This window comes from Patiria miniata, unplaced genomic scaffold (genome assembly GCF_015706575.1).
Source record: "Patiria miniata isolate m_02_andy unplaced genomic scaffold, ASM1570657v1 HiC_scaffold_1, whole genome shotgun sequence".
Taxonomy (NCBI): Eukaryota; Metazoa; Echinodermata; class Asteroidea; order Valvatida; family Asterinidae; genus Patiria; species Patiria miniata.
The window spans coordinates 6,673,749-6,745,837 of record NW_024037047.1 but is presented as its reverse complement, the minus strand read 5'-3'; the positions used below and the strand labels follow the sequence as shown (position 1 = coordinate 6,745,837).

The window sequence follows — 72,089 nt, the reverse complement described above, 5'->3', positions numbered from 1 at the left end:
TTGGAATGTCTTCTAGGGTTCCTTGGGCATCTTTCCTGGAAGTTTGGCGCAATTTCATTTTTTGGCCAAAATTGAAAAAAATTGCAAGGGCTTAGCCTTACATTTTTCATCAAATTTGGCCAAAAATTGACTTTTCTCCAAACGACGCAGAAATGCCTTTTGTTGCAAGGAGAGCATAATACAATATTCAGACTGTCATAATTTCAAAGATTTGGTCACAAACAATCGAGTTATTGAGAAAAAAAAATCATATTTTTCACTGATTGTGACTCAAATTTCTTCCTGTCTAAGGGCACATCTGTCCAGAAATCGAAATGGAATGACTGCTAGTGTTCCTTGGGCATCTTTCCTGGAAGTTTGGAGCAATTTCATTTTTTTGGCCAAAATTGAAAAAAATTGCAAGGGGTTAGCCTTACATTTTCCATCAAATTTGGCCAAAAAATGACTTTTCTCCAAACGACGCAGCAATGCCTCTTGATGCAAGGAGAGCATCATACAATATTCAGACTGTCATAATTTCAAAGATTTGGTCACAAAGAATCGAGTTATTGTGAAAAAAAATCATATTTTTCACTGATTTTGACTCAAATTTCTTCCTGTATAACGGCACATCTGTACAGAAATCGAAATGGAATGACTGCTAGTGTTCCTTGGGCATCTTTCCTGGAAGTTTGGCGCAATTTCATTTTTTGGCCAAAATTGAAAAAAATTGCAAGGGGTTAGCCTTACATTTTCCATCAAATTTGGCCAAAAAATGACTTTTCTCCAAACGACGCAGCAATGCCTCTTGATGCAAGGAGAGCATCATACAATATTCAGACTGTCATAAAAATTTCAAAGATTTGGTCACAAACAATCGAGTTATTGAGAAAAAAAATCATATTTTCCACTGATTTTGACTCAAATTTTCGATGCATTGTTCCTGTCTAACGGCACATCTGTCCAGAAATCGAGTTGGAATGTCTTCTAGGGTTCCTTGGGCATCTTTCCTCGAAGTTTGGTGCAATTTCATTTTTTGGCCAAAATTGAAAAAAAATTGCAAGGGGTTAGCCTTACATTTTCTATCAAATTTGGCCAAAAAATGACTTTTCTCCAAACGACGCAGAAATGCCTGCTGATGCAAGGAGTGCATCATACAATATTCAGACTGTCATAATTTCAAAGATTTGGTGACAAACAATCGAGTTATTGAGAAATAAAATCACATTTTTCACTGATTTTGACTCAAATTTTCGATGCATTGTTCCTGTCTAACGGCATATCTGTCCAGAAATCGAGTTGGAATGTCTTCTAGGGTTCCTTGGGGATTTTTCCTGGAAGTTTGGCGCAATTTCATTTTTTGGCCAAAATTGAAAAAAATTGCAAGGGGTTAGCCTTACATTTTTCATCAAATTTGGCCAAAAATTGACTTTTCTCCAAACGACGCAGAAATGACTTTTGTTGCAAGGAGAGCATCATACAATATTCAGACTGTCATAATTTCAAAGATTTGGTCACAAACAATCGAGTTATTGAGAAAAAAAAAAATCATATTTTTCACTGATTTTGACTCAAATTTTCGATGCATTGTTCCTGTCTAAGGGCACATCTGTCCAGAAATCGAGTTGGAATGTCTTCTAGGGTTCCTTGGGCATCTTTCCTGGAAGTTTGGCGCAATTTTATTTTTTGGCCAAAATTGAAAAAAAAATGCAAGAGGTTAGCCTTACATTTTTCATCAATTTTGGCCAAAAAATTACTTTTCTCCAAACGACGCAGAAATGACTTTTCATGCAAGGAGAGTATCATACCGTATTCAGACTGCCATAATTTCAAAGATTTGGTTACAAATTTTCGATTTAATGAGAAAGAAAGTCATATTTTCCACTGATTTTGACTCAAGTTTTCGACGCATTGTTCCTGTCTAAGGGCACATCTGTCTAGATATCGAGTTGGAATGTCTTCTAGGGTTCCTTGGGCATCTTTCCTGGAAGTTTGGCGCAATTTCATTTTTAGGCCAAAATTGAAACAATTGCAAGGGGTTAGCCTTACATTTTTCATCAAATTTGGCCAAAAAATGACTTTTCTCCAAACGACGCAGAAATGACTTTTGTTGCAAGGAGAGCATCATACAATATTCAGACTGTCATAATTTCAAAGATTTAGTCACAAACAATCGAGTTATTGATAAAAAAATCATATTTTCCACTGATTTTGACTCAAGTTTTCGACAAATTGTTCCTGTCTAACGGCACATCTGTCTAGATATCGAGTTGGAATGTCTTCTAGGGTTCCTTGGGCATCTTTCCTGGAAGTTTGGCGCAATTTCATTTTTAGGCCAAAATTGAAAAAATTGCAAGGGGTTAGCCTTACATTTTCCATCAAATTTGGCCAAAAAATGACTTTTCTCCAAACGACGCAGAAATGACTTTTGATGAAAGGAGAGTATCATACAATATTCAGACTGCCATAATTTTAAAGATTTGGTGACAAATAATCGATTTATTGAGAAAAAAAAATCATATTTTTCACTGATTGACTCAAATTTTTGATGCATTCTTCCTGTCTAACAGCACATCTGTCCAGAAATCGAGTTGGAATGTCTTCTAGGGTTCCTTGGGCATCTTTCCTGGAAGTTTGGCGCAATTTCATTTTTTGGCCAAAATTGAAAAAAATTGCAAGGGGTTAGCCTTACATTTTTCATCAAATTTGGTCAAAAATTGACTTTTCTCCAAACGACGCAGAAAATGACTTTTGTTGCAAGGAGAGCATCATACAATATTCAGACTGTCATAATTTCAAAGATTTGGTCACAAACAATCGATTTATTGAGAAAAAAAATCATATTTTTCACTGATTGACTCAAATTTTTGATGCATTCTTCCTTTCTAACGGCACATCTGTCCAGAAATCGAGTTGGAATGTCTTCTAGGGTTCCTTGGGAATCTTTCCTGGAAGTTTGGCGCAATTTCATTTTTTGGCCAAAATTGAAAAAAATTGCAAGGGGTTAACCTTACATTTTTCATCAAATTTGGCCAAAAAATGACTTTTCTCCAAACGACGCAGCAATGCCTCTTGATGCAAGGAGAGCATCATACAATATTCAGACTGTCATATTTTCAAAGATTTGGTCACAAACAATCGAGTTATTGTGAAAAAAAATCATATTTTTCACTGATTTTGACTCAAATTTCTTCCTGTCTAACGGCACATCTGTCCAGAAATCGAAATGGAATGACTGCTAGTGTTCCTTGGGCATCTTTCCTGGAAGTTTGGCGCAATTTCATTTTTTTGGCCAAAATTGAAAAAATTGCAAGGGGTTAGCCTTACATTTTCCATCAAATTTGGCCAAAAAATGACTTTTCTCCAAACGACGCAGCAATGCCTCTTGATGCAAGGAGAGCATCATACAATATTCAGACTGTCATAATTTCAAAGATTTGGTCACAAACAATCGAGTTATTGAGAAAAAAAATCATATTTTCAACTGATTTTGACTCAAATTTTCGATGCATTGTTCCTGTCTAACGGCACATCTGTCCAGAAATCGAGTTGGAATGTCTTCTAGGGTTCCTTGGGCATCTTTCCTCGAAGTTTGGTGAAATTTCATTTTTTGGCCAAAATTGAAAAAAATTGCAAGGGGTTAGCCTTACATTTTCTATCAAATTTGGCCAAAAAATGACTTTTCTCCAAACGACGCAGAAATGCCTGCTGATGCAAGGAGTGCATCATACAATATTCAGACTGTCATAATTTCAAAGATTTGGTCACAAACAATCGAGTTATTGAGAAATAAAATCACATTTTTCACTGATTTTGACTTAAATTTTCGATGCATTGTTCCTGTCTAACGGCATATCTGTCCAGAAATCGAGTTGGAATGTCTTCTAGGGTTCCTTGGGGATTTTTCCTGGAAGTTTGGCGCAATTTCATTTTTTGGCCAAAATTGAAAAAAATTGCAAAAGGTTAGCCTTACATTTTTCATCAAATTTGGCCAAAAATTGACTTTTCTCCAAACGACGCAGAAATGACTTTTGTTGCAAGGAGAGCATCATACAATATTCAGACTGTCATAATTTCAAAGATTTGGTCACAAACAATCGAGTTATTGAGAAAAAAAAAATCATATTTTTCACTGATTTTGACTCAAATTTTCGATCCATTGTTCCTGTCTAAGGGCACATCTGTCCAGAAATCGAGTTGGAATGTCTTCTAGGGTTCCTTGGGCATCTTTCCTGGAAGTTTGGCGCAATTTCATTTTTTGGCCAAAATTGAAAAAAAATGCAAGAGGTTAGCCTTACATTTTTCATCAAATTTGGCCAAAAAATGACTTTTCTCCAAACGACGCAGAAATGACTTTTCATGCAAGGAGAGTATCATACCGTATTCAGACTGCCATTATTTCAAAGATTTGGTTACAAATTTTCGATTTATTGAGAAAGAAAGTCATATTTTCCACTTATTTTGACTCAAGTTTTCGACGCATTGTTCCTGTCTAAGGGCACATCTGTCTAGATATCGAGTTGGAATGTCTTCTAGGGTTCCTTGGGCATCTTTCCTGGAAGTTTGGCGCAATTTCATTTTTAGGCCAAAATTGAAACAATTGCAAGGGGTTAGCCTTACATTTTTCATCAAATTTGGCCAAAAAATGACTTTTCTCCAAACGACGCAGAAATGACTTTTGTTGCAAGGAGAGCATCATACAATATTCAGACTGTCATAATTTCAAAGATTTAGTCACAAACAATAGAGTTATTGAGAAAAAAAATCATATTTTCCACTGATTTTGACTCAAGTTTTCGACGCATTGTTCCTGTCTAACGGCACATCTGTCTAGATATCGAGTTGGAATGTCTTCTAGGGTTCCTTGGGCATCTTTCCTGGAAGTTTGGCGCAATTTCATTTTTAGGCCAAAATTGAAAAAATTGCAAGGGGTTAGCCTTACATTTTCCATCAAATTTGGCCAAAAAATGACTTTTCTCCAAACGACGCAGAAATGACTTTTGATGAAAGGAGAGTATCATACAATATTCAGACTGTCATAATTTTAAAGATTTGGTCACAAATAATCGATTTATTGAGAAAAAAATCATATTTTTCACTGATTGACTCAAATTTTTGATGCATTCTTCCTGTCTAACAGCACATCTGTCCAGAAATCGAGTTGGAATGTCTTCTAGGGTTCCTTGGGCATCTTTCCTGGAAGTTTGGCGCAATTTCATTTTTTGGCCAAAATTGAAAAAAATTGCAAGGGGTTAGCCTTACATTTTTCATCAAATTTGGCCAAAAATTGACTTTTCTCCAAACGACGCAGAAATGCCTTTTGTTGCAAGGAGAGCATCATACAATATTCAGACTGTCATAATTTCAAAGATTTGGTGACAAACAATCGAGTTATTGAGAAAAAAAATCATATTTTTCACTGATTGTGACTCAAATTTCTTCCTGTCTAAGGGCACATCTGTCCAGAAATCGAAATGGAATGACTGCTAGTGTTCCTTGGGCATCTTTCCTGGAAGTTTGGAGCAATTTCATTTTTTTGGCCAAAATTGAAAAAAATTGCAAGGGGTTAGCCTTACATTTTCCATCAAATTTGGCCAAAAAATGACTTTTCTCCAAACGACGCAGCAATGCCTCTTGATGCAAGGAGAGCATCATACAATATTCAGACTGTCATAATTTCAAAGATTTAGTCACAAACAATAGAGTTATTGTGAAAAAAAATCATATTTTTCACTGATTTTGACTCAAGTTTTCGACGCATTGTTCCTGTCTAACGGCACATCTGTCTAGATATCGAGTTGGAATGTCTTCTAGGGTTCCTTGGGCATCTTTCCTGGAAGTTTGGCGCAATTTCATTTTTAGGCCAAAATTGAAAAAATTGCAAGGGGTTAGCCTTACATTTTCCATCAAATTTGGCCAAAAAATGACTTTTCTCCAAACGACGCAGAAATGACTTTTGATGAAAGGAGAGTATCATACAATATTCAGACTGCCATAATTTTAAAGATTTGGTCACAAATAATCGATTTATTGAGAAAAAAAAAATCATATTTTTCACTGATTGACTCAAATTTTTGATGCATTCTTCCTGTCTAACAGCACATCTGTCCAGAAATCGAGTTGGAATGTCTTCTAGGGTTCCTTGGGCATCTTTCCTGGAAGTTTGGCGCAATTTCATTTTTTGGCCAAAATTGAAAAAAATTGCAAGGGGTTAGCCTTACATTTTTCATCAAATTTGGCCAAAAATTGACTTTTCTCCAAACGACGCAGAAATGCCTTTTGTTGCAAGGAGAGCATCATACAATATTCAGACTGTCATAATTTCAAAGATTTGGTGACAAACAATCGAGTTATTGAGAAAAAAAATCATATTTTTCACTGGTTGTGACTCAAATTTCTTCCTGTCTAAGGGCACATCTGTCCAGAAATCGAAATGGAATGACTGCTAGTGTTCCTTGGGCATCTTTCCTGGAAGTTTGGAGCAATTTCATTTTTTTGGCCAAAATTGAAAAAAATTGCAAGGGGTTAGCCTTACATTTTCCATCAAATTTGGCCAAAAAATGACTTTTCTCCAAACGACGCAGCAATGCCTCTTGATGCAAGGAGAGCATCATACAATATTCAGACTGTCATAATTTCAAAGATTTGGTCACAAAGAATCGAGTTATTGTGAAAAAAAATCATATTTTTCACTGATTTTGACTCAAATTTCTTCCTGTATAACGGCACATCTGTACAGAAATCGAAATGGAATGACTGCTAGTGTTCCTTGGGCATCTTTCCTGGAAGTTTGGCGCAATTTCATTTTTTTGGCCAAAATTGAAAAAAATTGCAAGGGGTTAGCCTTACATTTTCCATCAAATTTGGCCAAAAAAAAGACTTTTCTCCAAACGACGCAGCAATGCCTCTTGATGCAAGGAGAGCATCATACAATATTCAGACTGTCATAAAAATTTCAAAGATTTGGTCACAAACAATCGAGTTATTGAGAAAAAAAATCATATTTTCCACTGATTTTGACTCAAATTTTCGATGCATTGTTCCTGTCTAACGGCACATCTGTCCAGAAATCGAGTTGGAATGTCTTCTAGGGTTCCTTGGGCATCTTTCCTCGAAGTTTGGTGCAATTTCATTTTTTGGCCAAAATTGAAAAAAATTGCAAGGGGTTAGCCTTACATTTTCTATCAAATTTGGCCAAAAAATGACTTTTCTCCAAACGACGCAGAAATGCCTGCTGATGCAAGGAGTGCATCATACAATATTCAGACTGTCATAATTTCAAAGATTTGGTGACAAACAATCGAGTTATTGAGAAATAAAATCACATTTTTCACTGATTTTGACTTAAATTTTCGATGCATTGTTCCTGTCTAACGGCATATCTGTCCAGAAATCGAGTTGGAATGTCTTCTAGGGTTCCTTGGGGATTTTTCCTGGAAGTTTGGCGCAATTTCATTTTTTGGCCAAAATTGAAAAAAATTGCAAAAGGTTAGCCATACATTTTTCATCAAATTTGGCCAAAAATTGACTTTTCTCCAAACGACGCAGAAATGACTTTTGTTGCAAGGAGAGCATCATACAATATTCAGACTGTCATAATTTCAAAGATTTGGTCACAAACAATCGAGTTATTGAGAAAAAAAAAAATCATATTTTTCACTGATTTTGACTCAAATTTTCGATGCATTGTTCCTGTCTAAGGGCACATCTGTCCAGAAATCGAGTTGGAATGTCTTCTAGGGTTCCTTGGGCATCTTTCCTGGAAGTTTGGCGCAATTTCATTTTTTGGCCAAAATTGAAAAAAAATGCAAGAGGTTAGCCTTACATTTTTCATCAAATTTGGCCAAAAAATGACTTTTCTCCAAACGACGCAGAAATGACTTTTCATGCAAGGAGAGTATCATACCGTATTCAGACTGCCATTATTTCAAAGATTTGGTTACAAATTTTCGATTTATTGAGAAAAAAAATCATATTTTCCACTGATTTTGACTCAAGTTTTCGACGCATTGTTCCTGTCTAAGGGCACATCTGTCTAGATATCGAGTTGGAATGTCTTCTAGGGTTCCTTGGGCATCTTTCTTGGAAGTTTGGCGCAATTTCATTTTTTGACCAAAATTGAAAAAAATTGCAAGGGGTTAGTCTTACATTTTTCATCAAATTTGGCCCAAAAAATGACTTTTTTTCCAAACGACGCAGAAATGAATATGGATGCAAAGAGAGTATCATACAATATTGCGACTGCCATGATTTCAAAGATTTCAAAGATTTGGCCTATTTTCTTTAAATCATATTAAATGTATTCTTCCACGGTTCACGTCAATTTTCAAACGGGTTGTGACAAATCTTATGGTAATAAATGTTCGCAATTTCAATCCAAAGTGATATGTTGTTCTTGAGTTATCGTCTCAACAACCCTAGAGTGTTGTATTTTTGTTTAAAAGTGTTTACGGTGCTGATCAGCGGTTGTGTAGGGCGCCCTCTTGTAGAAAGGAATTTTTCGTAATTCTAAGCACTTCTTTCCTTTAATCATATTAAATGTATTCTTCCACGGTTCACATCAATTTTTAAACGTGTTGTGTCAAATGTTATGGTTAATCCTTAAAATTCCATTACAAATACGAAAAAACAAGCTGTATTATTACAGCTTGTTTTTTCGTATTTGTAATGGAATTTTAAGGTTTGAGTAATTCAGTTTGGAAAGTCTATATAAATTCGTGCACATTATCACTGTTTTGGGCCAAATAGAGAGTATGGCTGGATTGCTAAGGAATTTCTGTACTGATTAGTCGTTATTTGAGCGAGAGGTGCTCAGTAGTTTTTGAGTTAGACAAAAACGTATTGGAAGGGGGGACTTTCTTTTTTGGTTGACTGTAGTTAACATAGTTAACGTATCATTCATTTATTCTAGCAACAGTCACTACAACACTACTCTGAGTAATCGTATATTTTTCCCATGTAACGTGTGACTTGGTTTAGTTAAACCACCGAAAGCATGGAAAAGAAATCAATGACAAAAAGTAGAACAAATGTATAGTACATCGATAAAAAAAAAAAATTCCGTGACAAATTAGAGAAAAAGGGCTATGTATGGGGCTTGCTACAGAATTACTCAAAATACAATTCAATAACAAATATGAGAAACCATATACAGGATCTGGCTTTCTAAACAATACACTCGAACCCTAAAATTCCGTAACAAATTTGAAAAAAGCTCTATATATATATAGACTTTTCAATAGGCTTGGCACAGAATTACTAAAACCTTAAAATTCCACGAAAAACATAAAAAACAGGCTATATATGCTTGCCACAATAACTCACACCTTAAAATTCCTTGACATATGAAAATGAAAGCTATGAGCTTGCCAAACAATTACTCCAACCTTAAAATTGCATTACAAATATTAAAAAACAGCTTTATAGAGGCTTGCCAAACAATTACTCCAACCTTAAAATTCCATTACAAGTATGAAAAAAACAGCTATATAGAGGCTTGCCAAACAATTACTCCAACCTTAAAATTCCATTACAAGTATGGAAAAAAACAGCTATATAGAGGCTTGCCAAACAATTACTCCAACCTTAAAATTCCATTACAAGTATGAAAAAAACAGCTATATAGAGGCTTGCCAAACAATTACTCCAACCTTAAAATTCCATTACAAGTATGAAAAAAAACCAGCTATATAGAGGCTTGCCAAACAATTACTCCAACCTTAAAATTGCATTACAAATATGAAAAAAACAGCTATATAGAGGCTTGCCAAACAATTACTCCAACCTTAAAATTCCATTACAAGTATGAAAAAAACAGCTATATAGAGGCTTGCCAAACAATTACCTTTAAAACTCCATGACTAGAAAACAAGCTATATATATATACTGAATTAAAAAGAATACTGTTGAAAAAGAAGAAGCTTAACACTCATAGTCCTTAACACACAATTTAACCGTTTATTGAAAAAAAAAAACCAATCCTTTCAAATTCACGAGCTGTAATATTCAATTTCGTCCGAGAAGAATTTGACATGTTTTTACCGAAACCAATTAAGTAATTTATCATTCGATTTCAAAATCTGGCCAGTGAGTCCCGTACTTGTCAAGAATATTCGTCGATACTGATTGAATTCGTCTCAGCTACAGTCGAATGACAGCATTTAGAGATCAAATTCGTCTTCTATCAATCAATTTTAAAACTTGTGTTAAAGGGAATATACAACATTTGCAAACATCGAAAAACAAAACTACCAAACTTTTACGAAATACCTTACTAGGATGTTGGTAATGAAAGTGTAAAAATCCTGTACAATTATGGCATCTGGTGTGAAGTCATTTTCAAGAAAAGTGGTATTTTTGTATAGATTTCCAACGGTGGTCGGCCGACCACCGTTGGAAAAACCCAACTATTTTCAATTACTGCTCCAAATTTACCATTGTTTTTCAGTCCAAATTTTGTTTGCTATTGGTACCATGTTCATGAACGGGTGCAGGCCAGCTAGACTGGTTACCTTACCTTACAATTTTCTGGCATCTTTAAATTGATCCATTTCATCTTAGTGGAGTCAGGGAACCAGACTACTTGAACATTTTTGGTTTTTCTTGGTTTTCCAGCTTTTTCGAACCCAAAACTTCAAACATGTCAGTGTAACAATATTTGATCTATTATTCTGACCCCCCAAAAAGTTCATTTCTGAAATGATGTATATTCCCTTTAAGTAAAGTAGTCTGGTGCGTGCTGAAGTATTTTCCTGTGTCCTCGAGCACAATTCGGAACATTCGCATGGGTTTATCACACTAGTTACCACAAAGTGTAAATACTATCAAGAACAACAAATCAAAGCAAATTTACATTAACAAACGAAAATGATTAATGATAAAATACAAGAAGAAAACGTTAATAAAAATGTGTTCTTATCAGCGGCCTCCATGGCTTCAACTGAAGATATCATTGTGGAATATGACAAAATTGAACAAAATGCAATTGTGTTGCATGAGACGAATTTGCTTTTTAAATAACAAGGTTTGGCGTAGACGAGACGAAATCAAATAACCCTAGACGAATATGTGTGCTCATAGTTTAAATTTGCTTGATGTAAATTTGTAATTATATGACAAAAGACGAAATTAAACATTGGAAGTGCACTAAATTGATGTTGCTGGACGAAATTGAATATTAGAATATAGGTGAACACACACTCCCAAACACACATATGTAATAATACAGCTCTATGATGGTGAACATGACCTTTCCTGCCTATACAAATTACATTTGTCAACATAAAAACATCATTGAAGATAAAGAAAAATTTGGGTTTTTTTTCCTTGGCAACAAAATTCTATATACCTTTGGGTACATTCAAATTCCCTAGGCGAAAAATTCTACATAGGCTACATCTGGTTACAATGATGTTTTTTTTTTTTAAACTGCCTTGCAAGCTAAAACACATCTCATAAGGCATTACAGGCAACTATGTTACACTTCCATGTTTAAACAAAAACAAAAACAAACAAAAAATCCCCAATTTTTCATTTAAATGAAATTTCAGTTTAAAAGTTCTCTTTTTTTTTCAGAAAGAATCAAGAATGCCTGTCAACCGGTTTTTTTAACACTTTGAAGTATGACATTCATAATGTCTAAATAAGAGTAAAACAACAAAAAAAATAATCAAAAATAATTTTTGTTTTTAAGAAGTTCTGTGGGTAGCGCTTTCCAGATCTAGGATATTGAGAGCCCAAATAATATTACTTTTAGTGAAAGAATCATTCAAATCACTCATGTACTTTTTCAGTTATGGAATTTTGAACACTTACGCCGTTTGTTTTAGCTTGTCCACGGATCACAATAAAGGTTTGTGATATTTCAGCAAAACGAAAAACTTATATCAAAAAACAAATCAGAACACTCTCATAACCATGCTAACTAGCACTTATCATAACATTTATTTAAAAACCTGCTGCTTCCAATGTTAAAAATAACATGCTTTATAATGCTAAGGGTTCATAGTTTTGCCCTGCCTTCTACTTGGCTACCCCAGAGAGTTTATGCGATTATTCTAATATCATTGTCAGGATACGACATGGTTTCATTTTTACTGAAAACTAGATGTATATGTTTGTGGACAAACATAGGGCTCTTTCCACTATTTGTTTTTGTATTTTTATGTCATGTGATAGCACATACAGGTTCAGTAGAAAAATGCAGAGTGATCTCGACCAATATAGTTATGAAGACATAGGCCGTAGAAAAATGCACCTTTAATATGACGTAACATGTCATGTGATAACGTCATCATGACTTCATCTTTTTTTCATCATCAATTTTCATCTTTTTTTTCTCCCAGCCAAGTTTCCCAATTTGCATTTGTTTTCCATTTTCGATACCGGTTTTCAACCCTCTAAAATTATGCCTTTTTTTTGGGGGGGGGTACTTTTGCACCACGTATAACGAACAAAAGATATGCATAAATTATTGTCTGGCAGCAAATAATTTGAAATGTGTAAAGTTATTATTATTCAACAATTAAACGTGGGCAAATTTGTTTTTGATTGAGGTCAATGTCTCATTTTCAAGAGAATAACGTGTATTGATACAAAAAAATAGCAATTTAAAAACAAAATCTTGTTTGGGGGTTTAAACTCAAGAAGAGCAAGGAGAGAGCACCTTTAAATGTTGTGTGAAAATTTCACTGACTGTTTATGAAATTAAACATGGATTCTCATCCTTATTCAGGCCCAGTTCACGTTATAACATTTACAAATCACTTACATCTTCACTCTTTGCTTTACTTATCTCTCAGTTTAAGCTCATGATCGTTTGCTGCTTGGCACGGCTGTCTCTGAGATGGTTTGGACCTGTGCCCCGCACAGCTAGAAATCACAATTGAAGTAAAGACATAAAGAAATGTTAATTTTAAGTGTGTTGGAATTTGCACAGCAAACAAGGGTGGGTGTGAGGGGAATGGTTTGGGATTGGGGGGGGGGACAGCCCCCTTAAAACCTTGTCGCCCCCCCAGTCACCCCCCCCCCCCCCACTGAGATTTTGAGTTTCTAAAAAAAATTATCATTGATCTACATGACGCCCCCACATGAAATGTTCCAGGCCCCCCCCCCCCCCCCCGCACCCCCCCACTAAAAAATTCCTGGCTACGCCAATGACCACGCCCCCCCCACCCCATTACATTTACACCACTTTGACTTTGCATCTATTTTTCTTTCTTTTTTTCTCTCTTTTTTTCCCTTCCTCTTTTTTTTTTTTTTTTTTTTTGCTTTTCCGGGGGGGGGGGGCAAGTGCCCCCTTGGCCCCCCCCCCTCGTGCACCCATGGTCTTCACTCAATATTGCATATCCTGATTCACTGTCTCATCAGGCCTTCGTGTCTTTCCGTATATTGACTGCAAACTGCCCATCTAAACCTGCCGTCCAAGGGCAGATCCAGAACACAATTTTGGGAGGGCCAAAACAAATTTGGTCCCCCCAAAAAGTGGGTCAAAAAACTTACGGCGTTTTTTGGATTCTAGATGCTCTGTGGTGCGATCTGAGGCAATTTCTGACCACTTTAGCCGATGTTTTTTTTTGAGGAAAAGATGGTGGTGTACTCATTGCCTGCCTTTATTGCAATGTCACATAAAAAAACAAAAATTGGTTGGGGGGGGGGGCTATGCCCCCTTTGGCCCCCCTGGATCCTCCCTTGCTGCCGTCTATGAAAAAGTCTTGGACTTCAACGAAACAGCCACCCCTTAAAAATCGCTTGAATACCTTTGATAAATTGGGGGAGAGGATCTAGACAGAGTATACATAAAAAGGTAAAAACATTGACACCAGTATTTTAAAGTTGGTATATAAGCCTATGCATTTTTCAAAACTTTGAATTTCTGAACGAAATTTAAAGGAACATAATGTCCTGCAACAAATAAAATTGCTTGTTTGCATATTTGCAAGCCCTAGGTCCCATGTGTTGTGTAATGCATGTAAAAGAATCCAGTACACATGGGCTCCGTGTACAAGTAGCCAAGAAACTTACCGGCAAACAATGACAGTGCAAACCACTAAGATTATGATGAGAAGAACAGCGCCCACTATGACGCCAGCTAACAACCCAATGTCTAAGCCCGGGGAAGGAGTTTCAACAGGCGTCGTGGCAGAAGCTGTGGACATCCAAGGCTCTGAAAATATCAATAAAAAAATTTAAATGAATCCGTCCAGTAATTATATTTTATTACTCAGTTAACAATTAACCTAATTTTCCCTGGCTCTGTACCACCCAAATAGGCCAGTGGTTTTATGGATTCACAAGGGAATAAATACAATGTAATACAATTGGTTAAGAACAACCACGTGTCTAGTCTGAAAAAAATTACATGCACATTAACCCCATATACAATGCGGGCTACGCGCTTTATAGAATCTCGCTCAAAACCTTCTGAACTGAAGCGTGTTATTGAAAACCATAACTGTACAAAGGCCTGCAAATGCAAACGAGCAATGTTATTTGTTACAGGACATTATGTTCCTTTAAATTTCATTCAGAAATTCAGAGTGGGGTGCTGTGGTCCAATGGTTACGGGGTTCGACTCAGTGTGCCGTGGTACATTATGGGTTTGAATCCTGACTGTGGGAACATGGTGCTTGTGTTGTGTAATTCACATTTAGAGAACCGAGTTACACTTATTGCTAAAAGAAGGGGTTTGCCGCAGTGTTTCTGGCAGTGGCTGCAATATGCGCTGCAGCACCTTGTAAACCCTTATAAGGTGCTACATAATGGGTCTCATAAAACTTACCTTGTCTTTGATAATAGACATAATTTCCACTGCCTTGAGTACAATAGCACCCTTCAGGCGTTAAAAACAATTATTGATACTCTATACTCCATTTCCCAACCCCTTACAACTTACCATGACACTCTGTCTCATGGCTGGCGCCCATCCCATCGGTAACCATACCCTCCGGGCATGACACACAGTAGTCCATGCCTTTCGTAGGATTGTACGTATTTATCGGGCAGGGCTCGCACTGATTTTCACCAATGACATCACTCCTCTCGTAATAGGTGCCCTCGGTGCATTGCACTGGATATGGATAAAAATAGCATACATTGTTAATTAAACTCATCCATGGATTCTGACTCTTGATTGGCCGAGATTGTGTCATATGATATGTCACACTGTTTTTGAAAAGTATCGTACCTAATTGGAGGACTCTCAATGACACACATGACCCGCCCTTAACATCGGGGTACTGGAAAGTCAGCGTCGCCATTGTAGTAGGCAAAGATAGGTGGGCCGTCACCGCGTTATGGGAAAGATTTGTTATTGTTAGGTAAATTATGACCAAGTTATGGGGACTTTCTGCTACCTCCATATAGTGTCTTGGGTCCCCATAATACCATTGCTCAACAGGTGTGTGGAAAATATTCGATGAGATTTCATTTTTTGGAGTTGAGGAACAAAAAAAAAGAAGAAAATTCTGTAAGACCTTCAAGAAAGAAATAGGAAAAGTAGGAGCAAACTAGAAAAAACAGGGAAAGTAGGGACACTTGAAAGCCTGATTTCTACTCGACATGTATTCATATTTGCTAAACAAATTTCCTGCTTGTAGCAACTGTGCCAGACTGGGCCCAGGACTCACCGTAGCACTCAGTGAGGTTGCATGCCCCTTTGCCATTGGTAACCATTCCGTTGGGACACGCCTTGCATTCCGTCTGTTTCTCCTGGTCCTGGTAGGTGTTAGTCGGGCACGGCCGGCATTCCAGGTCCAATTCCTGGACAATGCTTGTGGTCAGAAAGGTTCCCGGTCCACAGTGAACTATGGGGGAAAATACATCAGGGATCATATAAAATAAGCTGTAATAAGTTCAGTATTAAAGAGCTATAAGTTCAATAGACAAATCCACTTAGCCCCACCCAATGTTGCAACCAATCGCAGCCTTGACTATTGTATCTGACATGCATGCACAAAAGTCTGAAATATTGCTTGCACGCACGTATGAGGCACGCGACTGCAACAGGCAGTATTGCATTGGAGAGGTGCACGTGTTGGCTGCCCACGTGTGCAGTGGGCAAAGCTTACAGTGTCCTCAGTTCAACTCACGATTTGCTTGCGCCGTGATGGAACCGTCGGCAGAAAATTAATGCTCACAAGTGTCGAGACCAAGTTACAATGGTCCAGTCCAAGTTTGAGTCCAAGTCTTTTTCCGATGTGACTCGAGTCGAGTCCAAGTCACCGAAATTGTGATTCAAGACGGACTCAAAGTCCAAGTCGCAGACTCGAGCCAAACAACACTGCCATGTCCACATAAGACAGATAGGTTTGCGGTAGCACCATGTGAATAAATCTCTTTTGTGAGTATGTGTGGTTCTGAAAAGAACCGGAGGGACTCAACATTTCCAACAGTATGCTCTGACCGTCATCAGAAGAATGAGGGATTCCAACGATGATGCAATGTTATATGGATGGGTGCAGTGAGGCGTGAGAAGGATGCAAACTGGTGAAGCTCGAAACTGATGACGCTGAGAAGGATGCAAGTTAACTGAGGGATGCTGGATGATTACTGGAGCGTATCGAAACATTGAGTTCCTCCTGTTCTTTTTAGAACCACACATACTCACAAAACTGAGAGATTTATTCACATGGTGCAGTCGCAAGCTTATCTTGTATTAGTATCTTTCCACCATGCAAACCTTCAAATCTCCATACTTACCACAAAATCCGCCCGGGCTCTCCACTGTTCCGTCCGGACACAAGTCCCACCCATCCTCCACCAATGTTGCCGGGTCTGGCCGCACGACCCCGCCATCCGTGGTTATCATGAAGTCTCCAGATTGTATGAGCTCCATCAACAGCTCACCGGCCTGCCTGACAACGTCATTGTCTTCAGCTACAGAAAAGAAAGGGAAAAAGCAGAGAAACTTTAGAAAATCATGGAATTGAGGCTGCGAAGGTCCTCTCCCCCCCCCCCCAAGTGGCCCCATTTGAAATTTTGAATTGCACACAAACAATATGAATGTTGCCCTCCGTGCCCCCTTGAAAAACTGGTATACCCCCATCAGGTGTCCCCTTAACAGCTCAACCCTACTTACGCCACTGGTGGGACTCGAACTACCGATCTCCTGCTTTCTAGTGCAGATGTTTTACCACTCGACCACAGTACAGAGCTTGCCAGAGTCAGTTGGCTGTGGTTTGAATATGACGTAGCTGTAGGTACCGCAACAAAAACAAGAAGTCATACAGACAAGGGGAAATTAAAACACGAAAATCCCACCTTCCTCAGTCAATCCAGTGGTGTTCCCAGCTGTTGTGTTGGTAAAGAAAGTGACTTTAATCTTGACGTTACTCGACTCAGACTGTCTTGCGGCACGACCCCCACCAGTCCCACAGTTGACGACCTGGAAAGAGAAACAAACAAACATACCAATGAGACCTGTAGATTATTTTCTTAAAGATTTGAGACGACAACGCACACATTTTGTAGTTGAGACCTTTCTGAGGCCTTTAGAGATATTTGTTTTGATACATTTTCAGAAACAAATCAAATAACTAGTCTACATGTATTTGCTCATGTGGATGAAAATTTCTGTTTTTGAAGTGATTAAATAACCAGTTTACATGGGGCACGTGTGGTATAGCAGTGGAGCACAGGATCATCGTGAGATTGTGGGTTCGAGCCCCGCCGTGGCCTGCAGTAAGGTGCTTTACCTCAATTACTCGTCTCAACCCAGGTGTTCAATGGGTACCGGCATTATTCAATGCTGGGATGGTTACAGACCCGCTGTGGAGGAGGTGTGGCGATCCCCCCACAGCAGCATTTCATGGACTCCAGTCTGGCCCAATCGCTTCAAAAGAGAGATGGTCACTCTCCTTTACTTTTACAGCAGAAACAAGGAAAAGAGACAAGATACACCTCCTATTTTTTTTTAGAGAAGGTGGTTGTTGTCGTGTCACTACACTTTTCCAAGCCACTGCATGATACAGGTTCTGGCACACGGGTTGAAAAGGTGAAAAATAGGGAGGGGGTGGGGAGGTGCGCCAGGTGCAGCCCCCTCTGGTCATGTGCTGGGATATACGTCTATAGAACTATATATCACCATTCTCACGCACACACTATTCACAAAAACTCACCGAAACTGTAGAAGTGCAAGAGCTGTCCCTCAAACAGTCCACGCTTGTCAATGCTTGACTCTGCCTAACGCTCCGCATAATGCTGACTTTTTGGTCCTCTGAAGTGCAGGAAACTTGCGGCACAGTGAATCCGATTTGTGCGGCCGTCCCAATGCGATTTACTGCCTCTGTGAAAGTGTAAGTTCAAAAACAAGGGGGGAAAAAACCCAAAATTATTTCATTATGAATAAATCCATGCAGAATATCATCAACTTAAAAGGCAAACATTTTATTTCCTGGATGGGGCCGATTTCACGAGACTCGTCATATCTTGCAACTCGTCGTAGGAATTAAGACGAGTCCTCGCTCTAAGATCGATCTTAGCTAAGACGGGTCCTCAGACCAATTTCATCAACCCATCTTAAGCAGAACGCATCAAAGCTAACAATTTGATTTCATGTCCATTTTTACCGCTTATAACGAAACAGTCAAGGTAGTTCTACACAAGATATGAGTCATATCCCCGAACACTTTATCTGCAAGTAGATGAATTATGCTTATTTTCTTTGCTGTTTAAGATTCATAAAATTTGGGGCCAATGAAAGCATTATAACATTGATACTTAACACAAAAACACGCCACACATGCATTTATACAGCCGTAGATAGTGTGCAGCCAATGTCTTTGTACATGTATTGGTTATACACCATTCTACATTTCTCATACACAGGCTTCAGATTTTTGTGACTGTCCCCCCCCCTCCATTTTTTTGGCGTCCCAACTGGAATGCTTTGGCACCAGCAATCTGGTTCCAGTTGGACAATTAAGTCATTGTGTCTCCACAGGTTACAGTTGTTTGAGAGGCTTGCAGACCCCAATATGAAACTTTTTTTTTTTTAAATCAGTGAAAACAAAACATGCAAACAGAAAATTTGCAAAAACTAAACTTAAGTTCAAGAGCAAGGGGAGATAGTCTAAGAAACTTTAAATCAGTGGTCACTGAAAAAAATAAAATACGCACTGATGCAAGATGGCAGCTTGGCATAGGGATTATCAATAGTCTGGTGATTCCAGGCGTAGTTGGTACTCTGCCCACAGTGGAACTCCACCAAAGGACTCCTGTCAAAGTTGTAGCCAGCGTTGCAAGCAATGCGGCAGTGTTTGTTGTTTTCCGTTTGGTTGCAATGTAGTGATCCTCTCATCGGCTGACTCAGATTGATGCAAGCTGCGGAAAATAAAATAGATGGCAGCGATTGGAAAAATTGAGTGGAAATCTTTAAATCTTTTTGAAATTTGCTCCTTTTTTGGGGGGGGGCCCTTGAAGGGCCAGCATACAATCACGGCCAAAACTCGCTGGCCCCCCCCCCCCCCGGCCCCCGGGCCAATGTTTTCTCTTATTGCGTGGTCTGTGCTCAAGCGCGAGATGACAACATTGACTGGGTAGCGGGGGACCGGGGAGGGTATGCTCATTGTGTGGACATGTCCCAAGCATTTTGGCCAGGATTGTGGCTCGGGACTTCAAGCACTATGTGCACAAGTACTACATGTGAGTCCACAAAGCAAAGAACAATGAAACACTGAAACAGTAAGAGACAAAATTAACAAAAAATTTAAATTGTATGAAACAAAGCAAAATAAGTAACACAATCAAAAAAATAAAAAATAAATGAATTGAAGTTCTGTTGAATTGAATTGAAACAACAATTAAATTGAAACAACAAATGAAGTAAAATGCAACAAAATGAAACAAAACAGATAAACACAAAAAAGGGAAGAAAAGAACAGCATGACTGCAAAGTTTCAAGCATAAGTTCCTTCCTTTAAGGATGTGTAGTTCTGTTCATAATAAATATTGGCATGTGATTACATTCTCATGGGGCTTTGAATTATGACCTCAAATGTCACGTGATGACGTTATGATGATGTCACATCAGTTTTCATCTATAATCATCTATAATATGCCACTAGAGGGCGCTCTAATATTTTATGACGGCACCGTTAATTTTTTGTTATTAGAACAACTTAGCCAGAGCATACATTGTTGAAAGCAAATTCAAATCTTTTACAACTTTTAATTCATCATGTTAAATCTGTTTCGTTCTGCAAAAGATATTCTGCACTTTGACCTAGCTGATGGAATAGAACTACCTCTCACCTGGGCATTTGCCAGTGTTGCACTGTTGCAACTGCCGTCCTTCTCCAGGGCAGGCCAGCCCTCCGTTCAACGGCAGTGGACTATCGCAGGCACGGGATCGGAACAGTTTTCCTCCTCCGCAGGACTTTGTGCAATCGGAAAACGGAGTCCAGGATCCCCAACCACCATTCACTGAAATCAAGAATTGTATTTATTCAATTTTTTTTATTGTAATGTCTTTTTAGCGATAAGATAAGTTGTGATTGCCTTTTTGTGACTTAAGACTTGGACAGGGGATTAACTCAAGTAACTGGACCCCAAATCTACTCACCAATATCCAACTCGCAGCGTGTGCCGTTAAAACCAGCTGGGCAAGCACACATGTAAACTAAGTTCTCACTGTGGCACCCGGCTTGGTTGAGGCATGAGTCTGGCTGACAGTAGTCAGTCTTGGTCTGGCATCGGTCTCCCTCCCGTCCCGGCGGGCAGCGACACACAAACGTTCCCAGGTGGTTCTCACACTCGCCAGTTTGGCAAGGGTTGCTCGAACACTCGTCAAAATCTGTCACATTTAAACAAAAATGAATTGCAAAATGTGACGACAAAACCAGGATTTGTAAATGTTCCCAACGAGCATTTCTGTAGCACACGAAATCATGCTCAGAGATTTTTCATATTTTTTCTTTGCTACTTTACTCACAAGTTTTTATTTTAACAAAGAACACTATTTTCTATACTTTTGAACCAAACATTAAATGACTGTGGATAAAATCATGTTTATCGGCAAAATTTGCCGCAAGGAAGAGAGCCACCTACTGCCCAATAATGTCCAAGATCATTGGATTTGAATGGCGGCTCCACTACTCGGATGGTGTCTAGTTGCCCAGAACACAATTCCTGGCTACCTGGCAAATTTACTGTCACTACCTCCCCCCCTCCCCCCCCCCAATCAAACTGGTCTGGCTACGCCCTTGATCATGCTTACCGTCGCACTGGGAGGGTGCCCTCAATGTTTGGGTGATACCAGTGCTAGGTATTAACATCATCTGGCCCCAGGCAAATACGTCGGCAGGAGCGGACGGTTGGCAAGAGGAAGCAATGTCTGGTACCTCATCTCCAATCAATGCACGTCCCCAGATGTTGACACCGGTCAGTTCCAGCTCCACGTTGCTACCCTCCACTGGTGAAATATAAAACCACAGTTTTCAATGTAACACGTCTTTTGGCTTAGAACATGATTCAATTGTTATGCCTTGATTCCGCCCCCCCCCCCCCCCCCCCGGCCCTTTGAGGGTTAGAGATATTGTTAAAATAATTATGGATCTTCCCCATTAGAAATATAATTGCCACCATATATGAATGCCTGGCAACAACATCTCCCTAACTCTGTTCTATACGGTGCCTTTCCCCCTATCTTCACCATCATCACACAGCATCGCCTTCCGCTAGCCAGTCATCAGGTTTTAATAATAATAATAATAAAATTGCATTTATTATGCGCATTCATTAATTGCATTTATTATGAACAGTAGCTAAAATATTAAAAATACGAATTCGAATGAATAGTTTTCCGCCATAATGAGCCAGCTAGTCATGTAATTTTCTGGTATCCTGATGCCCCTCTTCATACAATTCATTCCAACATGACCCTGAAAACATCCATCGAGCTGGAAACTGGTGGTCTGAGTGATCCATCGCTTTCCAACACTATGGGGACATAGGGGACAGGGGCCCAGCTCCTCATGAAAGTGAATGAACAAATGAATGAATGACGAATGCCTGTTGCTCATGCAAAGAAGATACGAGCTTTGTACACTCAGAATAAGTTAGTCTTTCTTACTTCCTGTGACACATGTGCAAACTAGTGTCTCCCCTCCCCCCCCCCCCCCCCCGAGCTCTCACAAGTTGTCATGAAAGTCCATCTGCACTGTAGTATCTGCCCCAAACCTCGTTTCCATGGGTACGATCTTGCTGCGCCATGTTGTTTCCCATCATGCCTTGTGCGATCTTAACCCCTGGAATTGTCTAATTCAAATGTGTCAAAAAGTGTCACATTTAAATTAGGACTGCAGTCGATGTATCTAACGGGCGACGCAGTGCTTAAAAAGTTGAATTTTATTTTTTTGAAGAATCAATCCTTTCAAACATGAGGTTTCAACGTTGCGTTATTCAGCAAGTATTTGTATTAAATGTACGTACCTCTTTGTCCTTTTACAACTAAAGACACATGTTTTGGGGGGCGAAAAACGAGGCTACCATAATCCATATCGTACAGGTATTGCACAGTTTTGAAAAAAAAGGGCGTCCAGTCTTCGAAATATGCATGCAGTACGCTCTGAACAGTCAGTCAGCGTCATTTACGTGTTCATCATGGCCAGGGGTTAGTAAAAGAAAGGGCAGGTGCCCATGGAGTCGAGGCTGATCTGCCCCCCCCCTCCCCCCCGATGGTACTTAATCACCAGGAGGTTCTTTGAACCCCTTCATCAACTCCATCAAGCCCCAACGCCACATGACACTTACCGTCTTCATCAGCTTGTGGTCCGACGGTGAGCACCAGACCCTCAGGTAACTCAAACAGCTGACTGGCCAGATTGCCTTGCGACGTCATGGCTTGATCCACGTACACGGTCCACTCCCGACTCCCCCCTGTCCGATGCCAGGTCAGCAGCACGCCGTGCCAGTGCCCATCGCAGAGCGTGGACGATACCCCGGCCGAGGTCTGGTGAAGTGAAATCCCCCCGGATCTGAAAATGCCATCAAGCAACGTTCTGATTCAAGGTAGTCTGATCATTTCCTTTATGTGCATTTTGGGCATTTTTTTTTAGTTTTCATTTAATGATAATAATAATAACGGTTCTTATATAGTGCTTTTAAGTAAGATTAACGTGCTTTACATTATTAATACCCCTGATCATTGGGCCAATTAAACATTCCAAATGCCATCTCAGATCCCTGGGGCGTATTAAGCTCGCTGTAGCCTGTTAGGCGAAAGGAAGCTTATTCAATCACAATAACAATCTCTGCCCTCAAAGGTACCCATTTACTCCTGGGTGGGAGAAGCGTGAGTGACAAAGTGCCTTGCTCAAGGGCACACACACCTTGACCCCGGGCTGGACTCGCACCCACAACCTGCAGCTTTACCCACAGATCGACCATGAACCCAGTGCGCTTAACCACGAGGCCACAACACTCCACAGCACTCCATTTGAAACAATAAAATTGCTCATAATTTTAAGAACTTTGCATAATAACTAACTTGTTAAAGTTTCAGCTAAGTGGATAATTTATATTTTTGAGAAAAAAAAGGTATTCACAGTTTTATAGGTCGGGTATTAAGAATTTGATTACTCACGCAGGTAAAGAAGTGTACACATTGACACACGTTTTTAAAACCACCTTCAATTATGTTTTTCTTCCCAACGATATTGTATCTTTTCGGGCGGAATAATTTCACAGGGTTGTTGGTATCATCCCTATCTTTAGTTAGAACAAGGCTTTCCTCTTTCAAATTCCAAAATGTCATATATACCAATTTGAAATATTGAGAAAATCAGCAGATCCGAGGAAAAACTCGCAGCCGAAAGGTGGGTATTTTTTAGTTGGAGGTACAAAAATGACCCAAAATAAAGCCTTTTTCAGAGGGTTCAAGATGGCAAAAAAATGTAAAAAAAAAACATACCAAATGTCAAAATGGAAAACTTGTTTTGAAAATCTATTTTGTTGAAGCATGGGCTCCATGTGCCAACAAAAGAGGGCCCATTTTTACCAGTTTTGACTCGGGGCTTCGTGGATGGGACACACAACATGCACATACTGCACTGTACTGGTTTGTGCGCGATAGTACACACGACTTCCTGAATGTGCAAAAGCTATTAGTCACAGCGTCTTCGAGTGAGCGTCAGGTGTCGTTGGCGTATGAATACGTTCGAATTTAACTTGCGATGGTCTCCCAGACTAATCCCCGCCCCCAATTACTTTGGATCATTCAAAATACGCAGTAGATAGACCAGGAACCAGTGTAGCTCTCCCTCAACTCTCCGTTTCTGGCCTTTGAAGGTGTACTCGTGCACAGAAACCATAGAGAGGAAGTTTCAAATTGAGGGTAAAATGTTACAAGTTTTCTTACCCTTGGAGGGTCAACATCAGGTCGCTCGGTTGGCTCAACCTAACTGCTTGCCCACCGGGCGCCGACAAAGTGATGAGGTTGATATCACCATGGCAACTGGTGGATCTGAACCACACCGAGGCTGACAATCCAGTGAGTGCGCCTTCAATCAGGTTGACTGCTTGTACCAGGTCTGCGCCGGGTACTGAGCTGGAAAACTTGAGGTCAAAGTCGGTGTCCAACTCTAAGACAATAAAGAAATTGCATTCCTATTAAAGGGAATGTACATCATTGGCTTTTGCTGTAATTTTCAGAAATGAACTATTTGAGGGGTTAGTATAATAGATCAAATATTGTTACACTGACATTTTTGAAGTTTTGTGTTCGAAAAGGTTGGAAAAACCAAAAAAAACCAAAAATTTTCAAGTAGTCTGGTTCCCTGACTCCACAAAAGAAAAATTGATCAATTTATAGATGATGGAAAATTGTAAGGCAAAGGGAACCAGTCTAGCTGGCCTGCACCCGTTCATGAACATGTAACCAATGGCAAACAAAATTTGGACTGAAAAAAATGGTAAATTTGGAGCAGTAGTTGAAAAAAGTTAGGTTTTTCCAATGCTGGTCGGCCGACCACCGTTGGAAATGTATACAAAAATGCCATTTTCTCGAAAATGACTTCACACCAAGTGCCATAAGTTTACAAGATGCTTGAGACTGTCATTTACCAACATCCTAGTAAGGTATTTCGTAAAAACTTGGTAGTTGCATTTTTCGATGTTTGCAAATGTTGTATATTCCCTTTAAACCCATGATCACCTGATATACTCCTCAGATGAATGTATACAACCACACACTGGCAGGGAAGTGCATCGAAACTGGGTACCCATGCAAGTATATACCCGACCGTTAATGTCCGGAACCGGTTGTAGTTTATGGGATCGGGTACCCGTAACCAACTTTATACAAATTATACTTATAAATACTTCTCAGGTTTTGAAGTCATTTGGGGGAATTTTCAAAACAAAAACCAGGCTACCCAGGAAAACAAAGCATAGGCCTATTTCACATTTACGATGCTCACAGAAGCTGCCATGAAGCCATAAAGCTCACTGTACAATGTATTCTTGCTGTAGTATTATCAAGTGGACAGTTGTAAGCAATCTCAACATCAACTTCCGAGATTTGAATGTTAGCATGTATGGTGCGTTGGGTGTCTTTATTGGGTAAGTACCTCTGTTTTTTTTTTTCAATCGGGTGTCAAGTTCCTGTTGGGTGTCTTTATCGGCTAACTGGGTACCTCTGTTTTTCAATTGGGTGCCAGGTTCCTGTTGGGTGTCTTTATTGGCTAACTGGTACCTCTGTTTTTCGATTGGGTGCCAGGTTCCTGTTGGGTGTCTTTATCCGCTAACTGGGTACCTCTGTTTTTTTTCAATAAGGTAACAGGTTCCTGTACTACCCGAAAATTCATACCCCTAATACACTGCGGGTGGTTCGAGGCAGTACAGGGAAAGGCCAATTAGTCTTTATCGGCTAACTGGTACCTCTGTTTTTCAATTGGGTTCCTGTTGGGTGTCTTTATCGGCTAACTGGTACCTCTGTTTTTCAATTGGGTGCCAGGTTCCTGTTGGGTGTCTTTATCGGCTAACTGGGTACCTCTGTTTTTCAATTGGGTGCCAGGTTCCTGTTGGGTGTCTTTATCGGCTAACTGGTACCTCTGTTTTTCAATTGGGTGCCAGGTTCCTGTTGGGTGTCTTTATCGGCTAACTGGTACCTCTGTTTTTCAATTGGGTGCCAGGTTCCTGTTGGGTGTCTTTATCGGCTAACTGGTACCTCTGTTTTTCAATTGGGTGCCAGGTTCCTGTTGGGTGTCTTTATCGGCTAACTGGGTACCTCTGTTTTTCAATTGGGTGCCAGGTTCCTGTTGGGTGTCTTTATCGGCTAACTGGTACCTCTGTTTTTCAATTGGGTGCCAGGTTCCTGTTGGGTGTCTTTATCGGCTAACTGGTACCTCTGTTTTTCAATTGGGTACCAGGTTCCTGTTGGGTGTCTTTATCGGCTAACTGGGTACCTCTGTTTTTCAATTGGGTGCCAGGTTCCTGTTGGGTGTCTTTATCGGCTAACTGGGTACCTCTGTTTTTCAATTGGGTGCCAGGTTCCTGTTGGGTGTCTTTATCGGCTAACTGGGTACCTCTGTTTTTCAATTGGGTGCCAGGTTCCTGTTGGGTGTCTTTATCGGCTAACTGGTACCTCTGTTTTTCAATTGGGTGCCAGGTTCCTGTTGGGTGTCTTTATCGGCTAACTGGTACCTCTGTTTTTCAATTGGGTGCCAGGTTCCTGTTGGGTGTCTTTATCGGCTAACTGGTACCTCTGTTTTTCAATTGGGTGCCAGGTTCCTGTTGGGTGTCTTTATCGGCTAACTGGGTACCTCTGTTTTTCAATTGGGTGCCAAGTTCCTGTTGGGTGTCTTTATCGGCTAACTGGTACCTCTGTTTTTCAATTGGGTGCCAGGTTCCTGTTGGGTGTCTTTATCGGCTAACCGGGTACCTCTGTTTTTCAATTGGGTGCCAGGTTCCTGTTGGGTGTCTTTATCGGCTAACTGGTACCTCTGTTTTTCAATTGGGTGCCAGGTTCCTGTTGGGTGTCTTTATCGGCTAACTGGTACCTTTTTTTTCAATTGGGTGCCAGGTTCCTGTTGGGTGTCTTTATCGGCTAACTGGGTACCTCTGTTTTTTCAATCAGGTAACAGGTTCCTGTACTACCCGAAAATTCATACCCCTATACACTGCGGGTGGTTCGAGGCAGTACAGGGAAGGGCCAATTAGTCTTTATCGCAATTGGTACCTCTGTTTTTCAATTGGGTTCCTGTTGGGTGTCTTTATCGGCTAACTGGTACCTCTGTTTTTCAATTGGGTGCCAGGTTCCTGTTGGGTGTCTTTATCGGCTAACTGGTACCTCTGTATTTCAATTGGGTGCCAGGTTCCTGTTGGGTGTCTTTATCGGCTAACTGGGTACCTCTGTTTTTCAATTGGGTGCCAGGTTCCTGTTGGGTGTCTTTATCGGCTAACTGGGTACCTCTGTTTTTCAATCGGGTACCAGGTTCCTGTACTACCCAAATATTCATACCCCTATACACTGGGGTGGTTTGAGGCAGTACAGGGAAGGGCCTATATTCATCACGGCAAGTTTTAATGCAAATTTTAATCGCTGTTAATAGGTTGAACACATGCAAACCTACTAAGCAAGAATTTCCCATAAAAAAAAATGTTCCATGACATCAAATTCACATTGTATACACATTCAGATATGAAACTGACTACAAAAAAAAATACCTCCTCTCTCTTTATGTAACATAAGTGTTTTTCTCCACATATTCTTTCAATTTTTCCCTATTTTAGGCCATCAGCTTGGGGGGGTTTGGTCGGTATCAAATCAGGGCATAAATAATAAGCCTTTTCAGAGTTCCAACTGCGCATTCATAACCTGTGACAACGCGCATTGTTTGTCTCAAATGGCCTTTGACATCATTGCGCCACTGACTTTACAAAAAGGCTGTTTGTGCATTGTGGGTACTGTCAAAGGGCATTTGAGACAAACAATGTGCGTTGTCACAGGTTACGAATGCGCGCAGTTGGAACTCCGAAAAGGCTTATTATAGTGCGCATGCGCAAGGTATACCGCCCCTAGAGTGGTAACAAGCATTTTGATGGACATTTTGAAAAAAAGGGTGATAACACCTAAAAAGCTGCCACCGCTGCAATGCTATCACATATTTTCCAACTCTGGAGGTGTATACCTTGCCAAAAAATCGCTATGACGATTATTCCCCTCATTTGATACCGGTTGCCAAAATTTTGGACCGAGGCTGATGGCCTATTTGAAAGTTTGTTATGTTTTGTTCTTTTTCTACCCGATACTTGCCTGTTTGCATTATCCGTCTACACACATACCTCGATGTTATAATACTCCAGACTGGTTATATCGTATGCGTCATTCAAACATTAACTTTCCTCTATTGTATCACATAATTTCTACTCATTACCTTTTGTCCACTTGTCTGTTTATTTTTTGTGTGCCAGGTTCCTGTTGGGTGTCTTTATCGGCTAACTGGTACCTCTGTTTTTCAATTGGGTGCCAGGTTCCTGTTGGGTGTCTTTATCGGCTAACTGGTACCTCTGTATTTCAATTGGGTGCCAGGTTCCTGTTGGGTGTCTTTATCGGCTAACTGGGTACCTCTGTTTTTCAATTGGGTGCCAGGTTCCTGTTGGGTGTCTTTATCAGCTAACTGGGTACCTCTGGGGGTTTTTTCAATCGGGTACCAGGTTCCTGTACTACCCAAATATTCATACCCCTATACACTGGGGTGGTTTGAGGCAGTACAGGGAAGGGCCTATATTACACACAACCCAACATGTCCATGTTGGACTTGGGTCATACACTGTATTGTGGGAACCCCTTTCACACTAGCGAGAATCCAACTCAGCTTCTTATGTCCGGCACTCTAGACAGGTAAAAACCAAGCCTGGTTGGGACCATGCAGTGGCGTCGCCAAGGGGGGCCAGGGGGGGCACGTGCCCCCCCCCCTGGAAAACCTAGTGCCCCCCCCGAGTGCCCCCCCATCTGAGATTTGGGTTGGTAAAAAAATATATATATATTTTGTTATATTCAACTCCCATCATCTGAGTTGGTTTTTCATAAGGACAAAGAAGCACAGTAATTCGTATTTTCTTCAAATGAGCATCAAATGTGGCACCATTTTGCATCTAGCCCATCCTCCGTATGCGAAAATTTCCTGGGGGAGGGGTCTAAGGGGAGGGCACCCCCTCCCCTTAGACCCCTCGCCCAGGACGGCGATCCGTATCCACCTAAGTGCCCCCCCCCCCCCCCCCCATCAAATGCTGGTGCCCCCCTGTGCCCCCCCAGACTGAAAAGTCTGGTGACGCCACTGGGACCATGGTTTGAGGAAAGCTCTACCTGGGTAAAACAAATTAAACTACTGGCAAACTATATGTACAACTTGGTGAATCCTATCCGTGTTTGATGAAATCGGTCCTGCTTATGGTCAACATTGGCCAAGTTCGGGCAAGGACCATTAGTCGACTAGTGGTTGATTTGTGACGTACCTTACGCCTGCGCACTGATAGCAACGTGCGAACGTCTCTAGTCAAACGCTGGTCAAAATGTCATCGCAAAACTTCTGGATCCTGGCTCTCAGTGCAAGCGTTATGGATGCGCGCTATGGATGCGCGCAGCTATTGGTTACCAGCGAAGCAACCAACCCCAGTAGGCTGGTTCCAAATAGTCGACCAGCGTAGTCAACCACCGTCGACTAGACATAATTCGGGCAAACATTAGTTAACCATTGGTCAACTATAGTCCTTGTGCGAACTTGGCCCCAGTTGACTTCATCACGCATTGCTGATGATGCCTGATCATGCTCAAGCCAAGATGGTATAAAACAATGTGTATGTACTTCACGATATAAGCGCATGTACCAGTACGCACACATGGTGCGGCCCATCCGCTGGGCTCTCAAAAGTGGTCAAAAAGTGGTTCAATATTCACACAGGGAGCCAATTATGATTGTGTTTGTGAAACGAGCTAGATGAAAACCCAAAACTACAAACCAATAATGAGAAATACTTTGAAAAGTTTCCTACTCAATCCACAACAAATTTTCGTAAGACAACTCATTACCTATTTCACAGTGAGTACCGAGGTAGCCCGGTAGGCAAGCACATTGGTAACCGTTGATTTGATCAGAACACTGCGACTGGTGTAGACATGGCTGGCTCAGACACTCATCGACCTCTGCGTCGCACAGGGAACCACTGATGAGAAAATAAAAACAAGAGAAGGCAAGTCTAGTAAAGCTGGTCCCATAGCATAGGAAATGACAAAAAGGAGTATCAAGACGCACTTCAGTTTAATTGCGGTACCTGCTGCTACATGTGCATCAGAGTCGAACCAGCCAACCGGCCCTAGCTCGGTGGTCACGTGGGTATAAGCTCTCTGCACTAGAAAGCAGGAGCAAATGCGAACTTAAAAAAGTGACATCACGGCAAGTTTTAATGCAAATTTTAATCGCTGTTAATAGGTTGAACACATGCAAACCTACTAAGCAAGAATTTCCCATAAAAAAAAATGTTCCATGACATCAAATTCACATTGTATACACATTCAGATATGAAACTGACTACAAAAAAAAATACCTCCTCTCTCTTTATGTAACATAAGTGTTTTTCTCCACATATTCTTTCAATTTTTCCCTATTTTAGGCCATCAGCTTGGGGGGTTTGGTCGGTATCAAATCAGGGCATAAATAATAAGCCTTTTCAGAGTTCCAACTGCGCATTCATAACCTGTGACAACGCGCATTGTTTGTCTCAAATGGCCTTTGACATCATTGCGCCACTGACTTTACAAAAAGGCTGTTTGTGCATTGTGGGTACTGTCAAAGGGCATTTGAGACAAACAATGTGCGTTGTCACAGGTTACGAATGCGCGCAGTTGGAACTCCGAAAAGGCTTATTATAGTGCGCATGCGCAAGGTATACCGCCCCTAGAGTGGTAACAAGCATTTTGATGGACATTTTGAAAAAACGGGTGATAACACCTAAAAAGCTGCCACCGCTGCAATGCTATCACATATTTTCCAACTCTGGAGGTGTATACCTTGCCAAAAAATCGCTATGACGATTATTCCCCTCATTTGATACCGGTTGCCAAAATTTTGGACCGAGGCTGATGGCCTATTTGAAAGTTTGTTATGTTTTGTTCTTTTTCTACCCGATACTTGCCTGTTTGCATTATCCGTCTACACACATACCTCGATGTTATAATACTCCAGACTGGTTATATCGTATGCGTCATTCAAACATTAACTTTCCTCTATTGTATCACATAATTTCTACTCATTACCTTTTGTCCACTTGTCTGTTTATTTTTTGTTCGTTTGTTTGTTTGTTTGGTAGTGGGGTTGTTTGTTTGTCCATTTCATTTTCTTCTGTTCTGTTACTTGTATATGTTGTAATTAGTTACGGTCATATTTTCATTATTATACGATAATACGGTGATTAATATCAATCAAACTATAGGTTTTGCCCTTCACCGACATTTAAACACCGTATACTCAGTGTGTTATATCTCCCGAGTGAAAGTTGGAAAAAAATCACTCAGGTGGGACTCGAACCCACGACGTCCTGCTTTCTAGTGCAGATGTCTCACCACTCGACCACCGAGCTAACGGGATCGGTTGGCTGGTTCGAATCTGATGTACATAGCAGCGGGTACTGCATAAACTACATACATTTTTATTACATATTTTCATTTTATTTTAAAAGGCATTCCCTTTACAAGCTTTGGCTTTTTGTGTGTATGCCTCCAACTGTTGTTTTGTTTTCTTCATATAATCATTACTATATAGTGTTTGTATGAGCTGGAAATAAATGTTGAATTGAATTGAATTGAATATGTACTGTACCTGTATCCTGCCGGGCATGTGCAGGTGAAACCCCCCGGGCTGGGGATGCATGTGGCACCGTTACTGCAGGGAGCCTCCAGACACAAATTGACCTCGACGTTACACTGCGCACCGGCAAACCCTAAAATACCATCAAAATAAAAGGGTATGTACACGTATTTTTTTAATCCAAACATTGAGTTTTCACTCTGTTCACGGATCCTCTACACACAAATAAACGACTTCCCCAAATTTCTGGGTAGAGGCGTGATATGGCACTGGCAAGTTGTGTGTGCGCGAGACTCGGCGCGCGACTGCAGTTTTTCAGTGGTCAAATTTCTCTCAGGACGCATTGTTCTACATGTTCTATCCAATGCAGTGGCGTAGCCAGGAATTTTTCAGTAGGGGGGCGCTGGAACATTTCATGGGGGGCGTCATGTAGATCAATGATAATTTTTTTCGAAACTCAAAATCTCAGTGGGGGGGGGGGGGGGCGACTGGGGGGGCGACAAGGTTTCATGGGGGGGGGGCTTTTGCCATCAGACGCATCATTGGTAATGACCTTCTTTAATTGTTTTCTTCAAAATGACATCATGCCAGAAGGAATAATTTCTCAAGGAGTTTAGTGCCATTACTATCTTTAAACCAAGTAAGTTTTTTAAACAATAACTTTCTGAGTTACTTTTTGAATAGCTGCATATGATATACTCTACCTTTAAAGAGTTTCCACTTTTTAATCAAAAGTATTTTAATCAAAATTTGGAGTAGTCTTCACACTAAAATGCCTACTCTAAGGGAATTGATGTGCTTGGTTAGTTTTAAACAGGTACGAAACTAACTAGGAGCCTGGATGCTGATAATGGCCCAAATGAAGGCGAGGATCGTTATCTGCATCCAGGACCCAAGCCAGTTTTAAATGCACTTGTTTAATACCAGCCAAACACAAATTTATTCCCATTAATCAATATCTTTCAGTCAAAAATTCAGAAATTTCCAATGATTTTCTTCAACAATTTTACTTCATGTTTGGTGCAAATATGTTTGGTGCAACTCTGGCAAAGTCTATGCCTGCCGCGTGCAGAGTGCTTAAAATCTCCCTATATGGAAATTGGCGCAAGCGGCATGTAATGCGGGATGTGACACAGAACGCAGCGGTGTTTTAACATGGGGTTTAAAACAGTCTCAGGTATTTATGAAACAACTTAGGATAAAAGTGCTTCTGTTACTGAAATAAACAAACAAAGTTGCCCATTTCTTAGTGGAAAAAATAAGCTATGAAGCTAAAAGCAATTAGAGGTCGCTTATGGATATGAACGAATGCCTTACCTTGCGAACAAACACAGGAAAATGAAGCCAGCTCATCGCGACAGCTTCCTCCGTTGCCACACGGGTTTGACTCGCATTCGTTGACCTCCTCCTCACAATAGCGCCCCCTATAACCGGCAACGCATGAGCACTCAAAGTCTCCTACCTATATGCATGCAATCAGAAAGACAAGGTGAGTGCAGTAGCGGCAGGGATATGGCAAAGAATTTTGTCAGTAAAAGTATCAATTTGCAGTGAGCATTTCCCATTGTGAATGCTTGTGCCAAAACCCTAAATTGGAAACCTTGCGTCATTAATGAGAACAGGCTGGTGAGATTTTATGTGAAATGGATGCTTTATACTTTTTACACAAATTTACCTTATTCACACAGGTTCCGCCATGTTGACATTGCACGTTCAGTTGTTGGCATTCGTTTATATCAACCTCACAGTGGATCCCGCTGTAGCCCGGTAAGCAGACGCAGGCGTATGCGTTGAGCTGATCTGAGCATTCCGCGCCGTTCTGGCAAGGGTCCGGGTCACAGTCGTTCAAGTTAATCTCACAGAATGCTCCTGTACAAGAGTTATAGTAACATTGCAGTCACGTAGCAAGGTCATTTTTTATTTGGGGGGGGGTTAAAAAAAATTCAAAAAGGGCAGTTGCACATCCGTGGTGAAATGTAGACACATTTGTTTATCCTGATACTTGGCCTCCGTAAAATCAAATAGTGGTTGGGGGGGGGGGGCTGGTACCATCTGTCATTGTGGGCGCTGTTCAAAACTGACGATTATACCCACTAACAGACAATATATAGTGCTTTTCAGGGTGATACATGCATGAAATTAAAAAAAAAAAAAAGGTACAGGGAACGGCAGATGGCACACAAAATGGCACCACCAATTTTTAAAATGGGTACTTGTTTAGAAAAAAAGGAACTGGTTAAGAAAAAAAGGGCACTTCTTAAAAAACGGGCACTCAACACTGGTGACACAAAAGGGCATTTGAATGAAAAAGGCCAGTCTTTACAAAATATTGGGGGGAGGGGGGAAATGCCCTTTAGCAAACGTGAAGGTGAACACAAAGTTGTGATGTCACGTTAAAGGGAATATACATCATTTGCTTTTGCTGTCATTTTCAGAAATGGATGGAATTGGGGGGTTGGAAATATATAGCAAATATAGTTACACTGACTTTTTTTAGGTTTTGGGTTCGAAAATGCTATAAAAACCAAGAAAAACGATCATTTTCCTGTAGTCTGGTTCCCTGACTCCATTGAAGAAGAAACAGAGCAGTTTACATATATTGGGGAATTGTAAGGTCAGGGAACCAGTCTAGCTGGCTTGTACCCGTTCATAGGTGTGTAATCGATTGCAAACAAGTGCGAGGGTCAACTGGGGCCAGTATTTGAAAAAAAGCCAGTTTTTTCCAACGCTGATCGGCCGATCAGCGTTGGAAATTGATACAAAAATACCACTTTTCTTGAAAATGACAGTATACCAGGTGCCATGATTTTACAGGATGCTTTACACTGTCATTCACTAACAGTCCAGCAAGGTATTTCAAAATGATTGAATAGTTTTATTTTTTGATGTTTGCAAATGTTGTATTTTCCCTTTAAAGGATCATCATGGCCTGGAATGCACCCAATTGGGCTATATATTTGGGCTAGCTGTATATTCCCCAGGAAGCTCAGATGGTATTTAAAATGTTCAATTAGCCCAATGGTCAGAGGTAATAATAATGTAAATCGCTTTGATCTTAGTTAAAAGCGCTACATAAGGCCAAAAAAAAAAGTCTCTGATTTCTGGTATGCGCGCGCGTCGCCGTAGCCATGCGCGTCAGCAAAATGATTTTTTTTTTTTAATGAAAGATGATGTCTCAAAACCGCATAACTCACTGGTTTGACTGGAATCCTGCTGCTGCACAATTTTAACGTGTTTTTAGAGGGGGTTATGATCGAGAATAAGCTTTATGTGGCCTCTCTGGACTCCCATATATTTGCACTAAGTTTAGTCGGGCACCATTTGCAGTCATCAGCCGACATTTGAAGCAAAAAAATTCAGGTAAAAAAAAAAAAGCCGTGTTGCCGCACCACTTTTGGGGCAAGCTCCATACCAGAAACAGGAGACTTATTTTTTTTGGCCTAAGAACCTGACTGTTGTTATTATAATTATTATTATTATTATTATAGTGCTGTGAAAAAAATTGACTCGCTATAGCCTGCTTGGTAACCTCAAACCTCAATTATGGGTTTGATCCTTTTTCACCTAAATATTTTTCAAACACTGTTTATACTCAGTGTTGAGCTAAGTATTCACAAACTATTTGGGTTGGACTCGAACCCACGACCTCTCGAGTCTCACCCACTAGTGCAGATGTTATACCACTCAACCACTGATCTTGCCGGAGTTGGTTGGCTGGTTCGAGTCTGGGTGAATAAAATAAAATTCTTACCTGTTGAGCCTGGAAAACAAACGCACAAGAAACTGTTGATGCCATCAAGGCATAAGCCGTTAAAACAGGGACTTTCGTCACATTCGTTGATGTTGATCTCACAGCCTTGGCCTGTGTACCCCTGGACGCACAGGCAGGTATAGTCGTGTACAAGATCTAGGCAAGTTGCTCCGTTGTAGCACGGCTGGCTTGCACACTCGTCAATATTCAACTCGCAGTTGACGCCACTGTAGCCGCCCTCGCAGGTGCACGTGTAGCGGTTGACGCCATCTACGCACTGCGTGGCGTGAACGCATGGGAACGAGGCGCACTCGTCGAGATCGTTTTCGCAGTTTGGTCCGCCGTATCCCTGCAAGCACAGGCAGCGGAGACCCCAAGAAGTGTCAACACAGAAACCCCCGTTCTGGCAGGGACTACTGAGGCAGTAGCTGATTGGTACTTCACACTGGGCACCATTGAAGTCATTCCGACAGACGCAAGAGAACTCACCGCCAATGCCAACAATGCAAGTGCCACCATTATGGCAGGAACTATAGAATGAAATAAAAAACAACAACATGAATTTCCAAAAAAATAGATGAATATAAACAAAATACTACTCGACTAGCAAACCTCAAACTACGTTTTGGTTGCTTCGGGAGTCATAGTTTGTCATTTTCCTATACCTCAGGGTGTTTTCAACTATATACCTTAAACCCAAGTTTTATTTGTATACTAGAATAAAATAGAACATAGTAGTAATAGTGGTATTTGGCAGACATCTGTTGCGAGCGACAATGCCACATTTAGACAGGTCCATCAAAGACGTCTTCCTCTCGTCATCTTGTTGAAGTACTAGAAAGTAACAAAATGCAAATTTTTTATGAATTCTGCCCATTGCAGAATGGAATTCTAAAATTGTTTTAAACTTGTTGATGAGATTTAAATTAAGTACGTGAACAATTTGAGGTTTGAAACAATTACGAGCAACTACATGCAACACCAAAAGATTGACTATTGCGGTCAGTTGAAACAACTCTGGAGCAACTTGTCTTCATACATCGTTCAGATCATGAGTTGAACTCATGGCACATGACAAGTTAAATGATAATTTTTTTTTTTTTTAAAGGCATGTATACGAAGCAATGACAAAAAAAGTCAAGGAACAGCGAGGAAAAAACTTAATGTTGTATTAACAAATATCTCGCAATGGAATCAGTGTACCCCCTCAACAGTTGCAAATTGGAGAAAAAAAAACACTGGGAGAGCCATATTCAAACACGAATTACCGTCGGCACCTGATGCTCATTCATTAGGCTCATGTATCGCTTCGCATGCGTATATCACGCACAATTTTACACGGAGGTGCACTAATCTATAGAATGTCTTTACATGAGTGTCAGGCGTGATGTGGCAATGCGTTTGATCAAATCATTACTGGACCGAGCCCAGTCTAATGTGGCTTTCGCAAACCAAGGATTCCCGGGTTTGCATTCATGAGCACCCTGCTGAGATAATGGCTTCTTAATCAGTATCGTTTCAGTTGCAGTAACACCATGTGGTTATAACTTCTGCTTAGAAGATATTTAGTTCTGAAAGGAACTTGTCCTGCTTTAAGTTCTAAAAGAACTTGTCTTTGGTCTCAACATTTCGACTAGCCTGCTCTAGTCTTCTTAATCAGTTAACGACCATAAATATGCTCGCACATACGGTGGTAGTGCATGGTTTGTCCTTGATCATACCACGGAGCCTTTTTTATAGCTCCATGATCATACAGTCATCAGGCTATCCCCAATGTATGCGTCGCTGTCCAGATCCACCTGCCTCCAATCAGAATTTGAGTGACGAGTGACGAACCAGTTAAGTGCCGGAGAGCTACCTACATCTAAGAAGGCCACATTAGACTGGGCTCGGTCCAGTGATGGTCTCTGCCAGTGGTCTAGTACCCCAGCTCTCGCTTTGTCACTTGTGCTCACATCCCAACAAATAATAAAATCATGGTTTAATTACTCATTGCTGCAGGCTTCACACTGCATGCCCACAAATCCTGGCTGGCAAGTACACGTGAAGCCATTGACGTGATCCACACAGACACCGTTGTGCATGCAGGGCTCTGACAGGCAGTCGTTTATGTCCAGCTGACAATCCGTACCTATAATCAAAGACAAAATAGATCCATCCAAATAGCGCTTTGTCCAATCACATCCACGACTTCAATGTTTGACATGCGTGCACGAACAGTCGGACAGGTGTCCGTGTTCATCTTTTCAAACCGTGGACGAAAAATTCCAGAGAACAAAAGAGAACAATATCATCCACGATTCCCAGCATACATCCGCGATTGGGGTTGTGCACAAAACCAATAGGAGTCTTCCTAAGATGTTAAAGCACAAACAAAAGAGGGACAATAGGATGTCCACGATCGACAGTGAACCTATGCTTGTATGTGTGTGTGTTCTACATAACCCCTGAGGACCGACACACAAAGGGAGAACAACAGATCCTTTCAATCCTCGGGAGTTGGGTCTTTTGTTCAAAAACGGTCCTCTGTAGTAGGTATGTGTGCTTATAGTCTATGAGATCGAGAGTGCTATATTACAGGGACAAAGAGAAACACAAAGCATTGTCCTCGGGAATATAGTAAACCAAGAGAGTCTGCACAGGCGTATGACATGCACAGCTGGAACATGTGGTGTGTCATTGCAGAATTTGCACATGTTGATTCGATTGCCCGTGTGTACAGTGGGCGGGGCTTAATGGATCGGTCTCTTGACCAGAGGGGAATGGAACCTGTAACCACTGGAATAAAAGTTGTACAATTTGCAGATCTCCAGTATGTAATTTGTTCACACGGCTATGATTGGCCAAACACCAAAGGGCGGGGCTTTAACAGATTGGTCTACTTAGAGTATTCTCACAGTGCTCGTTAGTGAATTTGGACAAGTTTAACCATATAGTCACCTTACCAAAAGGTGGGATCTAAATGGTCAATGCCTCCTGTTTGACTGACAAGCTAGACCTAACCAGCGGTGCAGCAAGGGTTCTCGCCACAGGGGGGTTGAATGGGGGAGGGAGCTGGATGTTCCGGTGGGGGAATTTCTGTTATAAACGTGTTAAAGCTATAGTCCATCATTTGCAGCCATCTGAAAAGTAACTGGCGTAATTATTGTTGAAAAACAAACTTGGTTGAAAGATAGTAAGGGAACTAAACTCCCTGTGAAATTATTCCTTCTGGGAAGCTGTCATTTTGAAGTAATCAACGAAAGAAGGCATTTCCAATGGTGATTCTTAAGAAGCACCGTAGGAAAATTTAAATTAGTAGTTCGTTTTGTTATTCAGCGCAGCGCGCACAAGTATTGGAACGACGCACACGCGCGCGCGGTTGTTATAATTCGTCGGATCAGTGCGCTACGTCGCGTATAGCTGCAATTCAAAACAATTCAAAACATGATTCAGTAACTTTTGATTTGAAATTGAGATCTTAGAATGCTGTTTTTCTCGGAATGTACAGCTGAAGCTTAGCTGAAACTTCATCAGGTTAGTTGTTCAGTATCCTTCATTAGATTTTGAACCCTTTTGTTGCTTCAAACAAACAAAATGCACAAATTACAAATGATGGACTATAGCTTTAACCAGTTCACTAACAAACTTCCAGTGGGTGGCGACTAGAGGGACGACAATTTCTGTTGGGGGGCAGAGGTGGGTGTTGTGCGCCCCCACGCTTTTCATGGCTACACCGCTGGACCAGACAATTAATACATTACCTGTGAATCCTGCAACACATACACACTGGTATGTTCCAGCTGTATTAAGGCAAGTGGCCCCATTACGGCAAGCTGATGGTTCACAGTAGTCGATAGGATCCTGGCAATGGGTACCAGTGAGTCCTGGCCCACAGAGGCAGGTGTATCCATTGATATCATCTTGGCAGGTGCTACCAGCTCCACAAGGATCAGACGTACACTCGTTGATGTCATCATTGCATGATTCCCCTGAAATTGTGGGGGAAAATATGGGCAACTGAGTTTGTAAACAAAAGGTCAAAGTTTCCAAACATGCAGAAAAAAAAGCACAATAAATGTTGACAACTACCGTAATGTTTAATGCTTCAGAACAACAAACTGTTTATACACGTAACTTCTACGTACTTGTACATGATACATCAGCGTCAGTCGGTGAAATAAAAAATTCAGAGAAAGATGCTAAAACTTTTTAAAACTTTTCTGGTGTGGGGGTTTGGTAACGTGTGTTTTATATGGCACATTGTGGTGTTTTGGTATGGCCCTGGGCCCCCCCAATTTCTTTAGGCCCTAGGCACAGTGCTATTGGGTTATATACTAAGATCTAGTTTCAATTAGAGTATCGCCTAAATTATGAAAAAGAACATGCCATGAGCCCTCCACTACACCAAGATGTTAAATGTTATGGCTGAAATTTTACAAGAAAATGAGTCGTGAATTTCTCTTTGCATGCATATACAGCGTGTGTCAATAAAAACGCAGGATTAGAAACAAAAATATTAAGAATATAAACCACCCCTATTCATCATAATGTTAACCCTCTTTTCAAAGTACCTTTCCTTCTCTTCACTATGCTTTTTATCCCATCTCATTTGGACAATCCTGTCCAGAGATAGAGTACATTGAAGAAGGGTTATAAATTCCAAGCTGGTCTGATTTGTGAAATCACACATACCTAATGAAAGGTTTGAATTCAGTACAGGTGAAAGTATTTGTGGATCACAAAGAAGGACATGTGTGGCAGGATTAGGCTTACATAATCCTTTAGTCCACAATCAATGTCATTTGATATGTCAGAGACGACATTCATGATGCTTTGAAACAATGATAGTCCAGTTATTAAATTTAAGTGATACTTATCATCAGTTGTTTCAAAGAAAGTTTTGTTCTGGTTTAATTGTCTTCAATGCATACCTGCATTGTACATAACTGGTCGTTGTGTTAAGGTCATTGAATCAGACCAACCCGCTTCAGAAGGGCTTCACAAAACTTGTCATAACTTTTGAACCAAAAGTCCAAATTCCACCAAACAAAAATCTTGTTAAAGATGAAATTATGGACAATCAAATCCTTATCAAATTAGGCACACCAGTAGCATAATTTTCTCAGAAAAAAATCGCTTTGAATCCTGCGTTTTTATTGACACACGCTGTATAGGTGTTAGAACCAGGGTAAGCACATGTATCGTGTCCTACACACTGGGGTTTGACACGGGTACTGCAGCTCTTGTGAGTGGCTGGTGTACACAGCGCGCTAAATTGTGATAGATTGGATTATAGTTGCTCTGTACTGCTATGGCATCGAGCTGTACGCCAGGAGCCGAGATGGTCTTTGAAATATTTGTATGGGCCAAAATGAGCACAGGTTATTATGTAGTGCCTTGAGCACCAATACCGTTATATATGTGCGCAAATATCCATAACTATTATCATTACTGTTCTTAAATGGAGTCCAATATACAATAGATGTAACTGTTGGCTGTACAAACGAGATTCCACAACTTACCTTGAAAACCCGGCGGGCATTCACACATGAACGCATTGATCTGATGCTGACGGCACGTTCCTCCATTAGAGCACGGTTCTGACGCGCACTCATCAATATCTATTTCGCAGTCCCGACCCAGGTACCCCGGCTGACAAGTACAGGTGTATGCGTCTGCCCTACCATCATCCCCTGGGAGGTAGAGGGCGCCATTCTGACAAGGAGTCTGGTCACACAGAGGGCCTGAGCGCAGTGGCGGGCACACGCAGCGGAAAGTTTCCACCACGTCCACGCACGTCGCGCCGTCATGGCACGGCGACGAGGCACACCAGTCGATATCGCCCTCGCAACGGGAACCTGTGAAGCCAGTCAAGCATGTGCAGCGGTACGCGTTGGGCCTGTCCGTGCACGTTGCGCCGTTCCAGCAAGGATTGCTGAGGCATTCATTGGTGTCCACTTCACAGTCAATGCCGATATAACCTGGGCTACACATACACTGGTACCCGGCCCCAACGACCATGCATGCAGCGCCATTCTGGCAGGGGCTTGGAGAACAACTGTCAAAGCAAAACAACAAACAAAACAAGAAATGATGGGTTTAATATCTCCCATTTCAAAATGATTATATGGAGCAACCTCAACCTTGTGAAAGATATATCCTCACACCTGTTTCAAACTACGTTGAAATAAATTATTCCTAAGATAAGAATTCAAGGCATATAGAAACATTTACAAAAATTATAAAATTAACCTGCTGAAATCCTTAACATGAAATCTTTTTGCCGTTTTCAAGAAAAGCAGAAGTATCATTCATTTCCTATAGGACCTTGCCATCGCGCTCTCAACAGAAATGTATGCTTGCTTCAAGAAAAATGAAGATGTGTTTTCGCAGTTTTCTCCAAAAGTGTAATATCCACTGAGCTGAAGCTTGAACAGGTGTGGTTTTTGACATGCTTCTTTGATTCCGAGTTGTGTTATTATTGAAAATGAATAAATAAAATATGCGTGCCTTTAAGCGTGACATTTTAAACAATGATAAGGTATATACACATGTTAGATCATCTGTTGCAGTTATTTGATATGACTGGAAAATGTATGCATAAAGTTGTCCAGTCTGAAAACAAATTCCTTTTAGATTGACTTGAGTTGCTCTATGTACATTTTGGTTCAGTACAACTCTGGAACAGCGGAGCAAAAAGGGTGAAAGTGTTTTGCACACATCAACCGGCCGTTACTCACATTGAATCTCGAAGTAGCTTTGCCAGGTGACGTCATCAGTTTAAAAAATTTCTTTTTCACACATGGATACTGTGGTAATACACTCATCCAAAAAAGAAAGTCCCCCCTTCCAATATTTTTTGTCTAAACTCAAAAACTACTGGGCACATTTTGCTCAAATTATGACTGACCAGTGCAGAAATTCCTTAGCAATCCAGCCATACTCTTTATTTGGCCCTAAACGGTGATAATGTGTACGAATATATGCAATTTATGACAAACGATACCGAAAACAGTTGCACTTTTGTATGTGTGCATGTTGCGGTTCACACTCACCTTGCAAGTGTTCAAAAGTGCAATTTTTCTTTCGGTACCACTTGTCATAAATTGCATCATTTTTTACACATTATTACTCTTTTCGGCCAAACAAAGAGTATGGCTGGATTGCTAAGGAATTTCTGTACTGATCAGTCGTAACTTGAGCAAGATGTGCCCAGTAGTTTTTGAGTTAGACAAAAAAGTATTAAGGGGGGAGGACTTTCTTTTTTTGGTTGAGTGTATTACCAAAGTCATCTATGATCCTTACCTCGCCTTTTTTTGTCACACAGACCCCATGATAATTTGACCGAGGTCCTGTAATTGTTACCTCCTCTTTTCCCGTTCGCACAGGACCCAGTATTGATTTGACCGAGGGCATCAGTGATTCTCACCTTGCATTTTTCTTTTCACATTGTACCCTGTAGTAATTTAGCCAGGTCATATGTGATGCTTATTGAGTCCTCTTTTCCTGCTGACACTGGACACTGTGGTAATTTGTCGGAGGTCAACAGTGATTCTTACCTCCTATCTTACTGAAACCTGTGCTAATTTGACCAAGGTCATCAGTGATTTAATACATCATCTTTTCTGTTCACACTGGACACTGTGGTAATTTGACTGAGGTCAACAGTGATTCTTACCTCCTATCTTACTAAAACCTGTGCTAATTTGACCAAGGTCATCAGTGATTTAATACATCATCTTTTCTTTTCACACTGGACACTGTGGTAATTTGACTGAGGTCAACAGTGATTCTTACCTCCTATCTTACTGAAACCTGTGCTAATTTGACCAAGGTCATCAGTGATTCTTACCTCATCTTTTCTGTTCACACTGGACACTGTGGTAATTTGACTGAGGTCAAGAGTAATTCTCACCTACTCTTTTCCTCGTCATACTGGAACCTGCGGTAATTTGACCAAAGTCATCAGTGATTCTTACCTCATCTTTTTCTGTTCACACTTGGACACTGTGGTAAATGGACCAATGCCATCAGTGATTCTTACCTTGTCTTTAACTGTTCACAGTTGACCCCGTGATAGCTTGACAGACACTCGCAGCGATACTCCCCGATTCCGTCATGGCACACTCCGTTATTCTGGCATGGCGCCGAGACACACTCGTCAACGTTCACCTGACAGTAAGTGCCTGCAGGGAAAGGAAACAGGAGTGTTTCTAAATTTCTGTGATTTTGCGGCCACAAATTTTTGTTTATTTATCAGGAGAGCGTCGGTTCGAGTCCCACCCGCGTGATTTTTTTCACTTTTACTAGGGATAACTAATTGTTTTACCTCCGTCTTGAATACTGTATTTTCATTGGCCTAGAACGATCCCGTGTTAAGTTTATAAAAAGTCATGGCACACTCCCTATCGGATATGTGCTATGTCTTTGTACGTACAGTATGTATGGTGTGAAACGCTTCTTTCGTTGGTACGGTGGTACCCACACTATTTTCACCATGTTTTCACACATTAGTGGGAGTAGTAAACGCACATGCATGTGACATTCCGTTGTCATGCTTCTTGTGTTGACTGCTGTTTGTTTTCGTGATTTTTGCATCCGAAAATCCAAAGAATCCAAGACAGAGGTATAACAAAACAATTGTTAAGTATACAGTGTTTATACATCGGTGAAGGGCAAACTAACCAAATATTGATGTATACCACCCCAACACAAATTCCATCTTTTGAATAGTTTAATTATCAGCTGTATACAATGTTTTTTATGCTTTTTTGGACACTGTTTAATTGAACATTTTCGCACGATTCCTAGGGCCAATGCCATTGGATGCAGCGTCCAGTTTGTAGTTTATATTATAAGAACTTTAAATTACGAAATGGACTGCATATATGTCTATTCAATATTGCCTTGGGTTTGCCCTTCACTGACATATTTTAAAAGCACTGCATACTAAGTGATGTTGGAGTTGCATTTGAGAAAAAAATTCACAAACTACTCAGGTGGGACTCGAACCCACTACCTCCTACGCTACGTCTTGACTCAACCGCTGAGCTTGCCGGAATGGGCTTGGTTGCTTTTGTTTTGTGTGTGTTTTTTTCATGTTAGGACCTTCTAACCATTTATGGAAATAGTTACTGAAATCATTCAGTCACAAAAATCACCCATTAATCTTTTCCAGATATTGGCACAATATAATAAAACTATTGTTGACTGCCGTGATGTGAGATATGCCATTTTCAACCTGAAATATTTGTTATTCCGCTCACGCTTGTGGAACACCGAAAATATAGTGCGTGTGCATCCAACATTTGGCCTTGTGGCATGTGGGACACGGACGCACTGCATAATTCCGTGTTCCACTCACGCTCACGGGATATCTCAACTTGCTTGGGGATTCTTCATAACACTCATACCTTGGAATGCTGGGTCACAAATGCACATGTATCCCATCAAGCCATCCAAGCATGTTGCATTGTGGGTACATTGATGGTCTAGGCAGTCGTCAATGTTGTTTTGGCAGTGTACACCCTCGTAGCCTGGCGGACAGTCACAGCGGTAGCCGTCGATCAAGTCCACGCAGGTAGCCTGGTGATCACATGGGGAGCTGGCGCACTCATTTACATCTACGGCAAACATGGACCGTGGGAGATGGTTGGTCGAAATAGCAATGAATAATCATGAGCAATGAAAAATCATGGGCAATGAATAATCCCAAAGTTTGACCTTAGTGGTAGCTCACTAACCAAATGCAAGTTATAAAAAAACAGTCAAAACCATTTTAAAAAGTCTGCTTGGTGAGTCAAAAATGAATGAAATACAGCATGCAACTTCTTCGTGAATCCGCTGATTTCAATGCTTTTAAAAAAGCCAGTCTTAGAAAAATAAATAATCTGATACTGATGCACATTTGGCTTGTTTCATGCCATTGTGCCGTTGAACCTTGCGCCAAAATCACTATAGTGTATAAATAAAAGGAAGCACACAGCATAGCAACGTGTGTAGAGGACAAAGACTCAGTGACTAAGGTTAGTGGCCGGCCATCGACCATTGGACACTAATGTGGAATGCCTTGATCCACCAAAAAAAGTCTTGATGATGGACCCGAAACACAACATTTAATTATAAGTCGGAGGGGGCTTAAAGGTATAGTCAATCATGATGAAGTTTCAGCTCAGTTTAGTAGCTGTATATTTCGAGACAAACAACATTCTAGAATCTCGTTTTCAAATCAAAAGTTGCTGAATCATGTTTTGAATTGGGCCTGAATTCAGCGCCCGAGACACGTTCTCACTGAACCGATTGCAGCTACGCGATGTCGCGGACTGATCCGACAAATTATAGCAACTGCGCATGCGTGGCATCATGCCAATGCTTGCACGGGCTTCCCTGAATAACAAAACGAACTACTAATACAAATTTCCTACGGTGCATCTTAAGAAGCACCATTGGAAAGGCCTTCTTTCGTCGATTTCTTCAAAATGACAGCTTGCCAGAAAGAATAATTTCACAGGGAGTTTAGTCCCCTTACTATCTTTCAACCAAGTATGTTTTTCAACAATAATTATGCCAGTTACTTTTCAGATAGCTGCAAATGATGGACTATAGCTTTAAAACTTCCTGCAGCCAAAGCTTGCGACAAAATTACTACCTATACACTGGTCCCGCATAGTGGATCCGGTACCAAGTGTTGTGCTATTGCCTGGGCACACTATGCAGTGTTGCTGCTGGCTCAGGGGTTGATAGCTTCGATGCTCACAGGGTTGGCACGGAGCCAGACCAGTAGCCGACACACTGCCTGGTGGGCACATTTCTGGAAAAAAAAAAAAAAACAGGGACTGAGATCGATCAATGTAAATGTACCCTTAAGGATTTCAATGTGTCCCTGATGTCACAACTCCTATTTATAATAGGCTAGATCGATAGGTCATAGTCTAAAACATTAATATACCTACAGCCAATTTTACGAAAATGTGGAAGACTTACGCAACAAAACTGTTACACAGCACAATTGTTACGCAACAAATTTCTTGCGCAGCTGCGCAATAAACTTACGATCGCTTTCACGAAACTTGTCCTACCGTAGCTACGCAAGATTTTTTAAAATTTGAACATCTGGAATGAGGATAAAAACAGCATTATTTTTCAGTGGGGGGGGGGGGGGGGGGGGGCGCTGGGGGGTCTGGAACATTTCATAAGGGGTGTCATGTAGATCAATGATATTTGTTTAGAAACTCAAAATCTCAGTGGGGGGGCCGACTGGGGGGCGACAAGGTTTCATGGGGGGGGGGGCTACGCCACTGGTATGACTATTTACAACCTTAAAGAATGGCTGTTTACCCAAACACTGGTCCTGAGACTGGGCACCGAAGTCTGACGTTGTCGTTCCCTCTGGACACACTGGGCATGACATTTGACCTGGGCGTGGCTGGTATCCTCCCATCATGCATCTGGAACAAGGGATGATGCCGCTGTCAGAATAACTGCCTGCCACGCATTCCTCTGTTTACAACAGACATTAATATTAATAATATTAATTACAACAGTAATATCAGAATCTTATATAGCGCACGTATCTACCAACAATTAGGTACTCAAGGCGCTGGAAGTTATGTCTATTTTTAAAGACTGGTAAATGAAGTTATAAGAAATATGAGACCCATTATGTAGCACCGTTATACAGGTAAACAAGGTGATGCGGCGCATATATTGCAGCCACTGCCAGAAACACTGGGGCAAACCCCTTCTCTTGGCGATAAATGTTACTGGGTTCTTTAACGTGCACTACATAACACATTTTTTGGCCTAAGATTTGTATGAAAAAAATAGGATACAGGGTGAGTAAAAACAATGAAACCTAAATGACAGGACTAATTTTTGAATGAAGTTTTGCCTTTCGCACTTTCAAAATCTCGGATATGAAAGCCCAATCAATGAGCTTTCATTTAGTACAAGAATCATGCAGATCACTCATGTACTTTACAAGTTATGTAATTTTGAACACAAACACCATTTAAAGTTCCGTCCATGAAAACAAGCCACATGCATCCCTGTGAGAATTGTTTTTGTTTTGCTGAAAGAACACTTAGTTTTTGTGATCCGTGCACAGAACTTTAAATTGATGTTTGTGTTCAAAATTCCATAACTTGAAAAGTACTTGAGTGATTTGAATAATTCTTGTGCTAAAAGAAAGCTTAATGACTGGGCTTTCATATCCTAGATTTTGAAAGTGCTACAGGCAAAACTTCATTCAAAAATTGGTCCTGCCATTTTGGTTTCGGGTTCTTTTCTCAGCCTGTATAACTTGAGAATAAGATGCAACATGAAAATGGTCACCACAATATACCTTGGCACAAAGTTGCATTATTGGCACCTTCCTTCGCTGTTGAAGTTCCAGGGGGGCAAGGAATACAGAAGAACTGTGCCTGCTGGTCCTGGTAGAACCCTCTGGGACAGAACTGGCACTCCCCGGTTGAGTTATTGAACATGAAACCTGTAGTACATGCAGCTGCGGGAAAAATGATTGAACAGATTTGAGGAAGTGTTTCAAAATTAAGAACTGAAAACTATATTTTCAAAATGTGATATATTAATTTGGAAAAGAAGTGAAAAACGTTACATCTAATACACATATTTGAAATAAAAATTTGGGAATAATTTTCTTTTTAAGGAACATCAAATTGGCATCTGTACTTTTCACAAATACAAAACTTGATACTTTAAGGCCTTTTCTAATATTTTTTTTATTAAAAGCCATTGTAAATGCAATACCTAATTGAAGTGTAACAAATTATTGTAAGGAGAATTTTATACTCTTTTCTAATGAAAACCCTAATTTTGACCTCTGTTCTCAGTTGGCCAAAACGCCTCACATATTTTATCAGCGTTCGTTAGTTTTTTGACAGGGGATACTTACTGCAGACAAAGTCATTATTGTTGGCAATGTATCCTGGCTCGCAATCGATTACCGCATATCCATATCTCATTGAGTCCTCGTCGAGGGCCATGTCTAGGCCTTCCACCTCAAGCGGTGGGATGCTTCCGTTGCCCATTTTTGCCATCCAAGCGTCGGCCGCTGCCATCATGACACGCTCGATGCCGAGTACGACGTCGTAGATACTGCCCCCCGCCGGCAAATGCGGGACTGGCACTCTGATATCAAAGCTGATGGAGACCTGCCAGTTTAAGGCAGTTCTGCGCTGTCTGAATTGCGACGACCTGATTTCGTCCTCTGTGTATTTTCCCTCTTCTAGTTTCACGTCCCGCCCTGCTTGGCTGGGCAGATCTTCCAGAGCTCTTCGACGTCTGCCGGTGCTCGAGCCGCAGAGGACCAGAACATTCCCCACAGTGCACTGGTCTATCGGGGAGCAGCTGATGTCCGGAGAGTTCTGCAGAAGCATGATGAAAGCGGCAGCAATTCTTTCCCTGGTCGATGCATCGCTGCAATCTCCAGAGAAATACATCAAATCTACCGGAAGTCGGGAATTATTTGGATCTCTTGTCTCTAAGGAACCAAAACAAAAAACACTATAATTAATTTACTGGTTAAATAACAGGATTTTACAGAGGCCAATTGTCAACCTATTGATTTTACGGAGGCCAAGAGTCAATCTATTGATTTTATGGAGGCAATTAAGTAATAAAAATACCGGAGTCTTATATAGCGCACACATCTACCAACAATTAGGTACTCAAGGCGCTGGACAATATGTCTATTATTAAAGAAAGGTAAATAAAGTTAATGAGAAATATGAGACCCGTTATGTAGCACCTTATAATAGTTTACAAGGTGCTGTGGTGCATATTGCAGCCACTGCCAGAAACACGGGTGCAAACCCCTTCTATTAGCGATAAGTGTTACTAGGTTCTTTTACGTGCATTACACAACACACAGGACCTACGGCTTTACGTCCCATCCGAAGGACGAAGCAACGATGATCAATAAAGTGCCTTGATCAAGAGCACAAGCACCATGTTCCCATGGTCAGGATTCGAACCCATGCACCACGGCACACAAGTCAAACACCGTAACCATTGGACCACAGCACCCCAAGTGTCAACCTATTGATTTTATGGAGGCCAAGTGTCAACCGATTGATATTATGGAGGCCAAGTGTCAACCGATTGAATTTACGGAGGCCAAGTGTCAACCTATTGATTTTACAGGGGCCAAGTGTCAATTAACCTATTGACTTTAAGGAGGCCAAGCGAACGGACAAAAAACCCTGTCTTTATTTCAGCAATGATTTGCTGACGTCCCTGACATACCTGAACAATCTGGAACATTATCGTGAGGAAACCAGGTCCCGGAATAGCCACACCTGTACAGCCTTTCTGGTACCAGACTGCCCATAAGCCTTGGAATATCGTACATCTCATTGCAGTGGATGCTGCAGAGCGTACCCTGGACCCAAAGGTCGCAGGCAAGCGCCCCGTTTGCAGGGGGGTCCAAAACATGGCATGGTGTCTCTGTTCCAAAGAAAAAAGCAAAGGAAAATATTTCCATTTTCAGTGGTTCGTTTCTCACCACAATTGTTGACTGCTGTGATTATGGAAATGGTATTTTAAACACAGAGAAGCGCGCGCATAGCACCCAAGGCGAAGTCAAGGTGCAATATGTAGGTACGTGACCCAAAACAAAATGCGACCCTAAAACATTTGCCTTTAAAAAAAAAAAGGATTGGTGGAATTTTATGTTTTGGGTATCAGATTAACACTGAGAGATTTTAATTTCGACGCCCATGCTCTGTACCCAAAAGTTATTTCCGAAACGCTATAAATGCCAATTTAGTTACCTTTAAGGATCACACTCTCTCCTGACTAGCAAAGTCAGGTTTCAACGGAAAAGATTTAAAATCAATTTTAAAAAATACAATAAAGTAAAAAGAGGATAAAATTATCTGAGGATGAAATAATAAAAGGATAAAACGATTAGGCTATGCTTTGTTTAGCCAAGTACATTTTTCTGTTTTCTATTACAACGTTATAATAATTTAATCTTATTGGTTTAAAATGAATAATGCTCTTAGCCTACTCCTATGTCATGATTTATACTTGTTGGTATCATTTAAACCTTTTGATGCAACCCTCCCCAGGGTAATGGGGTATTTTTCTTTTTGTGGAATGAAACATGAAAACTAAACTATTCTTTTTTTACATTCTTTAAAGTTTCATAAACAATTTGTTTTGTTGTTTTTTAAATGAATATATCGCATTTTGGAAATTAAGTCTGCTTATTTCTTCGGTATACTCACGCTGCACCATCACCGTGAATTCACAAATTGCAGTCTTTCCATTGTCAGGGTCCCGCGCCGTGTACATCACGAAGTGCGTCCCCACCGTGAAGTTTGCTCGGTTGCCCGGTCCCGTGTTACTGCTGATCACCAACTCGCCTCCGGAAGGATCGCGGAATACAGGCTCGTCCCAGGAGACTTGCGTGATCCTAGTACTGGCAGTGACACTGACATCTGGCGGGCAGAAGACCACCTCTGGTGCCCTGTCATCTGTTCAAATAGCAATGACACTCCAAGTTGATGCCCTCCAAGTATGAGTTATAAATATATGTTGTATTCATCGGCCACGTGTTCATGGATGTCACCAGGAGTTTTTCTAGAGAGGGGCAAAGCCCATTTGTTCCCCACAATCCCTATATTTTCCAGCATTTTCCCGATTGGTAATTTTTTTAGAGGGTGGGCAGGGACATTTGCCCCCCCCCCCCAATAGATAACCAATATGATTTCGCGCCTCTTTTGCTTTCTTTTATTTCGTTTTTCTTTCTCTTTTGCTTGGGGGGGGGGGGGCAAGTGCCTCCCCCTCACGATGCACATGCTCGTGTTCAGTTTATACAAATTATGAGGTGACTTTCCTTTATAAAAGCCTGGGCCCTTTTTATATCAGGATTTTCGATGTTTATCTTTGACTGAGCTCATATCTGGATAATCCCTTAAAGGGAAAATACAACATTTGCAAACATCAAAAAACAAAATGATCAAATTATCACGAAATACCTCACTGGATTGTAAGGGATTGACAGTCTAAAGCATCAGTTAAACTCGTGGCTCCTGGTGTATTTTTCAAAAACTGTTCTTAATTGTCCATATTTAGTTATTCTGACTATTCTTTGCAATTGATTACACACCTGTAAAGGGGTACAAGCCTGCTAGACTGATTCTCTGACCTTACAATTCCCCACTGTATTAATTGCTCCGTTTCATCTTAAGTGGGGTCAGGGAACTAGACTACAAGAACATGATAGGTTTTCTTGGTTTTTCCAGCATCTACAAGCCCAAAACGTGAAACAAGTCAGTTTAACAATATTTTCTATAACATACTAATCCTCCAAATCCATTTATTTCTGAAAATTGAAGCAAAAGCAAATGATGTACATTCCCTTTAAGGCAATTACCACCACAGGAGACCAGTGGCACATGCATGCACCATGTATGGGCACACCCATTCACTGCTTTGCCAAATTAAAACGAACTACTAACATAAATATCCAAAAAGACCTTCTTTTAGTGTTTTCTTAAAAATGATAGCATGCCAGAAAGATTAATTTCACAGGGAGTTTTGGTGTCATTACTATCTTTATAAAACCAAGCATGCTTTCCAACAATGAATTTTGTCATTTATTTTTTAGATAGCCAAAATGATATACTAGGTAGTCAGGTTGGCGTAGCAGTATTTTCCTCGCCTTCCACCGCTGTGACTCGGGTTCAAATCCCGCCTGGGCCAATATGTGGATTGGGTTTTCAGTCCCTACCTGATTCCGTGGGTTTCCCCAGAATATTCTTCTGGGCTTTTCCTCCCACCTCTAAAACTGTAACTTCTTCTCATTGTCTTCTCTCACAGGTTTCTTCAGGCATGTCAGGCTTGTGGGCTACAGTGCCTAGGGTGCTTTTGAGGAATCCTTGTATTCATTACCAGAAATGACTAATAAAGATAGGAATAAGAAATATTTAGATACCTTTTTGGAATCAAAAATATTGCAGCGACGGTTTAAAGGGAATGTACATTATTGGCTTTTGCTGTATTTTTCAGAAATGAACTATTTGAGGGGTTATTATAATTGATCAAATATTGTTACATTAACATTTTTTAAGTTTTGTGTTCGAAAAGGTGGGAAAAACCAAGAAAAACAAAAATGTTCATGTAGTCTGGTTCCCTGACTCCACAAAAGATAACATGGATCAATTTATAGATGATAGAAAATTGTAAGGCATGGGAACCAGTCTAGCTGGCCTGCACCCGTTCATGAACATGTAACCAATAGCAAACAAAATTTGGACTGAAAAAATGGTAAATTTGGAGCAGAAGTTGAAAAATAGTTAGGTTTTTTCAAAGCTGGTCGGCCGACCACCATTGGAAATGTATACAAACATACCATTTTCTTGAAAATGACTTCACACCAGGTGCCATAATTTTACAAGATGCTTGAGACTGTCATTTACCAACATCCTAATTAGGTATTTCGTAAAAAACTTGCAAGTTACATTTTTCGATATTTACAAATGTTGTATATTCCCTTTAAGTCACTATCCTGAATGAAGATGTCGTGATGACATCAAAAGCTATGTCGCTGCAATATTTTTTAATCTAAAAAGATATCTAAATATTTCTTATCAACGTGATGGAATCCAAAAATAGTATACATGCTGTTAAAGATAATAATAGTAATAATAATAATTACCGATAACTGGGTATTAGGGAGATATTCCCATAGACTTGTGCACACATTTTTTTCCGACTTTAATGACACCTAACCCCAATTTCACCTTATCCTACCCCCAGGAATTTCGGTATTTTTACTAATTGGACCTCGAGCAATCAATCTGGTCTATTTACGACACTAAAATTTTGCCTCTTCAGTAGGGGCTGTGGAATTATTGAAATGTCTCCCTAATTTGACGTGTCTCCCAAAGTATAAATTATGAGGCCAAAGTGTCTCCCAAAGTTATATTTGTTATTATAACTACCTTCCTTCAAATTTACAATCAGTACATAACCTGGCTTTAACTTTGCATATTGTGGCGGAAAGTGTTTAGTTGTGACGTCATGCCATAGCACTAACGCTTAATCACTTGTGTGCAGTGACCGGGCGGAGCTTACGAGCTCCGTGGGCTGCTGCGCGTACGTGATTGGCTAATTTTCCCCATAGGTTTAGCGCACCATAGGGTTAGTACACGCACATGGTTTGTAGACATGACGTAGCGTCTACATGTACCTGGTATATAAATGCGTGCCTGGGGAGCGCGCTCTGTTTAGAAGTTTAGCAGTTTGGGTTTAGAACGCGCATTGGTACATGGTTTAGCCTAGTTGTTGGGACTGATTGCTGCTAGTTGTGGAGATCGTTGTTAGGTGAGATACTATAGCTTGTTGAGTGTATAGTTTTGGGGCTCATCTGTTTAGAGTGTTGAGTGCCGGGTGTAGCTGCGACAGCGGGCAGAGAAGTAGGTGAATTACTGGTACCCTGCTTATGTGAAATTGCTTAGGCGATTTGTGTACAAAGTCTGTGTAGCTGTACTGGGGTTGCGCTGGTACGTGTGGCTGAATTCTGGCTTACACACACGGCGTAGCGAGTACCCTGCTAACGGACTGTATACATTGCTAAGCGGCTGTTGTGTGCTTGTAACGCTGTGTATTGCTGACTCGGTGATTCATTCCTAGCGCTGTGCATAGTTGCTCATTGCTGCCATTGTTGTCTAGTGCTTAATGCTGTGTTCGTTGTTGCATAGGCAAGCAGCGGGCTATCTCCAGTAACTAAGGACCCTGTTAATAAAACAACCCACCGAATCACATCCTAATTGTTGTACTTGATTATTGTTGAATAAATTACGATCATTGTTGTTTGAGATTACCGACAATTCTGCTTCCGGTGTTTATGTTTACAGGTTTATTGTGCAATTAATTAACAGAGATAAATAATCAACACTCATTCATAATCGGGCGGTAGATTTCCACCAAAACGGACCTGCACCCTTAGCCTTGAAGGTCGCTCTGAGTGATCTCTCGTCTAGGGAAGAGCCTTGGTTTGGGAAGATTGTCTTCACCCCACTAGGAGTCAGACTTATCCTAACAGACTTGGGTTGGCCCGGGGGGGGCTCCCGCCACAAATGGTGTCAGAAGTGGGATGATTGTGAATGATTAAGTTGATTTCTCTGTTGAATAATTGAATTGCACAATTGTTGTGAGTTGTTGTTATTTCTGTGGTGATTTCGGTGGTTGTTTGGAATTATGAGCAAGGGCTCGAAGGGTCGAGTGGGCACCTCAAGTGCTGAGGCCGAGGTGCAAAGACTGCGTTTGGAAGCCCAATTTCTGCAGTGGGAAAATGATCTCATTGCAAAGAAGTTGAAGGCTGCCATGGAGTTGCAGTCGGGTGTTTCCCCAAAGGAAGGAAACATGGACGCGCCAGGTGGAAGCCGGCGTGTGCTCCATCGGGTTGATTCTGATGTTGAGCTCAGGTCGCCCGAAGAGACTTCCGGGTATGTCTCTGGAGCAACGGAAAGAGTTTCAGGCGCAAATATGGTGCCAGAGTTAGCCCCTAAAGTGGGGAGGGAGGTGACTTTCATGGAAAGTACACCTCAGAAAGGACAGAGCTCAGGGATATTCCCCCGAGCGCAGTCGACGCCTGTTGCCAGGAAGACAGATGATCCAAATGATGATCTGATGTCGTTCATCCCTGAAGGTGGCTTGGAACGGGGTTTGGCGAGTACCAACCTGTTCGTTGGTGACATGGGGATGGTAACCCCTAAACAGGTGAAGAGTGAATTGTTAAGTTTTACGACTCGACCAGTCGAGGCGAAGAACAACAGTTCAGCTCAAGTTGACATCTCGTCGGTAGGTCCGTGGCCACTGAAAAGAGAGGCACGGGTCCATGGTGATGTGGGTCAGATGGGTAGTTTGGAGCGACCAAATCGCAGGCCAAACATAACCCCTGATCGGTACAGCGGAAAGGTGCTCTGGAAGGAGTACTTCCGCCATTTTGAGTCGTGTCGTGAGGTGAATATGTGGAGCGAGGAGCAGGCTGCGAGGTGGTTAGCCGCAAGCTTGCAGGGAGACGCTCTACGGTTATTCGGTGACTCTGGCCACAAGTATACGTATAGTGCGCTTGTAAAGTTGCTGGAGCGCAGGTTTGGGTCAGCTCGACAGAGTGAAAATTATCTCGTCGAACTGAGACATCGGCGCCAAAAGCCGAAGGAGACTTTGCTTGAATTAGGGCAAGCGATTCACGAATTGACAGCGAGAGCATACCCTGAGTTGCAGGAAGATGCTCGTGAGAGGTTGGCTAAGAACCACTTCATAGATGCTGTTGACAGTCATTCAGTTAGGGAGGGCATCAATAGGGCTCGTCCAAAAACTTTGGATGAAGCAGTCCAGGCTGCCCTGGAGACTGAGAATTTCGAGAAGGTGGAACAGCACAGATTGCTGGACCGGAAGCCCGCCAAATTGGCAAGAGCTTTGGGTTCAGTAACTGAACAGAGGCTGGACACTCTTGAGGAAAATCTCAATAAGCAGGCCAAAACTTTGGACTCTGTGGCTGAATTGGTGAAGTCTTTGTCAAGTCAGATTAAAGGTCAAGGTCAGGGTAAGGGCGTGTTGTCTCCCCAGACTCACAAGCCCGGGAAGCCTGAACCTGGGGCCTTGCAGTGTTTCAGATGTGGTGACAAAGGGCACTTTGCCCGGGAGTGCAAGAAAACTCCAAGGCAGGGAAACGTCAGTCAGCCCCCCGTAGAACCCGCGGGAAGGCTGAGTGGTCAAAAGGGTTCAAGAGACAACACAGTGACAGCGAGGGTGGTGGTGGAGAGAAAAAGTCCAAGCCTGGGGACGGGCAACGAGTCATAACTCTGCCTAATCCCAGTAGTGGAGCTCGTTATGGTTTGTTTGTTGATGGGATGGTAAGGACGACAAAGTGTCGATTTTTGATCGACACGGGGTCCACCGATACTTTGATAAATAGTATGGTGTACTACCAAATTCCTAAGGAAAAGAGACCCGTCTTACAGACAGAAGATGTTCAGGTGAAGCAAGTTGACGGTAGTCAGCTAGCCGTGTTGGGTATAGCTTGGGTAGAGGTACAAGTGGGTCGAACCACGCACCAAGTCAGGGCAGTGTTTGTTGACATGAAATACTGTGGTATCCTGGGCATGGATTTCCTGGTACCCACAGGTGGAAATTTAGATTTCCAGTCGAAAGAGTGGAGGCTCAATGGTGAGCGAATCAAATGCACGAATGGTGCTGGCGAGCATTTTGTTGGTCGTGTTGTAGTTTCTAAAACTACGGTGATTCCATCAGGTCATGAGGCCGTGGTCCCGGGTATAATTGCTCGGAAGGGTGCCGACTTGTTCGGGCCGGCCATGGTGGAACCGATGGAAGGTGGCGGTGACCTAGCCAAGAAGGGCTTGGTGTTGGCCAGATCTCTGGTTGAGACTGAAGCCGATGTTGTTGCGCTGCGGGTCTTCAATCCCGGAAGGGAGAAAAGAGTTGCACGTGAGGGTACAACAGCGGGACTGATCTCCCAGGTGGAAGTTGGTTCAATTCATGGTGAGTTGGATAGGGTGACAAATGCTGGTGAAGAGTTACCCCAGCACTTGCAAGATTTGTTTGAGAGGGGTACAGCCAATGTGGAGGCTATCTACCATGAGGATGTCCGGAAATGTCTTGTAGACTTTCAGGACGTGTTGTCCAAGGGTGACCATGACATTGGTCGCACGGACGTGGTGCAGCATCACATAAATACTGGTGATGCCAAGCCGGTGAAAGAACGGATGAGGCGTCATCCGTATTGCCATCAGGAGGAAATCCAGAGGCAAGTCGGTGATTTGGAAAAGAGGGGGGTGATTGAACCTTCCGACAGTCCATGGGCGGCAAATGTTGTTTTGGTTGACAAAAAGGATGGTACGAAACGCTTCTGTATTGATTACAGAAAGTTGAATTCGGTGACCATCAAGGATGCCTATCCTGTGCCGCGCATTGATGAAACATTCGATGCGTTGGGTGGAGCGAAGTGGTTTTGTACACTTGACTTGGCGTCGGGGTACTGGCAAGTCGCTCTGGATGAGGACGCCAGCCAAAAGTCAACATTTGTTGTGAGAAGCGGGTTGTACCGGTGGAAATGCATGCCTTTTGGGCTGTGCAATGCCCCGGCGACATTTGAGCGGCTCATGGAAAAGGTCATGGCCGGTTTGCAGTGGGAAATCCTACTGATTTATTTGGATGACATCATCGTGTTTGGTCAGTCGGTGATGGAGACCCTAGAACGTCTCCGAGTTGTGTTGGACAGGCTAAGAAACGCTGGGCTTAAACTCAAGCCCAGCAAGTGTCATTTGTTTCGGAGGTCGGTGGCTTACCTAGGGCACATTGTGTCCTCAGAAGGGGTAGCAACAGATCCTCAGAAGATTGAGGCAGTGGCAAATTGGCCGGTTCCAAGGTGTGTACGAGATGTGCGAAGCTTTTTAGGCCTCGCATCGTACTACCGGAAGTTCATAAAGGGGTTTGCAGAAGTGGCGAGTCCACTTCATGCGTTAACCGAGAAGTCAAGAGAATTTGTGTGGACTGAGAGTTGTCAAGAGGCATTTGACGAGCTGAAGGGCAGGCTTCAAGCCGCCCCAGTTTTATCATATCCAATGCCCGAGGGTGACTTCATCCTGGACACCGATGCCAGTGGTGAAGGTATCGGGGCAGTGTTGTCGCAGGTTCAGGGTGGTGATGAAAAAGTGCTTGCGTATGCGAGCCGGAAGCTCAGCAAACCTGAGCGAAATTACTGTGTCACTCGTAAAGAGTTGTTGGCTGTGGTTGTGTACTTGAAGTATTTCAAACAATACTTGTACGGCCGCAGGGTGACGGTCAGAACTGACCATGCCGCATTGCGGTGGGTACTTAATTTTAAGAACCCCGAGGGTCAGCTGGCGAGGTGGATTGAGGTCATGTCTCAATATGACTTGGTCATTGAGCACAGGAGTGGCAAGAAGCATGGCAATGCTGATGGGTTGTCGAGACGGCAATGCAAACAGTGCGGCCGTGAGGAGGTGGTCAAGGAGGATGAGGCAACTGGTGTAGTACCCGAGGTTCAGCCTCGGGGGAGTGAGTTTTTGGTTAGGGGCGTAGCTGCCCAACCAACCCTGTCTCGCAGTGCTTTAAAGGAAGCACAGTCACAGGATGACACCATGAGTTGGCTCATAAAGTTGAAGGAGGACGGTGATGGTCGTCCTGAGTGGAAGATGGTTTCGCACTTGTCGGCAGCCTGTAAGACCTATTGGTCACAGTGGGACCAGTTAGAGGTCCGAGATGGAGTTCTACATAGGAGGTGGGACTCCGACGACGGAAAGTCCATCCGGTGGCTGTTGGTTTTGCCACTGAAGTTTCGGAAGGAAATTCTGTCGGAGTTGCATGGTGGGCAACTTAGTGGTCATTTGGGGGTCAGCAAAACTCTGGCCAAAGTCAAAGCCAGGTACTTCTGGCCAGGCATGTCTGCGGACGTGCGGTCTTTTCTCCGAGGTTGCAATGTCTGTGCCAGGAGAAAGTCTGCTGCTAAGAAGAGGGTTGCGCCCCTACAGCAGTATCGAGTTGGTGTTCCGATGGAGCGAGTAGCAATAGACTTGCTCGGGCCATTGCCCGTCACGGACAATGGTAATCGTTGGGTGATGGTGGTTGGCGACTACTGCACTAAGTGGATGGAAGCATTTCCGCTTCCTGACGCTACTGCAGTTACAGTCGCGCACACTTTGGTGACTGAGTTTGTCTGTCGATTCGGGGTGCCCCAAGAACTTCACTCTGATCAGGGCACAAACTTTGAGTCAGAAGTGTTCAGGGAAATGTGCCAAATTCTCGGCATTTCGAAAACCCGGACAACCGCCTATAATCCGAAATCGGACGGCATGGTTGAGAGGTTTAACAAAACCTTGGTCAACATCGTGGCGATGCTCCTTGACCCTAGGCGTAGGCAGAAGGACTGGGATGAGTTCCTCCCCTTTGCGACCTTCGCTTATAGGTGCACGCCGCAAGACTCAATTGGGGAATCGCCCAACATGATGATGTTGGGGCGAGAGGTGAGTGTCCCAGTGGATCTGGTGACAGGGTGTCCTGCGATTGAGGTGGAAGCCACTGCAGACTTCGCTGAAACATTGCGAAGTAATATGCAGGAGGCCCACAATAGGGCGAGGAATTGTCTCGGGAAAAGTGCCCGGAGGCAAAAGAAGAATTTTGATAGGAGAGCGGCTCAACATGGGTTGAAGGAGGGCCAATTTGTGTGGCTACACAACCCTGCGAAGAAAAAGCACATGTCCCCCAAGCTACAACTTAGGTGGGAAGGACCATGGCTTGTTGTCAAGAAGTTGTCAGATGTGACAGTTCGGATCCAGCTTAGGCGTGGTGGTAAACTAAAGGTGGTTCATGTAGACCGACTAAAACCGTATGTCGGTGAGGCAATCGAACCGTGGGATTGTCAGTCCAGGGGTGAGGTGACAGAAAGCCTCCCCAAGGATGCAATCCCCGAGGTTCAAGATGACAGAGAGTCGTCAGAGGAGTTGGTCGAAGTGGCCGAAGATGATGTTCCTGTGGAGGATTCCATCACAGAAGATTTGAGTCCAAGTAGTCCAGCCGATCAGTCAGAACGGCAGGATGAGTCACCGCCAAGACGGTACCCAAGACGGGCCCACAAATTGCCCCTGCGGTATCGTTAGAGTCCAGACTTGTTGTTGAGGTCATCTAAGGGATGAGGCTCCAGTCTCCCCTAGTTCATCCCCCGCATTCCTGCATCCCCTACTCGAAGAGTTGGCGAGAGCATCCCAGCCACGCCCAGAAGTGTCCCATTCCAGAGAGACATCCCCCTCGTTGAAGATGAGGACGGCAACTGTGCGGTTCCAGTCATCACCTCAGGCGTGGCCGGATGGCAACATTATCGTCTCCGAAGAGAACTACCGGATGAGCTACAAGCAAGTGTCCGTTGATGAGAACGGGCGTCCCGTCGAGAAGTAAACGACGTGTTACAGTTTAATGGGTTTTTTTGTTTAACTAAGGTTTCTAAAGTTTTCTAAGGTTTTAATCAGTTCCAAGTTCTTAAATGTTTTCTTAAAAGTTTTGTTGAAAGTTTCATAAATGTTTTTATACAAGTTTATTGTCGGTTAAGAAAAAAAAAATGTATATAATTTAATTGGAAAATCCGTTGTTTAAACTCTGTAAAATTTATCCCAGTTAAATCATGTAAATTTCGATTTGCGAAAATCTTGCCATCCAATTTAGTGTACATTTCATCAGTCTTAAATTATCCTTAAATTTCTGCCTTTAATCTGTGTAAAATAAGTGCAAATTTCCCCCTTAATTTTTGTGTGAATATTTAATGAATTAAAATTTGAGCCAGACGAGTGTAATTTTCCTTAAATTTCTTGTGAATATTTAATGAGCAAAAATGTGATTCAGATGCTGTACGATAATTACCTGTGAAATCTTGTGAATATTTAATTAGCAAATTTTGGTGAAGTTGGACATGTACATGGATTTTCGACACGTTGTACTATGCACTTAGAATCTTGTGCATATTTAATGAGCTGAAATTTTGGTGTTCTTGCACATGTGGAACACTTGTACATGTAAGTTACATGTAGGTAGGGTACATGTTATATTTTGCACATGCTAAGCACATGTGCACATGTAAAGTACATGTAGGGAAAGTACATGTTAAATTTTGTGAATATTTAATGAATTTTGAAATCAGCTCCCCCCCTTATGTTTTCTATTGTAATTCAATGAAAAAGTTAATTCTTATTTTTTCTTTTGAATTTTAAAGATGAAGTTAAAGTTTATGTTTTCTATTGTAATTCAAAGAAAAAGTTAAGTCTTATGTTTTCTTTTGATTTTTATAGATGAAGTTAAGCTTTAAGTTTTGTATTGAATTATTTTGAAGATGTTAAGATGTAGTCACACTTTCCTTTTATTTTTGTATTATGGCTTTAGAGTATGGGGACATCCTCTGCCATGCTCGGGCCCTTGTGGCGGAAAGTGTTTAGTTGTGACGTCATGCCATAGCACTAACGCTTAATCACTTGTGTGCAGTGACCGGGCGGAGCTTACGAGCTCCGTGGGCTGCTGCGCGTACGTGATTGGCTAATTTTCCCCATAGGTTTAGCGCACCATAGGGTTAGTACACGCACATGGTTTGTAGACATGACGTAGCGTCTACATGTACCTGGTATATAAATGCGTGCCTGGGGAGCGCGCTCTGTTTAGAAGTTTAGCAGTTTGGGTTTAGAACGCGCATTGGTACATGGTTTAGCCTAGTTGTTGGGACTGATTGCTGCTAGTTGTGGAGATCGTTGTTAGGTGAGATACTATAGCTTGTTGAGTGTATAGTTTTGGGGCTCATCTGTTTAGAGTGTTGAGTGCCGGGTGTAGCTGCGACAGCGGGCAGAGAAGTAGGTGAATTACTGGTACCCTGCTTATGTGAAATTGCTTAGGCGATTTGTGTACAAAGTCTGTGTAGCTGTACTGGGGTTGCGCTGGTACGTGTGGCTGAATTCTGGCTTACACACACGGCGTAGCGAGTACCCTGCTAACGGACTGTATACATTGCTAAGCGGCTGTTGTGTGCTTGTAACGCTGTGTATTGCTGACTCGGTGATTCATTCCTAGCGCTGTGCATAGTTGCTCATTGCTGCCATTGTTGTCTAGTGCTTAATGCTGTGTTCGTTGTTGCATAGGCAAGCAGCGGGCTATCTCCAGTAACTAAGGACCCTGTTAATAAAACAACCCACCGAATCACATCCTAATTGTTGTACTTGATTATTGTTGAATAAATTACGATCATTGTTGTTTGAGATTACCGACAATTCTGCTTCCGGTGTTTATGTTTACAGGTTTATTGTGCAATTAATTAACAGAGATAAATAATCAACACTCATTCATAATCGGGCGGTAGATTTCCACCAAAACGGACCTGCACCCTTAGCCTTGAAGGTCGCTCTGAGTGATCTCTCGTCTAGGGAAGAGCCTTGGTTTGGGAAGATTGTCTTCACCCCACTAGGAGTCAGACTTATCCTAACAGACTTGGGTTGGCCCGGGGGGGGCTCCCGCCACAATATACTCACCGAGAATGTAGACCCAGAAAGTGCAACTGACCGAGTTGCCGGCCGCGTCACTGAACATGTATGTCACTTCGGTGGACTCGGTGAACAGGTACGGCGAGGTGATACCGGCAGGCGAAGTCACGAGAGTTAGGGTACCAGACTGGATGTTATCTTGGGCTGTAGGTATGCGAAAGGTCACGGAGACCCCGGATGGGTCTGAGGATGTGTCGTAAACGGGTCCCGGGCAATAGGTGAGGAAAGGGGGTGTTCGATCTAAGAGGAGTAATGAGACGGTAGACCATGTTTATTTAATGATGCATTCATTAATACCTGAGACAGTTTAGGGAACGTCTCAAAAGTCGGATTGGTCGGTTACTTTTTGGATAGCTGCAAATGTTCAACTTTACCTTTAAACATGCATCCCCTGTTGATTCACAATGTATAAGGTGCACGGTTACAAAGACAGAGTTGGGGGAGACTACTGGAAGGGATATCTAGAACGCAGCTGCTGGTAGCTGATGCTCACGTCAAGATTCTATGGATCAAATTAGGTTTTGCCCTTCACCGACGTTTAAACACTGTATACTCAGTGTGTTACCTCCCGAGTGAAAGCTGGAAAAAATCACTCGGGTGGGACTCGAACCCACGACCTCCTGCTTTCTAGTGCAGATGTCTTACCACTCGACCACCGAGCTAACGGGATCGGTTGGCTGGGTCGAATCTGATGTACATAGCAGCGGGTACCGCATAAACTATTATAAGATGGAATTTTGCGTCGGGTGATATAAATCAAATTAGGTTTTGCCCTTCACCGACGTTTAAACACTGTATACTCAGTGTGTTACCTCCCGAGTGAAAGCTGGAAAAAATCACTAACGGGATCAGGTGGGGCTCGAACCCACGACCTCCTGCTTTCTAGTGCAGATGTCTTACCACTCGACCACCGAGCTAACAGGATCGGTTGGCTGGTTCGAATCTGATGTACATAGCAGCGGGTACCGCATAAACTATTATAAGATGGAATTTTGCGTCGGGTGATATAAATCAAATTATGTAGCACAAGATTCTATGGCTTGTGCACACTTAATAATAATAATACCGGAGACTTATATAGCGCACGTATCTACCAACAATTAGGTACTCAAGGTGCTGGTAATTATGTATATTATTATAGACAGGTTAATGAAGTTTATGAGAAATATGAGACCCATTATGTAGCACCTTATATAATGGTTTACACGGTGCTGTGGCGCACATTGCAGCCACTGCTGCCAGAAACACCAAAGCAAATCCCTTCTCTTAGCGAAAAGTGTTACTGGGTTCTTTAACGTGCATTACACAACGCAAGGGACCTACGGCTTATATCTCCCATCCGAAGGATGAAGCATTAGTGGGGAAGTGCCTTGCTCAAGAGCACAAGCACCACGTCACAGTCAGGATTCGAACCCATATGTACCACGGCACACGAGTCGAACATCATGACCACTGGACCACAGCACCCCCACTTAGAATATAATAACTCGTACACAATTTGTATGTGCCATATGCAGTGCGTAGATGGGGGGGGGGGGGGGGGGGGGGGGGGGGGGGGGGGGGGGGGGGGGGGGGGGCGAACAGGGGCACGTGCCCCCCCCCCCCCCCCCGGTGGCCCCTGTTTGAAATCTTGAAATGAACAACAATTTATACACCGCGCTGTCGAAATGAGTGCTTGGACTGATGCTCATATTTAAGTCAATTATTGTATCAACCTGTATTATTACGTACCTGTACGCCAATGTATTTACACTTTTTCTGTCATGCCAAAACTGTTGGGCGAACTACGTCTGCAATGATTACACATGCTTGTATAATGTCGAGTGCACGGATATTATTATATACCTGCACAGCTTGTTGGTAGATTGGCTAATCCACCTTCCCACGACCCTTGAACTTCGCACAGGATAGACGAGACACCCCCGGTAAGAACCAATCCATTCAAACAGTAGAAGCTACACAGGGTACCGGCTAGTGGAGTACCAACTCTGCAGATGGATGGAACGACTTGTACACCAGTCGGCAAAACTAAGGCATCACAGCTGGCCACTGAAAATATCAATACGATCGAAAAGGAATGATTAGGATACTACAGGTTTGTACAACTTTGGCTTAAAACAGTACTGTCTGGGAATTAACAAACTGCTCTCATTTTTGCTGGATCCCAAGGACCAACGTTTGACCTATGACCAACCAACTTATGACCTATGGCCTATGGCCTATGACCTATGACCGACTGACCGAACGACTGACCGACCGACCAACTGACCCACTGTCCGACCGACTGACCGACTAGCTGAGTCATGACTGGCTGAATGACTAAATCATCTGACTGACTCCCCGACTGACTACAGACTGACTGAAAAATGACTGATAAACTTCTGACTGAATGAGTCCCAGACTGACTGAAAAATTACTCCCCGACTGACTGACTCCCCGACTCCCCCCCCCCCCCCCCCTCCGTAGAGAAATGACTGATTACAGGACTTACTAACTGACTGACTCCCCGACTATTGATGACTGAGTCATGACTGGCTGAATGTATGAGTCATGACTGCAGACTGACTGACTTCTGACTGACTTCTGACTGACTGACCTCTGACTGACTGACTGACTGATGGACTGACTGACGGTACGATTGACTGAGTTATTGAGTATAAATAACTGCGACTTAAAGGGAAAATACAACATTTGCAAACATCGAAAATAAAACTACCAAGTTGTTACGAAATACCTTACGAGGAAGTTGGCATCCTGTAAAATTATGGCACCTGGTGTGAAGCCATTTTCAAGAAAATGGTATATTTGTATACATTTCCAACGCTGGTCGGCCGACCACCGTTGGAAAAACCTAACTATTTTTCAATTACTGCTCCAAATTTACCATTTTTTAAGTCTAAATTTTGTTTTGCTAGCTATTGGTTCCATGTTCATGAACGGGTGCAGGCCAGCTAGACTGGTTCCCTTACCTTACAATTTTCCGGTATTTTTTATCCATTTCATCTTTAGTGGAGTCAGGGAGCCGGACTACTTGAATATTTTTGTTTTTCTTGGTTTTTCCAGCATTTTCGAACACAAAACTTCAAACATGTCAGTGTAACAATATTTGATCTATTAAACTAACCCCCCAAATAGTTCATTTCTGAAAATTACAGCAAAAGCCAATGATGTACATTCCCTTTAAGTATTATGTCTTCTATATTTTGATTTTATTTATTTAAAATTTTTTTGGGTGGGGGGAAGGGGGCCGCTTTTCTTCCCCTCCCTCCACGTGTGGTCCAGCGCTAGGACAAAGGATTCATGATTACTTTTCTTTACCTTACACCTCCACCTGGATCTGCCTTCGGCTACGATCTATTTCTGTATATAGAGTCCATACAACAATCTCCTAACTGGGAAACAAGGAATCAAATGTTTGACTTACGTTCGCAGCGGGGTGTTACCGCTCGCTGCCAGTATGTGTTGTTCCCATCAAACTCGCAGGTTGCTTCACTGGAACCGACCAACTGGTACCCGGCACTGCTGCACTGTACTCGACACACGCTGCCATAGACCCTCCGGCACTCGCCCACAAACTCTCCAAAGAACGGCGGGGCGAGGAGAGGGCATCGGCGAGCTGATGGTATAATTGGGCAAATTTTGGACACAAATTCTAGGTAAACTCTACAGGACTGGACTCTTCTTTAAGTAGCAAAATAAAGCAGGCCTGTTCCCTGATCCGAGGCTGGGGGTTTCTTCAAATCCCATTATGGAACTTTTTATGTACATGCGCAGAGCGTGAAGCAATACGGCGTGGGGTGCGGGGACTGCTTCAGGCCCCGTAAAATTCTAGATTCTAGATGCTTTTTGGTGTAATCTGAGGCACTTCCTGAAACTTTCTCCAGAATTTTTGAGCAAAACTTTATTAGTGCAGCACTGTGACCACTGTTTTGGCATTTTTCATTTTATTTCTTTATGTTTATTTCTGCACTCGTCACTAAGTGGGAGAGGGGGCCGGGAGGGGGCATTCCAACCCCGACCTCCCCCCCCCCCCCCCCCCCGCAGCGTACAGGCCTCATTTGATACTTCTTTTCTTCAATGTTATTGTTCTTAGCATCGTGAAATCATATACAGCATGATCAGCGCACTGACCTTCCACTATAACTTGAAAGTGACATGTCGCTAAATTTCCCGCCGAATCCATGGCATCACAGATGACCCGGTGGTCGCCAAGGTTAAATTGACCGGGCCCAGGGTCACAGGTCACTGTCGGCGGGAGGTCACCGTTATCTGTGGCCTCGATGGTCCAGTCCACCTGGGCTGATGTCTGACCGGCCTCGACGTGGACAATAAAGATGGTCGGGCAGCTTGTCCATCGCGGGCTCTGATGATCTGGAAAATAAAAGAAAGATACGAAGTGTGTAGCCCCTCTCCGTTGAACCAATGTTTCCATCATTTCTAATAAAGTTTCATGCTCTGTGCACAAGTACCCCATCAATGGCCATAAAAGAAGAGTTGGGGACACCTAGACAGTGGTTCCTTGTCCATCCACTGCGTATTTCGAATGATTCAACTTGGGCCCGGGGATAAGTCAGGGATACCATGCCGCAAGTTAAATTTGAACACATTTGCATGCCGACAACGCCTGACACTCACGCGAAGACGCTGTGGCAAATAGCTTTTGCACATTCAGGAAGTCCTGCGCACTTCGCGCGTGAACCATCACAGTATACAGTACGTTCACGCTGTGTGTCCCATCCACAGAGCTCTTGAAAGTGGTAAAAACATGCCCTCTTTTGTTGGCGCACGGAGCCCATATACACAGCATTTTACATGGTGGGTTACGCAGGCTCAAGACAATGAACAACTGCTGCCTTCATTTTTTGAAAGGATATAGAACTGCTTTCCACTTGAAACATTGAGAAATACATCAATGTCTGTTTCACATATAAGCTAGTCTTTCACATTTGTGCTGTCCTAGTCTCTACGCTTTGTATTTGGACAAAGTGACAAACCTGCATTCTAAAATATAAAAATTGCCTTTATGCACACACGTCTAATCTGTGTACAAACACAGGCTACGTATGCGTGATGGATGTGTGTGTGCTCTGATTTTACGTGTTTTTTTTTTTTCACAAAGCAAGAAATCTACTTAGTAATTAATATCTCCTTAATATAATTAAACATGCTTTTATGAAATAGGTGTGGCTATTTAACAACTCGGGTGATATGTATACAAAAAGGGATTTGAAATATCGACCAATTTTAAACACGCAGATTTAGTACTTCAATCGTCAAAATGACATTGCAGACATGTCTTTATACTCTTCCAAAAACAACTTGCAACGATCACTGAGGCTACAACTCTGAAGGTGGACATGTGTTTAAACAGACTCACCAACACACTGTACTGTCGAGATGTTGCGGGACCACTGCCCGTTCCTTAGACATGTGACATAGTCGCTGCCTGGGGAGTCTACTGCAAAACCATCACGGTCGCAGGATAGGAGACAGTCACGCCCAAAGACGGGACGGTCGTAGCATACCGCCGGGAGTAAAGTGACGCCAGTAACCGGGCTCAGGACTGGACACTCAGTCTCTGCAGTCGACCAATCAGGGGACGAGAAAAATTGAAGATGTCTCATCTGATTTTTTTTTGGCACAAGCCAAAGTCAAATAAGGTTATATGAAACATAAGGCTAATGACGAACTTGAGGAAATGAGACTTTAAATCACACTCTAGCCCATCTAATCATGATTTAAGCACACAACTTTTCTCCCTTCCCTCCCCCCCCCCCCCCCATTTTTTTGGCTCTAGAACTGTGCTGAGGTTCCTGGTAAGGCTAACATCGATTTGATTTTTTTTTTAAAATGATAAGGAAACGTCCTTACCATTTTTGTGAAAATCAAATCAATGATCAACTATGGTTAAATGAAAAATTGGGCCAGAGAGAAACGTTTGGATGAGACGTCAAACCTCACTGCACAGTCCACCACTTATCATGGGTTTAGGACCCCTCGCCCCCTATCGTCCCCCAATTGAGTTTTGCCCCAGAAGTGTACCCAGATTCCTGCAGGGTATAGGCTAACACCCATCTCTGATTGGGATTCCACAGTCGCGCTGAACCAAAATGTTTCAAAGATTTGAATTAGGCAACTATGAAGCAAAATAACGTAGAACAATTTACTGTTTAGTCACTCAGAATGCAAACCAGGGCCTCATGTTCATGAAGAATTGTTGTTGCAAAATCGACCTGGGTTAACCCAAGTCATTAAAATTACTTTTTTGGTTTGGTGTGATTGAACTGAATGTCTTAGTCCAGGTGCTTAAAGCTATAGTCCATCATTTGCAGCCATCCGAAAAGTAACTGGCGTAATTATTGTTGAAAAACAAACGTGGTTGAAAGATAGTAAGGGAACTAAACTCCCTGTGAAATTATTCTTTCTGGGAAGCTGTCATTTTGAAGTAATCAACAAAAGAAGGCATTTCCAACGGTGATTCTTAAGAAGCACCGTAGAAAATTTAAATTAGTAGTTCGTTTTGTTATTCAGCGCAGCGCGCACAAGGTTTGGAACGACGCACACGCGCGCGCGGTTGTTATAATTCGTCGGATCAGTGCGCTACGTCGCGTATAGCTGCAATTCAAAACAATTCAAAACATGATTCAGTAACTTTTGATTTGAAATTGAGATCTTACAATGCTGTTTTTCTCGGAATATACAGCTGAAGCTTAGCTGAAACTTCATCAGGTTAGTTGCTCAGTATCCTTCATTAGATTTTGAACCCTTTTGTTGCTTCAAACGAACAAAATGCACAAATTACAAATGATGGACTATAGCTTTAAGTGCCCAAGACTTTGGATTTGATTCATCATGTTGAGAGCACTCTCTACCGTCGCAGCAACGTGGTCATGCTTTTCAGGGACCAGCTATGGACATCATGAAAACAAATTCAAATCCAGTCATGAAAGTAACGCCGTTTTGACTTTGAGCTTCCGAACCCCTCCGCGACCCTTCTTTGGGCATTTTATACGGGGTTGCCCTTTCTCTTGTCAGAATTTTTTACGGAATGATTTCTAACCGTAATCACCTCAATGTTGATTCACACAAAAAAATGATGAGGAAAACAGTTGGAGATGGGTGAAAACGAATTTTACTTACGACCTTTCACATCCGGATTTTCGAACCTGGGTCTCACTGTTCGATCACATTTGTTTTGTGTGTCCCAAAAGACAGTTTAGTCTCCTATTTAAGTCTCAGTTTTTATCCAATGACCGCCATAAAGTATTTCATAAATGTTCATCTTTGTATGAGTGCTCCGATAGTTCCACTAGTCCACATGCATTTTATAGATTTTCGGAAGTGAGAGGCCAATGTTTGGCACGATATTGCTCTTTTACGTCATGCAATTTTTCATTTTCCACAAATTGAGAAACTAGTAACAATTTTACAAAGGTCTTTTCTGAAAATGATTTTGTTAAGAAATCAATGTACAAATATAATTTCTAAAGCTCCAACTTTTACACGCTAATAATAATAAATAATAATAATAATAATGTAAGTTTCTATAGCGCCGAATCCATTGAAAAATTGTTTGAGGGGACTGAATATAAGTGCACCACCAGGGGTAAACTTTCAGGCTCTATAGCATCCCATAATTTTTGTTTTTTTAAACAAAACAACGTTATGACTACCAGTGCAGACGAGATCAGTCCCTGACCAGGTTCCATCTTCCCGGCAGCGCGATCTCCCATCGTCGGTCGTCACTCTCCCGTAGCCGTTCACGCATAGCAGTAGAAGGACCCACCGTGCCGTAAGGCTCTCTGGCCGTCGCGTCAATGCTGCAACCCAACTTGATGGCATTTGGAGGCGTGGGCTGGGACAGGCATTGCACAACTATAGAGCGGGGACAAAATCAGGACCGCTTCTTTTGGTTATTTTATACACCCCTATTAGGCAACTGTCATCACAGTTGGTACTGCCCCAGCTATAGACCTTACTTTTACTCCATTACTACTGAGGCATAAAGTATTAATAATAATAGTCTATTCGCTGCCATAGTCCTGACATCACTCGTCAATCCTGGTTGTAGGATGCGGCCCCCCCCCCCCAAAAAAAACCTGGTTCTTTTTTAAGATCACAGAAGATGTTGACTGTCCTGAACATTTGACTCAGCTTATCACCATTCAACCTCCGTCTCATTATGGTCTTTGTATTTTTAATCAGAACAGTGCATTCTTCTTAAATATCCAACAACTCATAGCAGAACTTCCTTAGGTGATCAGGCCTTTCAATATGCTTCCCCTTCTCTATGGAACAAGTTACCGGTTCATGTCAGAAATGCCACAAGCTTAAAGGGAATATACATCATTTGCTTTTGCTGTCATTTTCAGAAATAGATGGAATTGGGGGGTTGGAAATATATAGCAAATATAGTTACACTGACTTTTTGTAGGTTTTGGGTTCGAAAATGCTATAAAAACCAAGAAAAACAATCATTTTCCTGTAGTCTGGTTCCCTGACTCCATTTAAGAAGAAACAGAGCAGTTTACATATATTGGGGAATTGTAAGGTCAGGGAACCAGTCTAGCTGGCTTGTACCCGTTCATAGGTGTGTAATTGATGGCAAACAAGTGCGATGGTCAACTGGGGCCAGTATTTGAAAAAAAGCCAGTTTTTTTCCAACGCTGATCGGCCGATCAGCTTTGGAAATTGATACAAAAATACCACTTTTCTTGAAAATGACAGTATACCAGGTGCCATGATTTTACAGGATGCTTCACACTGTCATTCACTAACAGTCCAGCAAGGTATTTCAAAATGATTTGGTAGTTTTATTTTTTGATGTTTGCAAATGTTGTATTTTCCCTTTAAACTGTTTTAAGACGCTCCTGAAAACTCATCGTTTCCAAAATGCTTTTTGATTTGTAACGGATTTTTTATAGCAAGTATTTTCAATGAATTTTACTTGATTTATTTCTCATCCTGATTTGTAATTTCAATGGTTCTAGTGTTTTAATACATTGTAAGTATTTTTAATGAATTCAATTAACTTGTATGTAATACTAATTGTTACTTACGTACTTCTGATCCTGATTCGTAATTTTAATGTATCTGGTGATTTTAATGTATTTTAATATCAACACTAGTTTTATTCCCAGTATTGTTTTATTGTTGTTCAGCGCATTTGAATATGTTTACATAAAATTTGCACTTTACAAATATCATTAATACTAAGAAAGGCCACTACAATTAACACTTACTTGTACAAACAGCAGGCTGCCCTCCAGTCCAGCCGTCAAGCCGTTGCTCATCAGCTGGCATGTTCTGGTCTGCGATCCACTCGTCAAAACGTAACCGGTGTTACAAGTGTGGCTGCAAACGTGTCCACGATGCGACTGGCAAAGTCGCAGAGGACGGTGCCAAACATCGGGGCTGGGAGACTCTGACAACGATGGACTGGTGGGAGGAAATTTCACAAACAAAAAAGGGTAATAAGAGATAGACGTT

The 72,089-nt window shown here is 41.9% G+C and overlaps 1 protein-coding gene across 1 annotated transcript; it reads right to left on the bottom strand.

Annotated features, from left to right (window-relative positions):
- Nucleotides 1-12,353: 12,353 nt before the first annotated feature.
- On the bottom strand, nucleotides 12,354-70,367 carry LOC119732119 (neurogenic locus notch homolog protein 2-like). Its single transcript, XM_038205551.1, has 35 exons — nucleotides 70,274-70,367; nucleotides 67,978-68,178; nucleotides 66,732-66,971; nucleotides 66,025-66,216; nucleotides 64,446-64,649; nucleotides 62,589-62,840; nucleotides 50,766-51,014; nucleotides 49,780-49,980; nucleotides 48,428-49,015; nucleotides 47,858-48,019; nucleotides 46,852-47,013; nucleotides 46,163-46,324; nucleotides 44,928-45,137; nucleotides 43,559-43,700; nucleotides 41,037-41,572; nucleotides 39,276-39,503; nucleotides 37,522-37,663; nucleotides 35,533-36,062; nucleotides 33,457-33,650; nucleotides 33,099-33,243; nucleotides 31,794-31,914; nucleotides 30,008-30,141; nucleotides 24,335-24,557; nucleotides 22,729-22,952; nucleotides 21,194-21,388; nucleotides 20,540-20,770; nucleotides 20,230-20,400; nucleotides 19,096-19,299; nucleotides 18,096-18,262; nucleotides 17,239-17,362; nucleotides 16,678-16,854; nucleotides 15,606-15,782; nucleotides 14,873-15,046; nucleotides 14,002-14,143; nucleotides 12,354-12,849 (listed from the first exon to the last, which is right to left on the bottom strand). The coding sequence occupies exons 3-35, from the start codon at nucleotides 66,781-66,783 to the stop codon at nucleotides 12,765-12,767; spliced, it is 6,900 nt and encodes a 2,299-aa protein (XP_038061479.1). The 5' UTR covers nucleotides 66,784-66,971; nucleotides 67,978-68,178; nucleotides 70,274-70,367; the 3' UTR covers nucleotides 12,354-12,764.
- Between the last annotated feature and the right edge of the window lie 1,722 nt (nucleotides 70,368-72,089).

What these genes read in the sequence shown, in the direction of transcription:
- LOC119732119 (XM_038205551.1), bottom strand. Translation starts at nt 66,783, where the DNA reads ATGGATTCGGCGGGAAATTTAGCGACATGTCACTTTCAAGTTATAGTG. An exon ending in GCGGAACCTGTGTGAATAAG is followed by an intron (nt 33,244 to 33,456) that starts GTAAATTTGTGT and finishes GCATGCATATAG; the next exon opens with GTAGGAGACTTTGAGTGCTC. An exon ending in CGGTACTCACTGTGAAATAG is followed by an intron (nt 24,558 to 30,007) that starts GTAATGAGTTGT and finishes TTATTGTCTTAG; the next exon opens with AGTTGGACACCGACTTTGAC.